The sequence below is a fragment of the Lathyrus oleraceus genome, chromosome 7 (genome assembly GCF_024323335.1).
Source record: "Lathyrus oleraceus cultivar Zhongwan6 chromosome 7, CAAS_Psat_ZW6_1.0, whole genome shotgun sequence".
Taxonomy (NCBI): domain Eukaryota; kingdom Viridiplantae; phylum Streptophyta; class Magnoliopsida; order Fabales; family Fabaceae; genus Lathyrus; species Lathyrus oleraceus.
The window spans coordinates 196,942,398-197,014,486 of NC_066585.1; the positions used below are offsets into that span (position 1 = coordinate 196,942,398).

General features: G+C 37.5%; 3 protein-coding genes across 4 annotated transcripts; all 3 read right to left on the reverse strand.

The window, feature by feature from the left end:
* Positions 1-14,600: 14,600 nt before the first annotated feature.
* LOC127102890 (uncharacterized) lies at positions 14,601-15,317 on the reverse strand. Its single transcript, XM_051040210.1, has one exon. The coding sequence runs from the start codon at positions 15,315-15,317 to the stop codon at positions 14,601-14,603; it is 717 nt and encodes a 238-aa protein (XP_050896167.1).
* Positions 15,318-27,106: 11,789 nt separating this feature from the next.
* Positions 27,107-29,578, reverse strand: LOC127108330 (polyubiquitin). Of its 2 annotated transcripts, XM_051045793.1 has the most exons (3): positions 29,367-29,578; positions 28,199-28,702; positions 27,107-27,742 (listed from the first exon to the last, which is right to left on the reverse strand). In XM_051045793.1, the coding sequence occupies exons 2-3, from the start codon at positions 28,700-28,702 to the stop codon at positions 27,329-27,331; spliced, it is 918 nt and encodes a 305-aa protein (XP_050901750.1). In that variant the 5' UTR covers positions 29,367-29,578; the 3' UTR covers positions 27,107-27,328. The 2 variants fall into 2 exon arrangements, with proteins under 2 accessions (XP_050901750.1, XP_050901749.1); XM_051045792.1 differs by having other exon boundaries at positions 27,107-28,702.
* A 1,544-nt stretch (positions 29,579-31,122) lies between these two features.
* LOC127105095 (MACPF domain-containing protein NSL1) lies at positions 31,123-34,379 on the reverse strand. Its single transcript, XM_051042259.1, has 7 exons — positions 33,895-34,379; positions 33,333-33,571; positions 32,978-33,182; positions 32,770-32,859; positions 32,475-32,658; positions 32,214-32,386; positions 31,123-31,959 (listed from the first exon to the last, which is right to left on the reverse strand). Exons 1-7 carry the CDS (start codon positions 34,183-34,185, stop codon positions 31,273-31,275), a joined length of 1,869 nt encoding a protein of 622 aa, XP_050898216.1. The 5' UTR covers positions 34,186-34,379; the 3' UTR covers positions 31,123-31,272.
* Positions 34,380-72,089: the final 37,710 nt, after the last annotated feature.

Below are 72,089 nucleotides of genomic sequence, written 5' to 3' on the forward strand. Positions count from 1 at the left end.
TCTTTGGTATAATTTGTAAGTTTAATTTTGATTAGTTGAAATAATAATAAAAAATTAGCATATGTTATATGTGACCTCAACTTGATTTATGATTAAATTATGTATTTTTCTCATCCATTTTAGAGAATAATATTTATTGATGGTTGATTCATTTAAAATCAAATCACACTCGATGTCATTTATAACACTAACTTTAGTAAAGAAAATGTGTGATACAACGCTATACAAACATTATAAGAAAAGTGTATACACCTAATTTAAGAGAAAAAAAAGCAGGTGTAAAAGGTTGGTTTCGGACCAAATAACTCCGTTAAATTTTTAACACTCAATTTTTAAGAAAATTGATATGATATATATGTTCTACACTTTTTTGTATGTAAAAACAGGTGTCATAAGTTGGTTTCAAATCAAACTACTCTACATTAAACTTTAACACCAGTTTTTTGGAAAAAGTATGTACGATTTATAAGTTTTTACACCTCTTTGAAGGATAAATTGATATTTAACACCAATATTTAACACTTATAACACCAGTTTACCACCGGTGTTAAATCGATTTACCATATATTTTTTAAAATCGGTGTCAAAATCATACTTACAATACCGGTAGCAACAACACCGAAACAAACCAGGTATTAAATCTCTAAAAAGTTGGTGTTAAATCCCTTATTTACACTAATGCGTTCAACATAAACTTCTCCCAATTCCTATCGGCTATTTATCTAAGCCTTGATCTGTCTGAAGGGAATAGAAAATTCAGCTCCATCTGTAGCAACTTCCACACAACTCTACTGGCACAATATTGGAGAAAAGAAACTCCTTCTTTTTCTCGATTGGATTGTTAATCCCAACCGCAATCACACAAGATCTGACAAGCTAAAATCTTCAAACCTTCAAAAATATGTTGAATCCAAATGAACCTCCTCGCACAGATCTCACACTCAAGAATGAAAAGCAAAACCTAACAACAATGGTAGAATCTAGAGGTTGAAGATGAAATGAATATTCAAATGCAGTTTCAAAATAAAAACTCAATGATTTTTTAAAGTTGGAGAGAAAAGTGTGTTGTTTGTTATGATTCTCAAATCGTATGTATGTTATGAAAGAGATTAAGAAAGATGTTATATATATATATATATATATATATATATATATATATATATATATATATATATATATATATATATATAGATAGATAGATAGATAGATAGATAGATAGATATTTCGTGTATATAAAACTCTACGATTTTATGTTTCGATTTTACATTTTGATGTTACCTAGACAAAACGAGTCAACATAAAAACTCGATTATGACAACCTTAGTTACAACAGATGTTGAGCCTACACTAAAGCTTATTGAAACTACGAAAAACTAAGAACATATGTTGAGTCTACACTAAAGCTGAATGAAACTACGAAAAACTAAGATCACTAATAGTAAGTTGTACGAGGTACCTAACTAAGATCACCAACAATAAGAAGTGTTGAGTTATACCGTAAATAAATACCAAGTAGATTAAACACTAATAATAAGAAACTTTGATACTTTTGCAAGTCTCAGGCACTGACAATTTTTTCGCTAATCCTTCCTCGTCTTTTGATTGATTTAAGAATTAACTGCTAGCTTTGTTCATGTCAATTACAACACATGCTTCCAATCCTTATGATAAAAATAGTTTTAGTATCAAAAGAAATGGATGATACTTTCAATAGAGAGGTAAAAGATGAAAAGTTGTCTTCTAAAAAGCCAGGAAGTAACAAAATTCAGTTTAAAGGGAAGTATACTTTTGTCGTACCTAGAAATGTCAGACCACTTAGTTATAATGCAAATAAACCAAAAGCAGAAGAGGGTGATGAAAAGATAAAATCCAATGATGAATAATATACAACATACATTATTGCTAAACAACATTTTTCAGTTAACTCATTGTAAGTGAAATTCTAGTTATCAGACTTTGGATGTCACACTGGTTGTTATGACATCCAATTCTGCACAGACAGGGATTATGCAGAGCTTAACAGTAAGTGCAGTAAATAACACAAGTAATTGTTCACCCAGTTCAGTCCAACATGACCTACATCTGGGGGCTACCAAGCCAGGGAGGAAATCCACTATTAGTAGTATCAATTCAAAGCTAAACTCACCCGTTTACAACTTATCACTTAATCCCTACCCAATGCAATTTCAATCTTAATCTAAGATCAGAGTTCCTACTCACTCCCCCTCAATCACCTCAGTGATATTAAAAACACTTTGAAGTCACACTTCAAAAACAACTCTTGGTTATGCTTCACAGCTTAAACCAAGATACACAGCACTCACGCTTAAAAGCTTCGAGTGACACAACACTTACAACTCAATGAACACCCTATGCCAAAGCAATCATCTACTTGATAATGACTTGGCTTACAAGATACGTCTAATTCTAGACTCACAAAAATACAGCAGTGAAGTAAGATGGACACACTAAATCTTCACGCCTCAAAATCCCTGAAACTGAATGGAGGAATGCCTTCCTTTTTATATTGCAGCACCTGGGCTTTTGCACCTGTATTTTCCTGAATTTTAGGTCACATAAGTTCCCACAAATTCAATATTTAGGTTGCTAACAAATAGGCTATTTGTTAGGTTCATTGAATGTAGCTTGGTTGTTGATTTCCTGGATTTTCTCTAAGCTGTTGACTTCCTAAAGAATAGCCTGAGAAAGCTGTAACAGAAAACTGAACAACCTACAAGTTAGCATATGCTGTCAGGAATGAATGTCACGACATTCAGCTTGACATCAAGGTCCATATGCTGAGTCTGTTTTTCCAGAAAACAGACTGTACAAATCTGCTGACCTGTACATGATCAAAATGACCATACTACAGTACCAGCTTACATTAGTAAATGTCAAAGTGTCCAACTTAACATTTACACAGTTGGCCTTAAGTTAGTTCTGTTATTCTCTTGAATAACAAACTAAGTAAAATGCTGAAGTATAGCAGAACACCACTCTGCCCAATCTTCAGTAGCTGCTGTCAATGATGAATGTCACAACATCCAGTTTGACATTCAGTCAGTAGGCCTTATGCCAGGTCTGGTTCTTCCTTGATAACCAGACTGCAAGTGAATACTAAGTTCTAACAGAACTCCTGATCTTCTATTCCTTAGTATCTGTTGACAGGTATGAATGTCACAACGTCCAGTTTGTCATTCAATAAATCCTGTGTTAGCTAGTCCTGCAGTAACTACAAAGTAGTCACATATGCATGTCATGACATCAGTCAAGACATTAGTGTTTTACCATATAATGCAGCCAATTAAACACCTACAAACTCCCCCTTTGGCAAATTTTTGGCTAAAACACTTTGATCCCCATAACAGAGTTCATAGCAGCGGAAACACTCACCTAGCAGGAAATAATACTAGCTAAAAACACTCAGAGTGGCAGCACACTCACACACATGGAAGTTAAATAAAAACTTCACTTAGCAGCACACACATATTAGAAGTTGCACCTAAACTTCAATATTTGCTGCAGGGGGGGAATCTTCAGATCTGTCATGAGAGTCTGTTGTAGAGACTTACTCTGTTTGTCAGGGATGGATGGTGATTACTCCCCCTTTTTGTCACAAATGTTGCCAAAGCCAACAACATTGTCAGAGCACAATGACAGAGTCCCAGACTTGGTTTTACTTCACAGTTTCAACCAAGTTAACATCCACTTGATCTTGCTTCACAGCTTCGATCAAGTGATCACCCACTTTTGCTTAACAGTAGGTACCACCATATCAGATGCCATGATTTTGTTTCTGACATCCAGAACCACTCCTGCATGAACAGCATCCTTGAACTCCTGCAGGTACAGTGACCTTCTCTCTGTAGGGTGTCTCCTTACCTTCTTGTATCCACCCTTGTTGCAAGCAGCATAGCTATGATCTGTTGGCCAATCATAGCCTAGTACAAATTGTTCAATAGGCAGAGGTATCAAACAATTTATCCCAAACATCAGTGGTTGCTATAAGGTCTCAGAGAGACATATTCCCAGTTTGCTCCTTAAGTTTTCAAACTGAGTAGCATCCAGAGCCTTTGTAAATATGTCAGCCAGTTGAAGATCCGTGGCTACATGTTCCAAAGTGATCACCTTGTCTTCCACCAGATCTCTGATGAAGTGGTGCCTAATGTCAATATGTTTGGTCCTGCTGTGTTGGATGGGATTCTTGGAGATGTTGATGGCACTGAGATTATCACAGAACAATGTCATGACCTTTTGAGTGACATTGTACTCAGTGAGCATTTGTTTCATCCACACCAATTGGGAGCAGCTGCTTCCAGCAGCTATGTATTCAGCCTCTGCAGTGGACAGAGAGACACAGTTCTGCTTCTTGCTGAACCATGATATGAGGTTTTCTCCTAAGAAGAAACATCCACCTGATGTGCTTTTTCTGTCATCAGCACTTCCAGCCCAATCAGCATCACAGTACCCAGTTAGGACAGGCTCAGACCCATGTGAGTACAGCATCCCATAGTCACATGTCCCATTGATGTACTTGAGAATCCTTTTGACTTGATTCAAGTGACTCACCTTGGGCTCTGCTTGGTATCTGGCACACACTCCAACTGCATAAGAGATATCAGGTCTACTAGCAGTTAGATACAGCAGACTACCTATCATGCTCCTGTACAGGCATTGATCCACACTAGGCCCTCCATCATCTTTGGTTAACTTCAGATGAGTAGGAGCTGGAGTCCTCTTGTGCCTGGCATGGTTCATACCAAACTTCTTAACTATGTTCTTGGCATACTTGCTTTGGGAGAGAAACATAGAGTCCTCCATTTGGTTTACTTGCATTCCAAGGAAATAGGTCAGTTCTCCCACTAGACTCATTTCAAACTCAGACTGCATCTGGTGAACAAATTTGTTAACCATTTGTTCTGACATTCCACCAAAGACTATATCATCAACATAGATTTGAGCTATCATTATTTTGCCTTCATCATCCTTCACAAACAAGGTTTTATCTATGCCCCCCTTTCTGTATCCATTTGAGGTCAGAAATTCGGTTAACCTGTCATACCAAGCTCTGGGTGCTTGCTTCAACCCATACAAAGCTTTCTTCAACTTGTATACATGCTCAGGTTGGTTAGGATCACAGAACCCTTTGGGTTGTTCCACATAGACTTCTTCATTCAGGTAGCCATTCAAGAATGCACTCTTCACATCCATTTGAAATAGCTTGAACTTTAGGATGCATGCTACCCCCAACAGCAATCTGATGGACTCAAGTCTAGCCACAGGAGCAAATGTCTCATCAAAGTCTACTCCTTCAACTTGAGTGTATCCTTGAGCTACTAGTCTTGCTTTATTTCTAGTAATTACTCCTTTCTCATCAGATTTGTTTTTGTAGATCCACTTGGTACCAATGATGTTGGACCCTTCAGGTCTTGGAACCAGCTCCCATACTTCATGCCTTGTGAACTGCTCGAGTTCCTCTTGCATGGCAATGATCCAGTATTCATCAGTCAGGGCTTCTTTCACATTCTTTGGTTCAACCTTGGAAACAAAGCAGGAATTTGAGTTTATTCCTCTTGACCTGGTGGTTACACCACTGGTGGGATCCCCTATGATAAGATCCTTAGGGTGGTCTTTCTGAATTCTGATAGATGGCACTTTGGTGGTTGCCTCTACTTCACAATCAGGAGGAGATTCCTGTACTCCTTCAGGCTTGACTGGACTGTCAATTTGACTGTCGAGGAATGTTTCAACATCCTCCATGACATCGGTTCCTTCCTCTTTATCATCCACAATGACATTTATGGACTCCATCAGGACATTGGTCCTGTAGTTGAACACTCTATAGGCTCTGCTGTTAGTGGAGTATCCCAGAAATACGCCTTCATCACTTTTGGGATCTAGCTTCCTTCTCTGTTCACGATCTGTGAGGATGTAGCATTTACTTCCAAAAATATGAAAGTACTTCACAGTGGGTTTTCTACCCTTCCATATTTCATACAGAGTGGAGGAGGTTCCTTTTCTCAAGGTGACTCTGTTGTGAACATAGCACGCGGTATTCATTGCTTCAGCCCAAAAGTGCATAGGGAGCTTCTTTGCATGAATCATTGCTCTGGCAGATTCTTGAATAGTTCTATTTTTTCTTTCAACTATTCCATTCTGCTGAGGAGTTATAGGTGAGGAGAACTCATGGCTTATTCCTTCAGACGAGCAGAACTCATCAAACTTGGAGTTCTTGAATTCAGTACCATGATCACTTCTAATCCGGACCACACAACTGTCCTTTTCCCTTTGAAGTCTTATGCACAGATCTTTGAAGACATCAAATGCATCTGACTTCTCTCTGATGAAGCTTATCCACGTGTATCTGGAATGGTCATCAACCACCACGTAGGCATACTTCTTCCCACCAAGACTTTCAACCTGCATAGGTCCCATTAGGTCCATGTGCAGCAGCTCCAGAACTCTGGAGGTTGTGGAATGTCCCAGCTTTGGGTGTGACATCTTGGTTTGCTTGCCCACTTGGCATTCTCCACAGACTCTTCCTTCATCAATCAGAAGCTTTGGCATTCCTCTGACTGCTTCCTTGGATATGATCTTCTTCATTCCCCGTAAGTGGAGATGTCCAAGTCTTCTATGCCACAGCTTTACCTCCTGTTCTTCCTTGGCTGAGGAACATGTTGTGGAAAAGTTAGAGAGATCAGGTTCCCACAGGTAGCAGTTGTCTTTGGACCTGGTTCCTCTCATAACTTCCTGATTGTCACCACTTGTCACGATGCACAGCTCCTTAGTGAACTGAACATGAAACCCTTGATCACACAGCTGACTTATGCTGATGAGGTTTGCAGTTAGTCCTCTTACTAACAACACATTGTTCAGTTTTGGCACTCCAGAACAGTCCAGTGTGCCCACACCTCTTATTTTTCCTTTGGCCCCATCACCAAAAGTCACATAGCTGGTGGTGTGAGGTTGAATGTCTACCAGTAGATTTTCCATACCAGTCATATGTCTTGAACATCCACTGTCAAAGTACCAGTCTTCTCTGGAAGAGGCCCTTAGGGCAGTGTGAGCTATCCTAGCATACCATTGTTGCTTCTTAATGGGAACACATCGCTTACGTGTGTTATGCTTAGGTCTGACATGTGAGGCTCTGTTAGGGAAGCCATGAATCCAGTAGCAGAAGGCTTTTATATGTCCAAGCCTGCCACAGTGGTGACACCTCCAATTCAGGTATATTCTCTTCTGATGATCATTCATCCTAGCTCCTCGATGTTGAGACATTGGCTTTGACATCGGCTTGAACTTCTGAACTCTAGCCTTTGGGCGTTTGTGTTCAGCTCTTTTTCCAAATCCTAGCCCAGATTTGGTTCCAGACTGCTGACCCACCTTTAGAATTTCTTCCAAGGTGTCAGTTCCCTTATTCATCATTCTGATGGATTTGGTCATCTGGTTCAGCTTGGAGGTCAGCAGGGCTATCTCATCTTTTAGCCCCTCTATGGCAGACAGTTGTTTCTGTCTCTCATCTTCCAGTTCCTTGATGAGTTTCTTCTGTTTTTCTCCTTGTGCACGCACTTCTGCATTGGTGGTACACAGTTTCTTATATGCTGTAGCAAGTTCATCCATTGTCAGCTCATCTGCACTTGTGTCATCTTCAGAGACACACACACTGGTTAGTGCAGTGACATGTTTGGCAGATTCTCCTTCAGACTCACTTTCAGAATCTCCTTCAGACCATGTGATAGCTAGCCCCTTACTTTGCAATTTGAGGTAAGTAGGGCATTCAGCTCTGACGTGTCCATACCCTTCACAGCCATGACACTGGATTCCCTTCCCATGGTTGAACTTCTCCTCAGAAGTTGATCTTTTCTTAATGTCAGACGGGATGTTCTTGACATTAGGTTTGCCTCTTTGATCAATCTTCTTCATGAACTTGTTGAATTGCCTCCCAAGCATGGCTAGGGCTTCTGATATACTTTCATCACCTCCTGTATATCCTTCTTCTGACTTCTCTTCAGCATTTGTTATAAAGGCTATGCTTTTCTTCTTCTCAGCATACTCACCTAAGCCCATTTCAAAGGTTTGGAGAGAACCAATGAGCTCATCTACCTTCATATTGCTGATGTCCTGAGCCTCCTCTATGGCAGTGACCTTCATAGCAAACCTCTTAGGTAAGGACCTGAGAATCTTTCTTACAAGTTTCTCTTCAGTCATTTTCTCACCTAGTCCACCAGAGGTGTTTGCAATTTCAAGAATATTCATGTGAAAGTCATGAATAGTCTCTTCCTCCTTCATCTTCAGATTTTCAAACTTGGTTGTCAGCATCTGAAGTTTGGACATCTTCACCTTGGAAGTACCTTCATGAGTTACCTTGAGGGTATCCCAAACTTCCTTAGCTAGCTCACAATGGTGAACTAGTCTGAAGATGTTCTTGCTGATTCCATTGAACAAAGCATTCAAGGCCTTGGAATTTCCAAGAGCTAGTGCCTCTTGCTCCTTGTCCCACTCTTCTTCAGGAATCTGCACACTGACTCCATCTTCACCTGTCCTCATTGGATGTTCCCATCCTTTGTTGACAGCTCTCCAGACTTTGTTGTCTAGAGACCTTAAGAAGGCTATCATACGAGGCTTCCAGTCATCATAATTAGAGCCATCCAACATGGGTGGTCTATTTGAGTGTCCTAAATCCTTGTCCATGGTACTAGAAAGTAACTTCCCTAGATCTCACCCAGAACTTCACAGGCAGGGTGCCTGCTCTGATGCCAATTGAAATTCTAGTTATCAGACTTTGGATGTCACACTGGTTGTTATGACATCCAATTCTGCACAGACAGGGATTATGCAGAGCTTAACAGTAAGTGCAGTAAATAACACAAGTAATTGTTCACCCAGTTCAGTCCAACATGACCTACATCTGGGGGCTACCAAGCCAGGGAGGAAATCCACTATTAGTAGTATCAATTCAAAGCTAAACTCACCCGTTTACAACTTATCACTTAATCCCTACCCAATGCAATTTCAATCTTAATCTAAGATCAGAGTTCCTACTCACTCCCCCTCAATCACCTCAGTGATATTAAAAACACTTTGAAGTCACACTTCAAAAACAACTCTTGGTTATGCTTCACAGCTTAAACCAAGATACACAGCACTCACGCTTAAAAGCTTCGAGTGACACAACACTTACAACTCAATGAACACCCTATGCCAAAGCAATCATCTACTTGATAATGACTTGGCTTACAAGATACGTCTAATTCTAGACTCACAAAAATACAGCAGTGAAGTAAGATGGACACACTAAATCTTCACGCCTCAAAATCCCTGAAACTGAATGGAGGAATGCCTTCCTTTTTATATTGCAGCACCTGGGCTTTTGCACCTGTATTTTCCTGAATTTTAGGTCACATAAGTTCCCACAAATTCAATATTTAGGTTGCTAACAAATAGGCTATTTGTTAGGTTCATTGAATGTAGCTTGGTTGTTGATTTCCTGGATTTTCTCTAAGCTGTTGACTTCCTAAAGAATAGCCTGAGAAAGCTGTAACAGAAAACTGAACAACCTACAAGTTAGCATATGCTGTCAGGAATGAATGTCACGACATTCAGCTTGACATCAAGGTCCATATGCTGAGTCTGTTTTTCCAGAAAACAGACTGTACAAATCTGCTGACCTGTACATGATCAAAATGACCATACTACAGTACCAGCTTACATTAGTAAATGTCAAAGTGTCCAACTTAACATTTACACAGTTGGCCTTAAGTTAGTTCTGTTATTCTCTTGAATAACAAACTAAGTAAAATGCTGAAGTATAGCAGAACACCACTCTGCCCAATCTTCAGTAGCTGCTGTCAATGATGAATGTCACAACATCCAGTTTGACATTCAGTCAGTAGGCCTTATGCCAGGTCTGGTTCTTCCTTGATAACCAGACTGCAAGTGAATACTAAGTTCTAACAGAACTCCTGATGTTCTATTCCTTAGTATCTGTTGACAGGTATGAATGTCACAACGTCCAGTTTGTCATTCAATAAATCCTGTGTTAGCTAGTCCTGCAGTAACTACAAAGTAGTCACATATGCATGTCATGACATCAGTCAAGACATTAGTGTTTTACCATATAATGCAGCCAATTAAACACCTACAGTAAGGATGGTTGCGGATGAGTTATGGCTGGCTGAGCAGGAGTCGTTGGATAATTATTTTTGTGTCTCGATTAGCTCTTGATGTTATTGAACCCTTTCTTATCGAATTGAGCATTGTTTAATGAATCCACAACATTGAACTGTTAGAAAATTCGGTAAAATTAAATGGATCCAGGACTGAATCATGATTGAGAATCACTTTCCTTAAAAGTATTTCAAGCACTCTTTTATTATGTCTTAGAGTTGGAAAATGCAAGAACACTCAGGATAATATCAGCCTTAATTTCGAGTCTGCACAAGACAAGTGAAGAACCCAAAATGCAAGGAAGGTTTTTCTGGAATTTGGAAGAGAAATACGTTTTTAGTTCTTATGTTATTTTTCTGAATAGAATCATATATTTATAGGAGATATGGATGTTGTTTCAAAAGTTTGCAACCTTTGATGAAACAACATCATTTCACCATAAAACACAATGTTTCATATATGACACTATTCCATGAAAAGATATGAAAATTGAATTCAAAATTCAAACAAAACAATAACTAAATTAACTCTTTTGTCATACTATTAAGTCACACTTTCTATGTGGGACTTAAAGCAAAGCATTAAATGCTATTTAACTCTTTTGTCATTTTGGAACTAATATTGCAAAACAATTTCCAACAATCCCCCACTAGTTCTAATAATGACAAAAATCATTCCAGATAGTGAAATATAAAAAGTGTTAATACAGTTAGGTATCTTTCGATTTTAAACTTAACCTTAGTGAGGATAACGCAAAGTTTAATCGGAATGTTTGGTAGCAAAGCTTTTAAACCATTAACCCATGGGATCAGACCGGCGTTACCTTACACACACTCTTTAAAGGTTCTTCCTTTACATATCTCGCTTAGCACTTATTTATGGCCATATGCTATCCTTTTCATGAATTTTTCATGAGAGAAACTCCAACTCTCACTTTAAGACGGCACCATCTCAAAATTCACATAGGTGAGGTTCATATAGCATCCTTTCCAATAGATAATCTTCTTCGTTAATGAACTTCATTAAGAGGTTTTGGAAACCTCAACCCTCAATTCAACACAGTCAACCTTATTTCCCAAATTCTTGACTTACATCCAATTCAACGACTTGTTGTTACCCATTGAATCTTGAAGTTAATGTTTTGTTAACATAAGATTGGGTTGCTGCCACTGTCGGAACTTTTATTTAAGGAGTTTCAACCCCATTCCTCTCGAGGTTGTTCGTACTAAGTCTCTGGCCAGTGGCTTAGTAAACGGATCTGCTAAGTTATAGCATGTTCGTATGTAGGTGAGTGAAATGATTCCATCCTTAATCAATTTTCTTACGAACGAATGTCTAAGTCCTATATGTCTAGACTTTCCATTATACACTTCGCTGAATGCTCTTGCTAATGTGGCTTGGCTATCGCAATGTATCATCACTTTTGAGACATTGTCTTTAGCCAATGGAACTTCCAACAGAAGATCCCTTAACCATTCCGCTTCTTGACCGGCGGAAGCGAGAGCCACGAACTCTGATTCCATGGTCGAAAGTGTAATGCATGTTTGTTTCTTGCTCTTCCAAGAAATTGATCCACCAGCAAGTGTAAATATCCATCCAGTTGTAGATTTATGGTCTCCAATATTAGATATCCAACTCGCATCAGTGTATCCTTCTAATATGGCAGGGAACCTTCCATAGTGAAGACTAAGGTCCTTGGTTTTCAGTAGATAGTCAAAAATCCTTGTAATTGCCTTCCAATGTTCATTACTTGGATTACTAGTAAATCGACTCATTTTACTGACTGCAAATGATATGTCGGGTCTGGTACATTGCATTAGGTACATTAGACACCCTATTGCACTTGCATACTCCAATTGAGCCACTGATCTTCCATTATTCTTTTGAAGTTTGTTGGCATGATCAAATGGAGTGGTTACTTCCTTAAAGTTTAGATGTTTAAACTTATCAAGCATTTTCTCAATATAGTGGGTTTGACTAAGTTCATAACCCCCACTATTTCTCTTAACCTTGATCCCTAAAATTGTGTCAACAAGTCCAAGATCTTTCATCTTGAAAGTGGATGTTAGAAACTTCTTTGTTTCTAAGATTCCTTTTAAATCATTACTAATGATCAACATATCGTCGACATAGAGACAAAGGAATATTACAGTGGTTTTGCACGTCTTTGTGTATAAACACTTGTCACAAGAATTAGGAATAAATCCATTTGAGAGTATTACAGAGTCAAATTTTTGATGCCACTGTTTTGGTGCTTGTTTTAGTCCGTATAAGGATTTGACAAGTTTACACACCTTTTGTTCATTTCCAGGAAGCAGGTAGCCTTCCGGTTGTTTCATGTAGATTTCCTCATCGAGATCTCCATTTAGGAACGCTGTTTTAACATCCATCTGATGGATTATAAGATCATTCAAAGATGTTAAGGCAAACAACAATCTAATAGTAGTTGTTCTTGCCACTGGTGCGTATGTGTCGAAGTAATCTATGCCTTCTTTCTGTCTAAATCCTTTTGCCACTAATCTGGCTTTATAAGTGTTTAGAGTACCATCGCTATGGTATTTCTTCTTAAACACCCACTTGCATCCAATGGGCCTTGATCCCTTAGGTAAGTCAACAAGTTCCCAAGTGTGGTTTGATACAATTGAATCCATTTCATCTTGGATAGCATCTTTCCAAAAAGTGGAGTCCCTTGAAGTTATTGCTTCCTTATAAGTTTTTGGATCATCTTCCACTTGAAGAATAATTGGAATGCGTTGAACAAAGTTCTTACAATTTCCCTCAACAAGATAAAAGGAAATAGATTGAGAATCAATCTCATCTGGTCCTAGATTCTTTGTTTTCCGAATTCTCTTGCTTATCCTAGGCTCGGGTTGTGGTTCAATGATTATAGGAGTGCCTTCAGTTTGTATTTCTACAATCCGAGAAGAGTTATCTTCATGAGATTCTTTATTAGTGGCCGACTCCGATCCTTTATCCTTTGTGATAAGGTTTTCAAAGAATTCTACATCCCGGGATTCAACAATTACATTAGATTCTAGATTTAAGAGTCTATATGCTTTACTGTGTTGTGCATATCCTACAAAAGCACATCTTATTCCTCGAGGACCCAACTTGGTTCTTTTAGGATCCATGTTTTTGTAGTATGCCACACACCCCCACACTTTAAAGTAACCGATATTTGGCGCTCTGCCTTTCCATGACTCATATGAAGATATACCAGTTTTCTTTAACGGAATTTTATTGATTATATGACAGGCGGACAATAATGCCTCACCCCACAAGTTAAGGGGTAATTTAGAATGCATCAACATGGCATTCATCATCTCTTGATATGTTCGATTCTTTCTTTCTGCCATGCCATTTTGTTGCGGTGTTCGTGGTGCCGAACATTCATGTATTATACCGTGCTCTTCACAGAATGCATCAAATTCAATTGAAAAGTATTCGCCGCCCCTATCACTTCTAAGGACCTTTATACTTTTATTTAATTGATTTTCGACTTCTGCTTTATAAGTCTTAAAGGCATTAAATGCATCATCTTTATGCTTTAAGAGATATACATGAGTGTATCTAGAGGAATCGTCTATGAATGTAATAAAGTATCTATTCCCTCCACGTGTCAACATGCCATTAAATTCGCACAAATCTGAGTGCACAAGATCAAGTAATTTCGTTTTCCTTTCAACACTTTTGAAAGGCTTCTTAATCATTTTTGATTCAACACATAATTCACATTTTTTGAAATCCTTTATATTACATGAAATTAGTCCAGATTTAATTAGTCTCTTCATAGAACTAATACCACAATGTGCTAATCTATTATGCCATAAAGAAACGAAATCAAGCATGTAAGCGGAATTAGAAATTTTATTAATAATATTATCATTAGTACATAGTTTGATCATTCCCTCTGCGGAATATCCTTTTCCAATGAATACACCATTACGGGTCAAAATAAGTTTGCCCGATTCATATACAGATTTAATACCCGGTTTTCCCAATAAATCCCCACTAACAAGATTCCTATTCATGTCTGGAACACGAAGCACATTTACAAGTGTAACTTTCTTTCCAGAAGTGAAGTTAAGTTCGACCGAACCGGTTCCAACAACTTTAGAGCGGACTTCATTTCCCATTTGTACCTCTTGTCCATCAATTGCTTCAGAATAGGTTTTGAATGCAGCCTTGTCATAAGTAACATGCACCGTAGCACAAGTGTCATACCACCAACCTTCAACTTTTCCTTTGATTGCCATAATTTCGCTCACTGTAGCAATTATGTCATCATCTGATCGAATTGCATTGATCTCATTTTTTGCTTTATTTTTTCTGCAATCTCGAGCATAGTGTCCAGGTTTACCGCATACGAAACATCCGTTCTTTGGACCTTTATGACCGCCAGAGTTCTTGAACTTGTTATGTTCTTTCTTTGGTCAAAGATGACTCTTCATGCCATCATGTCTCTTCTTTCCCTTGTTGGTCACAGCGTTTGTTTTGAAATGAGTAGGGGGTTCTGATTTCTCCCTCTCCTTCGATTCCTCCTCGATTCGAAGATGTTTCTGAATTTTCTCCAAGGAGAAGTCCTCAGAACTGTGCAACAATTTCTTTCGGTAGCCTTTCCATGAAGGTGGTAATTTTGCAATAATTGCACCGACTTGGAAGGTCTCAGGGATGTCTATTTTTACTGCCTTTATTTTATTGACCAGAACTTGCAATTCATGCACTTGGGGAAGAATGGGCTTAGAATCTAAGAATTTAAAATCGAAATATTTAGATATTAAGAACTTCTTCGTACCTTCCTCTTCAGCCTTGAACTTGAATTCTAGTGCCTTCCATATTTCTGTTGCCGATGGATTATCTGTGTAGAGGTCGTAGAGACGATCAGATAAAGTATTCAGAATGTGTCCACGGCAAAGCAGTTCGATCTCCTTGCGTTTCTTGCGCTCCTTCTTGAGTTCTTCCGAATCATTTTCTGTTGGTTCAGGTATTGGTTGTAGGTCGGGATCAAGAACATAGTGAACCTTCAGGGCAGTCAATAGGAATGTCATCTTGTCTTGCCATCTTGTGTAATTTGTTCCATCAAATCGATCTAACTTGACAAGATCCTGGTTCATCACTTTGATGCTTGAAACAGCAGCGTCTGAAGCCATTATGTTACTAATACTTTTAAGATTGTTAGAAAATTCGGTAAAATTAAATGGATCCAGGACTGAATCGTGATTGAGAATCACTTTCCTTAAAAGTATTTCAAGCACTCTTTTATTATGTCTTAGAGTTGGAAAATGCAAGAACACTCAGGATAATATCAGCCTTAATTTCGAGTCTGCACAAGACAAGTGAAGAACCCGAAATGCAAGGAAGGTTTTTCTGGAATTTGGAAGAGAAATACGTTTTTAGTTCTTATGTTATTTTTCTGAATAGAATCATATATTTATAGGAGATATGGATGTTGTTTCAAAAGTTTGCAACCTTTGATGAAACAACACCATTTCACCATAAAACACAATGTTTCATATATGACACTATTTCATGAAAAGATATGAAAATTGAATTCAAAATTCAAACAAAACAATAACTAAATTAACTCTTTTGTCATACTATTAAGTCACACTTTCTATGTGGGACTTAAAGCAAAGCATTAAATGCTATTTATTCTTTTGTCATTTTGGAACTAATATTGCAAAACAATTTCCAACATGAACTTATGATCATTTCACAAATTTGTTCTATGGAAACAAGAGTGTGATCATTTCAAAAATTTGTTCAAGAGAAGTGCCACATTCAAAGTTGACTCTTCTTCTCCATATTCTAGTTTCTCGATGTTGTGTATATCTTCTTGAAATTAATGTCAATTTAGCACACAAGTCTTTTAGCTTCAACTCAGTTTTTGGAAACTCCTTTTTACTAAGGGCGTAATGACTATGTCAAGCTTAAACCAATCTTAATCAATTAATGAAAGAAATCTCAATCATAATAAATGGTTTGAAACTCCAAAGCTGGTGACCCTGAATAAATGTCAGTTAGATCACTATCTTAATCAAAAGGACAGGGAGGACCCTGAACTTCTATTGCTCAAACTACTGAGAAAGATGAGGAGGAACACGAGATGAAGCAGACTTATGAGGAGGACCTCGAACTTTTATTGCCCCACAAAACTTCATTTCTTTGAGGCATTTCATTGAACAGTTCATATGCATGATCAAGCTGAAAAGGTATTCCTTTGCTATAGGTGTCAATCTCTTTGGAAATCTTTCTGAACCCATCTTAATTTTCTTCTACCATGCGCATCAAGCTCATTGGTTCGCAATGTAGAATCAGAGAATGAGTAGGAAGAGAGTTCAGTGGCTTTGAAATTATGTTAGTAACATGAAAATGGTGCTTTAGACCAATTTGTTAACATTGTAGGTGCTGCTTTGGAAATGGAACACCAACAAATTCAACATTCTTGAATAATCTTATGGGAATGTTGCCAACTAAGAATATGCAGTTAGTAATATGAATTTATTAGTTTATGTTTGAATCACTAATTTAGGGAGGTTTATAATGCCGCAATCTACTCTGTTTTTTGTAGTCAAGCAAAATGTTGACTTTAAATGATGTGTCGTGTCATGTCAGCTTCCGTTAGATCGAGTAGACAACAATAGTCAAAATTGTGGAGGGAAAACTGTTAGGAAGACCATTCTTTGAAGGGAATTTTTATAAGGACAAAAACCAGATTTTGGATTATTTATAGGTAAGAAAACCATATTTAATACTAAAATAAATGAGTTTTTAGAATTTGTCAAGAAAGGGGTGAAAACAGAATGAGAAAGGGTACAAAAAGCATGTGTGCCAGGGCAAGATACAATCCAAGACACAAAAAGCACCAAATAGGTTGAAGAGCAAGAGGGTGATCAATTAGGTAATCTACGCGTTGATTTAATATTTTCCTCAAAGTCAATCAAATATGTGCATTAACGACAAACACGCGAGATCTTCAAAAATTGTCATGATATAATATATTAGGGCCTTAATCTAATAGATTATATGGTCTTTTTTGAAAAGATCTGACTCTCATATTTTCTGGGCAGAATCTTCATTGAATTTGTGTAAGTTTTGCATGCTCAAACCACTATATGAAGCACTACAAATAGGTAAATTCCCTTCTTTTGTATCTCATATTTTATTCTTGTGTGTGATAATACCTCTTTAGTATTCCATCATCATCATCATGACACCCAAAAGGATGAGATTTGTCTCTCCATCATCTCCTTTCATTGGTGATTTCTCATCACAAAAACAACAAGAAGTAAGGTTCTTTCTAGAATTTGAATTTTCCAATATCTTTGTCGATCTCAAATTAACAACATTCATCTGCAACCCTCCAAGAAAAGTGAACCCGTCCTTAGTCAAAATGTTCTTTTCAAATCTTTACTTCACCGATGGAATAATTTATTCTGAAGTACGAAAACATAAGATATCCCTACCTTTGAAAGACTTTGTGAATATTTTGGATCTTCCACATTATGGAGTTATCTTCAATCTAGAAGAATAAGAGGGCAACTTCAACTACAAGACGGTTGCCTCCTCATTTATGATCAATCTAAAGTCTATGGTACTTGCCCCCATACATTTTTGTATTTGTGCTCCCTAAAATTTGTGCGATTCTATATGTGGTAAATTACATAATCATTCCAAATAAAAGCAACTCCAATCACCTAACAACATCTGACGTTGCAAATGTGGTGATTGAAAATAAAATTGAAACACATTAGCCAAGTTAAGTGATACAACGCATGTTTGCAAGCAAAAGAAAAAGGATATGCCTACCACGTGATGACTTGGCTACAAAGATCCTAGAACTCACCAACTTCAACCTTGAAGGATAATATTCTGAGGAAGATGTAACAAACATAGGAGAAGTTATGCTAGGAATGATAAGGCACGAGATTATCAATTGAAAAATAATTCAAAAACCCTCTAGAGGGAAGAAAAGAGGAATGGAACAGGAGAATTAAGAAACACCCATGAATCTGTAAGATTTTTACTATGGCATCCCCAAAATTCCTTCCGCTGAAGACCTACTCAAGAAAATTATCCAGAGATTAAATATGACAAATGAGAAGATCAACTTTTTGTCTTTTCACTTTTCCCAAGACTTGAGACAACTACCTTTATGGATGTTCACTGATATTGATGAGGATAATAAAAAGTAGCCTCACTCATGTGTTTTTTAGTCTTTAAGTGTGTTTAACTTTTCGACTCTTATACGTTATTTCAATTCCTGCATTTTTTTGCTTTCTATAATTTGAATTACAACATTTTGAACTAATAAAATGTTTTTTTATTAGTAATGTGTATGACTATGTGAACAATGTGCTTACATATTTTAAAATTTGACTTACGTCTTTACTCGCCTTTTTTACCATGACAAAGAGGGAGAAGTATACTCTTATGTGGATTACGGTATACTATCTACTCATGTGAGGGTGATTTTAACCACTCCAAATTTTATTCAATTGCCTTTATTTTACCACCTTCCTGGGAGATGTGTTGTCATCATCAAAATATGAGAGAATATGGAACTATATGCTTGCAGGTATAATCAAGTAATGATCAAAGCTCATATACAAGCAATGTCTATCTATTCTTAATGATGTCACAATTTTGATGATGACAACATCTATTGTTAACTACTCATGAATTCAAGCAATGATTGAAGCTAGCTCAAATGGTCAAAGATGCACAAAATGGTTGATCAAGTTATTCCTTTAAACCAAGCTAAAGAATTAGGGTTTATGATCACCGGTGATATCTTCTGATGATGGTGACTAACTTTAAGATATCTAAACTCTCACCACCAAGAATATTCAAGTGAAGTTCTTATATGATTGGCATATCCGACAAAAGAACTTGAAGCTTCAAAGTATGAAAGAGATGATGTGTCTTGATCATGTTCATCTGAGTGATCTGTGTATTATAAATACACAAGGGTGTTTTATCAAGTAGTAGGGATAAAACACACACACACATACACACATATAAATTTAAAAGTATTTTTGAAGCCTCTCTTTTTTAATTAAAATGACCCCAAAAAATTGAAATCTAGCCAGATAAATTGGGAACTATCAAATTGATTAGGACAAGTTTTTGATTTTTATAATCAATTAGAAGAAATACCTAATCGATTAAATGAGGGTCAATCAAGTCCATAATCGATTTTGATCGTGTCGTAATGAATGGCAACAAATCTCTATCAAAATTCAAAATCTTCTAATTTGGGAAGCAATAATCGATTATTGCATGTACCTAATCGATTAGGTCATTTATTTTTCCCATGAATTGTTTCCTAAAATGAACAAACTCTAAGCCTATGAATAAAAGGTTCCCTTTAATTCAAATCATCCAGATAAACATGAATATCTCACTTTTCCTTTTTCTTAAACTCTCTCTAAAATTATTTGTTTTTCTTTCACATATTTAGTCATAGGACTTTGAGAGCATTCTTGAGTTTAGTGAGAAAATTATTCTGGGTGAAGGACGTTATTATAAATTTACCAAGAGTTCTTTTTCCTTTTGAGTAAATTATTTTTCCTTAGAAAGTAGTCTTTTGGGTTTTGGAGTTAAACTATTGCAAAAGCTTTTTTGGGGATTAGTATAAGTCTCAATTTAGTTCGTGAGCTCCACCGTTGAAAAAAACTCTTCTTTTCGTTTCGTAAAGAATAACTAGAGAAAAATATTCACAATAGTTTTTTTAGCAGAGCCCAATTAAAAGCTCTATCGATTCGAGATTTGTCTGGTATAAAATCTGACTCGATTTCTGAGTTCAACATATGTAAAAAACCAATAGGTTCGAGATCAACCCGGTAAAAAAAATTGATTTGGTTTGTGGTCAGCCTGTGTAAAACCTCGATTCGATTCGAATGATAGCCAACTTAAAATTCCAACTTGGTTCGATATCATCATGTGCAAAATCTCAATTTAGTTTCGAGACTAACCGCTCGAAGCTCTATTCATTATTTTGCGTGAAGACTAACAGTTTCACTCCCAACTCGTTGTATGGTTAAAAGTTAGCTTGAAACTTCATTTTCCTTGTATAAAGGGGGTTCGTAGGACTAACCTTCTAAAAGATCTCAAGAATTATTGAATACTCTCAAGATCAGTTTTTAGGCAGAGGAGTATGTCACTTATTTAAGACCGAACCTCGAGAAATCTTTATTGTTGTCTATTTTTTTTGAACTCTTCTACTTTCTGCTTATTTTCTTTATCATGATTTTCCGATGCATACCCAAATATTTTTTAGAAAATATTTTCAAACTTTGATTTAAAAGATAAATTAGTTTTAAACTATCATTTTTTTAAACTTCCAGAATTCACCATCTCCCTCTTGTGTAAGGAGTCACATGTTCAACATTTAATAGGTTTATGTATATTAGTAGGTTGACTGTGATTTTCATAATTCAAAAGGAATCTTGATGGCTCTATTAGCAGTTCTGGAAAGTAGTATAAGCCTCTTCCATTAAGAAATACTTCAAGCAAGACATGTTTAGAAACTCGAGATTTCACACGACACTTATCAGTAAGAAACTTAAATACAACTTGGTTATCTTTTGAAAATTTTGACATTGACATCAAGTTTCTTGTTATACAAGGCACAAATAGAATATCCTTAGATGTTAAGATCCTCTTATAATTAGACTTGGAAGTATTAATGAAAGAGTTTATCCATTAAATTTCTAAGGATCGATCGTTTGCAACACATACCCTTCTAAAACATACTTAAGACCTCTTGGTATGTAAAACATGAGCATATGGTTTAAGGTGATGGGAGGCACCTTAATCAGTAAACAAGGCTTTAGCTTCAAGCTCTGTAGATAAAAAAGAAACACTATTGTGTTGTAGCCATCATGTTTATGGCATGTGATCGAATGTGGATGCATCATGCTTGTCACTTGTTGTATATTGATTTACTTATTAACTTGGTTAGTAGGAGAGGTCATAATCGCCTAATCAAACTTGTTCTAGCAATCAATAATTGAGTGGCTATATTTTCCGCATAATTGACACTTATGTCGATTTCTAGTTCAACTTCAACCTTTTCCATGACTTCTGTCTTGAGACATTCAACCCATATCATAAGTATCATAGAAAATATCATTGCACATAACTTGTTTGTTTATTTGTATGAGTTACATCTTCAAAGATAATTCACACATCTAATTCTTGTCGAAATTTATCCCATACATTTGCATTAAAAATGATATTTATCTCTCTATAGGCCATTAAGAATGAATTCAATTTGATCTTGCTCTGAGATGGAAACACCAAATGCGAGTAAAGAATTGACAATGGCTTTGATTCGCAACAATACTCAATATTGAAGTGATTATCTTTCTTCATCAATTTTAACTCAACTCGCAATTTTCTAACTCTCGCCTACATCTACACATTGAAATATTGGTGAATTTTATTACTCACTTCAAATGCATGTTTGCATGATAAGACTCTTGGTAATACCAAATCAGGGATCGTCAAAAGAAGCCATATGAACACATTTTGATCTTGCATAATCCAATATTCATACTCTTCAAAAACTTTTCCTTCAAGTCAATCTTGATTTATCTTGAACATCGGCAAAATTTGAGGATTCACTGTCAATTTGTTTGTACATTCTTTGAGGGAGCGATAATCGCTCCCTTAACTTGTTGATTCCTTAGAGTGGTTGTCTTATAACCTGATGGAAAACTTTGCACCAAAATTGTGGCTCGAGCTCAAATCATAGACATCAAAACTAGAAGAAATTAGTTGCAAAGTTCGGACAAAATTGGTTATTATGGTAGTTTGTATAGGATCTACCATGGTTAGTTCACATGTGAGGTAGAAGAGAGAGGAAGAAATAAGAAGTTCTTGAATTTAGTAATGATTGTGATTACAAAAAGTTAGTTACATATAACTGAATTTGTTAGGGCAATGAAAGTAGATCTAATCAGGTGAATGGATTTAATGGAAGCTCAACTCCCTTGCATTTAACATTCATTGATCAAATATTTACAAAGAGACTAATGCAGTATTTATATACATTTACATCAATTTCTACCGTTGTATTTATATCAGTTCCAATCTGCCTAAGATATACAAACACATAGCTAACATAAGGCACATATACACAATAGAGTTCTACTTCTCTAATAATTTCAATAATGTAATATTTCTTTTCTAATATAATTCATTATCATTTCTATTTTATATTTTTCAATATTTCATTCATCAAAGTAATAGATATTTATAAGAGAATGGAGCAATTGTGTGGTAATTGTTGAATTGTAATTCCTTGTATCGAAGCATGTTGCTCGATAGAGTAAGGAAGTGTCAAACCACTTATGCCTATTTTAGTAGTGTTAGCTATTTTTGATTTTTATAGTTTTGGACTTTGGCTTGAGTTCCAAGTTAACCTAAATCTATAAATAGATGTAGTAACCCTTATTTTTGTAACAGAAGTGAATAGAGAGCATTCATAACATTGCATTCACAGTATTTTGCAGTTGCAAAGTGAATAAGAAGTTTTCCACGGTTTGTGGGCAGAGAGAAACTCTGCAGAATTTTATTCTTCTTCTCCTTCATCGTTCTATACACTTTCTTTCTCCATTTTTCTTCTCTTTTCGTTATTATTGTGTGGGTAATAACAATCTTGTTCATCAAGATTGATTGAAATTCTCCATAGGTTTTGGGGGATTTCTAACATTTGGTATCAAGAGCTCCGGTTAATCGATTTGCGAGAAGAAAGTCACCATGGCAATGAATCATCCAAACGGGCATTTTCCAGCAAATCTTCCGATTCTCAAGAGCAACAATTATGAGAATTGGTGCAAGCAGATAAAGGTTCTGTTTTGTTATCAAGATCTTTGGGATCTTGTGAAGGAAGGAGTAGCAACGCTTGCAGAAGCCGCGACGGATCAAGAAAAGGTTGCACATAAAGAATTAAAGAAGAAAGATTATAAAGCTCTCTTTATAATCCATCAATGTGTTGATGCAGATAACTTTGAAAAGGTTAGTGATGCAGAGTCAATGAAAGAAGCATGGGAAATTCTGGAGAAATCGTTTGGAGGCGTGGAGAAGGTGAAAGAGGTGAGGTTACAAACTCACAAAAGAACGTATGAATTGCTTCAGATGAAAGACAATGAAAGCATAATTGATTTCTTCATCAAGGTTACGAAACTGGTGAATCAAATCAAGGTATGTGGAGAAGTGTTGACATCAAGATCTGTTGTTGGAAAGATCTTGAGGTCGTTGGCTCCAAAGTTCGACCACGTGGTAGTAGCCATAGAAGAGTCGAAAGATTTGTCGAAACTGAAAAAGGAAGAACTTCAAGGGATGCTTGAATCTCATGAACAAAGAATGGCTGAAAGAGTTGCAGGAAAGTCGAAGAGTGATATGGCTTTGCAGGCTCAATTAGCAAAAGAAATAAAAGGCAAAGGTAGCTGGAATAGACACAAAGGCAGAGAGGGTTATAATAATTCGACTCGTCGAAATCAGCAAGAAGGAAACTGGTTGAATCAGAGAAAACCCTAGAACCAAGGCAACCAAAGAGGTGGTGTTGCAGGTAGAGGAAGAGGCGGTGGTCAAAATCCAGACAAGAGTCACATTTAGTGTTACAATTGTCAAAGGTATGGTCACTATTCTTGTGATTGTCCAGAAAAGCAGGAGAATCAAGAAACTTATGCAAAGTTGGCGAAACATGAAGAAGAAGAGATGTTGTTAATGGTTACAACAAGAGAAGAAGAGAAGTTCAAGGACCAATGGTACTTGGACTCAGGATACTCATCACACATGTTTGGAAGAAAATATTGGTTTGTCAACATAAAGCCCTCAATGAAGAACATGCTGAAATTTGCAAATGACAACACTCTAGCAACTGAAGGTGTTGGTGATGTTTTGATTATGAGGAAAGATGGCAAGAGGTCATTAATTTCAAATGTGTTATACATACCAGGCATGAAGAGTAATTTGCTCAATATAGGGCAGTTAGTCGAAAAGAACTACAAGGTCTTGATCGAATACAAAATGATGAGAGTTCTCGACTCAAATGGAAAGTTGATCTTGAAGGCTCCAATGTCTCAGAATAGAACCTTCAAGATTGGACTAAATATGATGGAGCATAAGTGTCTTGCAACAGCAGCCAACATAGACGAATGGATATGGAATTACAGACTTGGGCATCTCAATTTCAAAGACATCAGAGATTTGAAGAGAAGAAATATGGTTTCAGGATTACCAGAAATCGACATTCCAAATGAAGTCTGTGAAGAATGTGTGCAGGCGAAGCAGCATAAGAACAACTTCAGTAAGGATGCAAGAAGCAGGTCGAAGGCAATTCTTGAAGTCATATACTATGATGTATTTGGAAGTCTCCAGGTGGATTCGATTAGAGGTAACAAACACTTTGTTACATTCATAGATGATTTCATTCGAAAACTGTGGTCTTACCTGATCCAGAAGAAAAGTGAAGTGATCGAGGTATTTTCCAAGTTTAAATCTATGGTCGAAAGATAGAGCGGTCGAAAGATCAAGATTTTGAGAACTGATGGTGGTGGAGAATATGTGTCGAAAGACTTCGATGCATTATGTGTGAAAGAATGGATTGTGCATGAGATGGTGCCACCCTACACTCCACAGCAGAATGGAGCCGCAGAAAGGAAGAATAGAACCATTATGAATATGGTTAGAAGTATGTTGAAAGGCAAGCATCTACCCAAAGAATTATGGGGAGAAGCTGTGTCGACTGCGATATATATCCTGAACAGATGTCCGACGAAGAAGCTAGAAGAAATCACGCTAGAAGAATGTTGGTCTGGTGTCAAGCCTAGCTTGAGTCATCTAAGGGTGTTTGGATCTATAGCACATAGACATGTGTCAGATCAATTGAGAAGAAAATTTGCTGACAAGTCGAGTCAGATGATCCTGATAGGATATCATTCGATTGGAGGATACAAGTTGTTCGACCCAATGAATAAGCAATTAGTCAGCAGGGACGTGATCATAGATGAGCTTAAGGAATGGGATTAGACTGAGAATGTCAAGAAAGATTCAGTGAGAATCTTTTGTGATGAACCAGCTAGTGAAGTCGAAAGAGAAGTTCGACAGGAAGAAGTCAGAGGTGAAGCAAGTACAAGCAGACCTCAAAGAACAAGACACATGCCTGCAAGATTGCAAGAATGTGTGATTACATCAGATGATGTGGTCGATGAAGAAGGTGAGTTGGTACATTATGCTTTCTACGCAGATGTCGAACCTGTCAATGCAACTGAGGCATTGAAAGATTTGAAGTGGATGAAAGCAATGGACGAAGAACTAAAGTCAATCGAAGTCAACAATACTTGGTCACTTGTCGAATTGCCCCAAGACAAGAAGACAGTCGATGTGAAGTGGGTATACAAGGTAAAGTTGAATTCAAAAGGAGAAGTGACTCGACACAAGACGAGACATGTGGCGAAAGGATTTCTTCAGAAAGAAGGAATCGACTTCGATGATGTTTTAGGATCAAAACAATCAAGTTGGTTGTTGGTCTAGCAAACATGAACAACTGACAGATGTGTCAGATGGATGTGAAATGTGCATTCTTGAATGGCCCCAACCAGTTGGATTTGTGAAACATGATCGAAGCAAGCACATCGAAATGAGGTTCCATTATCTTCGAGAGCAGGTAGCATATGGGAAGATGAATGTGGAACACTGCAGAACTGAGAATCAAATTGCAGACATAATGACGAAAGAAGTGCAGGTCGAAGTGTTCAGAAGATTAAGAGTTATGATGAACGTAGATAACTTAGACACAATGAATTAGGTGGTGTGTTGAATTGTAATTCCTTGTGTCGAAGCAGGTTGTTCGACAGAGTAAGGAAGTTTCAAACCACATATGCCTATTTTAGTAATATTAACTATTTTGGGCTTTTATAGTTTTTGGCTTTGCCTTGAGTTCCAAGTTAACCTAAATCTATAAATAGATATAGTAACCCTTATTTTTGTAACAAAAGTGAATAGAGCATTCATAACATTGTATTCACAGTATTTTACAGTTGTAAAGTGAATAAGAAGTTTTCTACAGTTTGTGGACAGAGAGAAACTCTGCCGAATTTTATTCTTCTTCTCCTTCATCGTTCTATACACTTTCTTTATTCTTCTTCTCTTCCATCGTTCTATACACTTTCTTTCTCCATTGTTCTTTTCATTGTTATTGAGATGTGCGGGAGGTTGAGGAAACCATTGAGGATGTGACCGCCAACAGTCAGTGTCAATATATTTTGATTAAGTCTGAGTAATAGGATTGTGTGAGCCTTTGAACTGCAGATATGCTATTATAGAAAATCATAGAAAACTACCTTGGGACTTCAAAGGTCCGCAAAATTTGCTTCAACCAAAGGAGCTCATAAGTCAATCAGATGACTGTGCCACGGTGTCTGCTTTTTAGACTTCAAATTGATGATAGAAGAGGTTAAAAAATGAAGAAACGTGAAGTAGATTTGAAGGACACAGAACAACGACCCCAATCTGCATTAGAGCAGGTTGGCACTTGCAGAGAAGGGAACATGTTAAGTTGAACCTAGAGATATTGTAATACGTGGCGTAATATAGTATAGTAAGCCGGTGCTCTTGTTCACGAAATACACAACGAAAATCCCATTGGTGTATATATATTTGGTAACTTAGGACTAGAAAATGGTTATTACATTTGGTAACTTATACTAGAAAATGGTTATTATATTTGGTAACTTAGACTAGAAAATGGTTATCATATTTGGTAACATCGGACTATAAAGAGAAAGGTTACCTCTCTAATATGAAACTTGCATCGTCAAATGTCTATCAGTAAAAACCATTAAACGAAATTCAACACTACAGATGTGACACATATTTCCCTTACCTGAAAGGAGTGTCTGCTGCCTAGGACAATACATTCTCAATCTCATCACCAATTTCAAATCTGCATGTAATTTTTGGAATCTCAAATAAACCAACAAACTGTCCATATTCATTAAGTAAAACAGGAGCAGAATCACACCCAAACCACATCACAAACAATAGTTTTACAGGGCATTACACGGACCCATTATACAAGTTCTGAAACATAAAAGCTAAAGACTATAAACGGTTTACGGTTTTAGTCCCAATATCATTCTTATCATTCTTAAAATCCACCACGAAGGCGCAAAACAAGGTGAAGAGTAGACTCCTTCTGAATGTTGTAGTCAGCAAGAGTCCTTCCATCCTCCAATTGCTTCCCAGCAAAGATCAACCTCTGCTGATCTGGTGGGATTCCCTCCTTGTCCTGTATTTTTGCCTTCACATTATCGATTGTGTCTGAACTTTCTACCTCCAAAGTAATGGTCTTTCCTGTCAAAGTCTTGACAAAGATTTGCATACCTCCCCTCAAACGAAGGACAAGATGAAGGGTGGATTCCTTCTGGATATTGTAATCAGCCAAGGTTCGTCCATCTTCGAGTTGTTTTCCAGCAAAAATCAATCTTTGCTGGTCTGGGGGAATACCCTCCTTGTCCTGTATCTTAGCCTTCACATTGTCAATTGTGTCTGAGCTCTCTACCTCCAAAGTAATTGTCTTGCCGGTGAGGGTCTTCACAAAAATCTGCATACCACCACGAAGTCTCAAAACAAGATGGAGGGTTGATTCTTTCTGGATGTTGTAGTCGGCCAAAGTTCGGCCATCTTCGAGCTGCTTTCCAGCAAAAATCAACCTTTGCTGGTCTGGAGGGATACCCTCCTTGTCCTGTATCTTGGCCTTCACATTGTCAATTGTGTCAGAGCTCTCCACCTCCAAAGTAATTGTCTTGCCGGTGAGGGTCTTCACAAAAATCTGCATACCACCACGAAGTCTCAAAACAAGATGGAGGGTTGATTCTTTCTGGATGTTGTAATCGGCCAAAGTTCGGCCATCTTCAAGCTGCTTTCCGGCAAAGATGAGCCTTTGCTGGTCTGGTGGAATACCCTCCTTGTCTTGAATCTTAGCCTTCACATTGTCAATTGTGTCAGAGCTCTCTACCTCCAAAGTAATTGTCTTGCCGGTAAGGGTCTTCACAAAAATCTGCATACCACCACGAAGTCGCAACACAAGATGGAGGGTAGATTCTTTCTGGATGTTGTAATCAGCCAAAGTTCTGCCATCTTCGAGCTGTTTGCCAGCAAAGATGAGCCTTTGTTGGTCTGGGGGAATGCCCTCTTTGTCCTGGATCTTGGCCTTGACATTGTCAATGGTATCAGAGCTCTCCACCTCAAGGGTGATGGTCTTTCCAGTGAGAGTCTTCACAAAGATTTGCATCCCACCGCGAAGTCGCAACACAAGATGGAGGGTGGATTCCTTCTGTATGTTGTAATCAGCAAGAGTACGCCCATCCTCGAGCTGCTTGCCAGCAAAAATGAGACGCTGCTGGTCAGGAGGGATCCCTTCCTTGTCTTGAATCTTGGCCTTAACATTGTCTATGGTATCTGAACTCTCAACTTCGAGAGTGATGGTCTTGCCGGTGAGGGTCTTAACGAAAATTTGCATCTATATCATCAGAAACAAACAAATCAGTCACAAATTTTTATTCACATTATCTATAAAGATCACTACAACACAGAAAAACCACATGTAACCAACAAAAGAAACATAAAATCAACCAATATAACCATTTCTATTTACAGGAAACATCTTATAAAACTTCATCAAGTTCCCCTAATCAATCAATAAATAATTTGGGTAGCAATACTAAATTACACCTATACAGAAGAAAAAAATTCAGACAAAACTAGAGACAGGATGCATATATAAAGGCAACAAGTACCCCTGGACTAATCTAAATAAAAAATGTTCTATAACTACGCTATATAATCCTCGGCTATGAGAAATTTAGTATACAAACCCTAAAAACAGAAATGAACGTCCTTCGATCATAAAAATATTGAACGAAATTTGTCAATTAATCAAAGAAAAACTCCCAAGGATAGGATTATGAATAGAGTAAAATGAACAATCGATTAAAAAAAAAGATAAAACCCTAATCAACAACAATCGATTAAAAATAAGACTAAACCCTAATAATGAAGTCTGATAAACCAAACAAAAATCAAAATTGATCTGATAATTATTCAATCGAGAGAAAACAGAAACCTAATTATCGAAATCTTCGTGAGAAAAAGATGAAGGGTAAAAGATGAAGGGTAGGAGATACCTTGATTCAGTGTGCTAGGGTTTCTCTTCTCTGCAACAAACGAAAATATATGAATATATGAATGCTGTGGAATGGGGCTTTCGAATTTATAGCTTAAAATGATTCGAGGTTGCGTAAAAGTAACGGCAGCTCTTCCAATCACATCGCGACACGTGGACAAATCTGAGCTATAAACGATTTTGACACGGCAATGTTTGGTATCACAGTCGTCTTCGGCAACGGATAAGATGATAGCTTTGCCATCCAAACACGTCTTGAATCTGTTGGCTTATTTCGTGGAAAGTGCGTATAACTAAAAAATGCCAAAATTAATTTTTAAAAGAATACAAATGATATAGTGAATTTGGAATGAGCACTGATAATATAATTTGGAATGTATTAGAAAAATCTCAAAAAAAAAATTAATTAATTTAATGTTGCATACACATCATGAAGTTATAGTAAAGAAATGAACAATAAAATTAAGTGTGCTCAACTTCTATAAAAGACAATTTCTCAAAATGATAAGCCCGACATCAAATAAAATTTGTGTTTGAAAAGTATTGTCTTATGTATTTGAAATTGGATATCTGAGAACAGGTAATCAATGTATCTGTGAAAAAAAATTGTCAATATTTTATAACTATACAGTAAAACTCAATATAAAAATATAGTTATATGTTTACCTATGTTGTGAAATTTTTTCTTAAAACAACATTAGGTATAGTAGTCATGCTTTGATTAGCTTGTGAATTAATATTTTTAGATCTTTTTTAGTCCACTATTAAGATTGCAACATAAAGTTGGATATGACTAAAAATAAACTAATATATATAGAACACAATTCATTTGGGTTCATTAAATAATAAACGTGTATATACCCTCTATTCTTTTTTATAAGTAGATTTTGATTTTTAGATTCATTTAATCTGTTATATAAATACAGAACAGTGGCTAGAAGAAAGCTGTAATAATTTCCGAAACTCTCGCAGAAGAGTGAAACTCGTTGACAAAATTGAGTGGTTCCAAAATTTATAAAAATGTAGAATTACTCATTACATGTTATCCTATATATTTTTCAGAGATTCTATTTTCAGTGTCTTAAAGTTTACTTTCAAACAAACTCTTTCTATTTTATTGGATGTGTGTAGATGAATAATCAAGAATAATGAATATGTTCAAAAGATAGTTTTCATACTAATCTCCGAAAGATAATTTTCGAACACACTCATATTAGATCAAATGAAACAACGTAATAGATGTATCAACAAGAAAAAAATTTGAACTTCCATAAAATTTGTGAAAAATATATAAGGCGTAAATAAAAACCCTCTAAAAATTGGATAAATTGTAGCATCAAAATGTTTGTCTAAGCTGTTGTCCCAACAGTTGCCTCCAAACCTCACTCAACTTCTGATTCAGCAACTATATTTTTAAGTCAAGTTTCATAATCACAATACATATTTCAGTTTTTGATACAATGTTTATTATAGTAAAAAAATAGGTTACGAACTCAGTGGTTTGCAGTACCACCAATATGTAAACATAAATTAAACCTTGTACTCTAATGAATTCTTTTAATTGGACCCATCGCTAATAGTTGGAAGAAACAAGCCATTAAATGTTATACCAACCATCATTTGTGTTGGAGCAGTTCTTTATTCTGCAAGGATTCACAAAAGAAATAAATAAAATAAAATACTTTGATTGCAGATTCAACACGTAGTATTCTTTATTAAGCAGTTTGGCCAAATCAAAATCAGCACATCATATAAGATTCTAAAAAACCAATGAATTTGTCATATTCAGTTCAGTTTGAGCCAATATGACAATCACAAAATATACTTTCTTTTCTTTTAGATAAATAAATGATGTGATATATACAACTAACTAAAAACAACATTAACAAAATCAATTCTTGCTCTCACTACATTATAGATTCTTCTGACAATATAGTCAACAATGAATATTTTGCCTTGATTGCGATTCTGCCATCTTCTACACATAGCTTTGCACCAGTGACAACCCAATATCCGGGTGGATCCTCTGGACCTCTTACCTTTTCCTTTGTGTCAACAAAGCTAAGCATTTTGGGAGCTCTTGTAGGTACAGGTGGACCAGCATTATAAATTGCCGAGTTTATGTCAACTTTAGTTTGTTTCTCAGGTGACTGCAACTCTTTGCTAAGCTTTGCACTCATCAATGCTGAGAAAAATCCCGACTTTCTAGATGAGGTTGAAGGTCCATCCCATTCTGATCTGCGAATTTTAGCAGTAGCTACCGTTGAGAATCCAAGCCTTAAGAAAAGAACTTTCTTCATTCCCATTAGCTTAACCTCAAACCAAGCCTTTGTCACAATAGCTGTGGACTCATCCATTCTTGAGCTATTGTGTTGTACAGGTGCTGTGTAGACATGAGAAAACATGTTCCACTTCACTGGTTCGTAGTAGCCTCGGTCGTCAGGTTCGTCGATAGGATCATAACCGTGATCTTCTGAAATTTCAAGGACACCTGGAACCTCCGAAAGATGCTGGAGATGGATTGATAGGTGGTCATGCTTCTTTCCTTCTAAGTACAATCGAATACCTGTCACAGGCCGGTTTCCAGACTCAACCTGCTTATTGAAAAAATGTCTAATATGAGTTTTCGAGAGCTAACTAATCCCTACATTAATTGTATTCTTCCTGATAAAACCTTCCATTTAAATAAAGTATGCAAATGTTGTAACATAATCTTATTGAAGGCGCGATCCAAAATTTTGTCCTTTTTAAAATGGTCATAGGCAATTAGAGCACAGGTAAAGTCGGGGCAGGTTTTTAAACTTCTTCTGATTATTTAAGAGTATTGGAACTTGCAAGGAGGAATTACCTTCACAGTATTAACATAAAGTTTGGGTCCCATGAGAGTGAACTGAAGCGATGGAGATGCATTCCGTTTATATTTATGGTCGAATACAAGAGGCAGATCACCATACATTGGCGCCCACTGTCGTGGCAACTGAAACTCGAGAAATTGATGAAGTTCTTCTATTGGAGGTTTATCTGTTTGAAACAGAAAACTTATAAACTCCAGAAGAAAAATAATAATAATTCGGCAGAGGGAAACTTAAGTTGCAGGTATTTTACTCACATCTAAGATACAAATTCACTGCGTGACTTAAAAATCCATTTCCTGGAACAGAATTCAGTAGTGAAGTAATAGGCACCAAAGACATTGATATGACATTAGGAGATTGTGATATGGTCGAGAGCCATTCATTATAAGGTTGACCTAAATCGGTACCTCCTCTTCGAACCGAAATGCTTACTATATCCTGAAAAAGAATAAGGTCAAGTATTTGTTAGATGCAAAATAGCTACAAGGTGCCCCTGATAAAGTAAACTTGTAAAAAACATAACAAAAAGGGAAGAAAACAAATACTAACGTCATTCTTAGAGTGACTTTTTACAACTGGCCTGCCAACAAGCAATGGAGGTTTGTGCCTGTTCTGTCCTCTAAGCTTCGCATGATCATCCTGCAAACACGATCGAAGATATGTTTACATAAGTTAAAACTTTTTAGATTTCCATTACCATATTTTTATCTTCATGTTCAAGAAAGACAGACATATTTATTTATCTATTTATATTTACCCTTGGTTGTCCTGATATTGCCGCAGAATTGACATTAGTACTTTGAATTGAATCCGCAGAAAATCTCTCATCAGCTAATTGCTTAAGCAATTTCTGCAGTTCCGTCGGCTGAACATCTGAATTTTTCGACTGCTTGATATGAACCACATCTTTGCCTCCCATCTTTACCCCAACAACCACATGAGTACCATAGTTTTCAATGAACCTGAAGAGTCATGTTTAGTTTGAAACACTGTTAACTCAAGTCTAAGCAACATATATAAGAATCACACTCTAGTACAAAATCAATGTTATGCAGAATTTCATTACAATTATTAACAAAAAAAGAGTGAAGAATAACAATACTAATACTTACTCGGCAAGAGCAGCCGGGTTCCACGAAGAAGGCACTTCTTTTTTCACGTTTTCAGAAAGGGAAATGTTGGTTCTATCTAATTCAACGGTATACAACGTTATGAACCATCCATCAAACGCAATACTTTTAGTCGAAGCCGCATCCCTAGACCAACATTTTCTCATGTCAAGCATTTTGTTGAATTGGCCGGACGGAATCTTCCCCGACAAAGATAGTTGTCTGTTGAAATGCTCAGACATCTACAATAGTCCAAATTCACTAAAATTCAGTCTTTCTCATTTTTATCACATCCAATAAATAACACATGTTTACTCTTCAAAAGTCAAGTCGTTAAAACAAATTTCAGAAACATAAACTCAAATACAAACAATCCAATTACAGCAATAGTATCAATTAAAACCTTTCTCTACATATAAAATTTATACCAAAAAAAAACATCATAATATCCAAGAATGAATCATATCTAATGATTCGATTCAGCTCTTAAAATAAAAAACCTATATTCATAAGAAATTGAATCAAAATTATCGTAATCGGAAAAGTTGTGATGGTGATGACCTACCTGGTTGAAAGTAAGAACATCAGAACGAAACCTGGTGCAATCACCTTTATCAGACTTGATAGATAAAGGAACGTTTGGGACAACAACACCAGAAGGAAACACAAGGTCTCTGGTGTGTGAACTACTATTCGGAATTTGGATCAACCTCTTTGACTTGCAAGCAGAGAATTTGACATCGTTGCAAAGATCATATCCTTGACCAATAACACTGACAGCTTTCTCAGCTGCCAATTGAGGATCCAACCCTGCATTTCCATAGCTATAGCTATTAGTTTTAACATTGAAACCCATAGGTTCAGGGGTTTAATTTTCTTCACAGAGAATGATGATAACAAGAAGAAGAAGAAGTGGTGTATATATTATCATGTTTGAAGGGGTCATAACGCGGGTTATTTTTTAACTTGTTATTGTTGTTGTTTTTGGAGAAGTAAAAAGGACTGTTAAATTGTGTATTCAAATAAGGATATTATTTTTTTGAAACGGTTAATTCAAAGAAAGATTAATTGGATGTTGAATTGAAGATGGTGACAAACAAGTTGACAAGTGAATGGGAACGAGGAAGAGGAGAGAGAGAGAGTGAAGAATAAGGCGGCTTGCGTGTTTGTAATATCGTCCACGTGGCAATATGGCGTGATAAGTAACGTATTTATATCGTTCTTAATTTGACCACTTTTTTCAAGTGGATGGAAGAACTTGTCATATATCCTTCGGTTCCACGTGATATTCTTTCTATAGTGTCTTGTTAGCCAATTAAGGAAATTCTACGCATACAACACATAAGAGAGTAAAAATAAATAAATGAAAGAGAAAAAATAATATTTTTATTAAATATCTCTTATTAAATATTGAAAATGATGGAAGTAATATTAATTAGAGGATAGAATTGTAAAATGTGTATTGAAAATTAAAACTGATCATTTATTTTAGAATATTTTTTAATTTCAAATGAGTCACACATTGTGAAACAAATGGAGTAATATGGAGTGAGGTTCTTGACGAACAGTTATTCCGTGAGAGATGGTTATAAGACGCACATGTCCTATATACCTAATCCTTCTAACCTGTTGTGGTTCAAGGCGTGGAACAAAGTGATATCTTCGAAAGTCGTGTGTTTAGTTTGGAGAATTTTTTAAAACAGATTAGCTATAAAAATAATTTGGTTATGAGAGGGGTAATTGGTCAAGGATTAGTACAATGTGTTGGAGGGTGTGGAGTTGCTGAATCGATGTCTCGTTTACTTTTCGAATGTTCAGTATTCACATCGGTCTAGTATCCTGTTTGCAGGTGGCTAAATGTATATATGGTTTTGCGCGATGGATGTCCCTTACAACTATAGTAGTTTGAAGGATTGATTGGTGGAGGTAGGGTTGTCTCAATTAAGGTTGGAGTGATTTGGTTCACGTGCATGTGGATCATCTAGAAAGCAAGGAGCAAAAAATTATTCAAAAGTAGAGATATTAGTGTTGAAAAATTGGTTAAGGAGGTGAAAGTCTACTCGTGGAATTGGTTGAAAATTTAAATCTAAAACATGGAGTACAATTTAACTTTGTGGTATTTGAATCCAAGGGCTTGCCCTATAAGCATATAACTTTAACTTTGGTTATTGCTTCTAGTTTGCTGCTCCTGTTTGTGTTTTGCAGCATGATTTGTGTGATTATATATTTGTTTAGTGTTGTTTGTTTGTGTCTTACAGTACACTTGCGTGCTTTAAATTGAGATTGATTGTTAATTATAGCCTTGTTGAATTGGTTGGCATTTGGCCAAAACATTATCGCAACTTCTGTCGACCATTCACATCATATGTAGAACAATTGAAGTTTTTCTTATTGGAATATTCTATGGGGTTGACAGCAGCGGTTTATAAGTCTTCTGTAATTTGTATTGGTGCAAATTTATCTCGTGCATGTTGTTTTTCCTATTCGCCTTTTTTGATCGTCTTCACCACTAAATCAATTGGATAGTCGTGACGTGAGCCTGTTTCATGGTGTGATTCTGGTTGTTTTTTGTTGTCACAAGATATTGTCTATTAGTCTTGAACTAGTTGTTAGTTTGATGTTGTTTTTTTAGTAAGGCTTGTTTAGTTGTAATAGTGGGGATGCACTATTGTGTTATATTCTGGAACATTTTCATGTAATGTTGTACCTTTTTGGAAAGCATGTCTTATGCTAGTGTTTTGACTTTAACATAAATCCTTTTGCTTCTTAAAAAAATACAACACACCATTCAATCACAATTTTAAACAAATTTGACTTTTTTGCCTCATTCAACAATTGATGTATCTAGTACATATATAATCTTATTGCTTATAATAGTAATCAGAGAATGTATTTGATTATATAACATTGTTGATTTGGACTAGAAATAGTTTATTTCAATAGAACGTGTTTTCATGATAGTATTTATGTCTACAATTATCTTTTTGTCTTTATATCTATATTAAATACAAGGTGTAGACTTTGTCATTCTTGTTCAGTTCAATATTGACCCTTTATACATTCATTTTATTATGCAGGATCTACAAATTTCATCTAGGTTATTCATGTCTCTCAACATAATTTATGGAATACTTATCAATCATTTTTATAGTCATCTACATCTAGAGTATATAGTGGTTCCAGGTTGAAGAGTGATATATATCATTATCACCTTGAAAATAACTTATGAAACTTGCATAATTTTATTTGTAGTCTTTTCATGGTAGGTTAATCCAATATAAACATTACTCATGATATGTATAGATATGTGAAGAGTTGATAACTCTTTATCCTTAACCTGTAAGATGTGATCATCAGTCTATCCACATAATAGTATCAATGATTTAATGTCATCTCAATTCACAATAAAAGTTAATTATAAATACTTTTAGAATATTGTCATCATGTTTAATGGGGTCTCACGATTAAGTCTCACTTAATGCTTCATCAAATAGACTAACTATTATAGAGACTTTATTACTTTGGAAAAATAAACATAATAAAGAAATGTCTTATTAATATTAATAGATAATTTGATACAAGTATTAAGTTTAATAAAACTATTGATCTCTATGGCCAATAAGGTGAACACCTAATACTCATGGGTCTAGTTTGACCAATCAGTAAAATATAGAAGTGTATTTAATTAAATACATAGTTAAATATATTTTAATGATACTTATATCTTCACAATTTCAAACGTGAATTATCATATCAAACAATATTTTATGAATAATCCTTGACAAGAAAAAATTGTCTCGGACAAATTTTATAGATTGACATCGAAACTTGAGGATTACCGTCAAACATGAGAAAAAAATATATGTCTTAAAGAAACCTGTTCCTGAAGAGGATTCGTCCAATTCTACTCATATGGGTGAAATAGATACTTATAAGAAGCATGTTGATGATACCTTAGAAATTGCATATCTTATACTGATTACAATGAACTATGAATTGCAAAAGCAATATGGAAACATGGCATCATTTGATATGATATATTAAGAGCATACAACGCATGAAAGATTTAAAAGTTATAAAGCCCTTTTTAAGGCAAGCTAGCCGATGGAACCCATGTAGGTCCCCAAATACTCAATATGATTGTGTATGTGGAGAACCTTGATAGATTGCATTTTCCCCTTGCATAAGAGCTTGCGATTGATTTGATTCCGCAATAGTTGTCGAAAAACTTTAACCAACTTATCTTAAATTTCAATATATATGATATGAACAAAAATTTGTCTGAGTTGCTAGATATGTTGAGAATTGTTGAGCAGATTCTAAAATCTAATTGGAAGACCATTCTTATGGAATTTTCAAGCCTAGTAATGATATAGCTAAGGAGGGAACTTTCTTCCACTATGTAAGATTGAACATTGGAAGAGAAACTACCCAAAGTACATGGAAGATAAAAGTAATAAAGTAGAGACTTCAAGTTCAACTATTTTTGTTATAGAAATAAACTTATCTACTTTTGCATCATAGGTATCAGATAGCGGATGTGGTTCTCACATTTGTACTAATTTACATGGGCATAAAAGGAGTAGAGAATTGACAAAGGGTGAAGTTGATATAGGATTTGGTAGTGAAGCAAAGGTTGTTGTTTTAGCTATAAAAACTTATGTATTAACTTTACCTAGCGGTTTAATAATTTAGTTAGAGAACTGCTATTATGTACCTGTAATTAGCAATTATAATATTTTCATTTTTTGTTTGAACAAGTTTGGTTTTTCGTTTATAATAAATAATAGTCGTTGCTCAATTTAATTAAATGATATATTCTAAGCTAATGCATAAATGAAGAATGGATTATATGGCATTGATCTTGAAATATCAATCTATAACATTAATACTAAAATGATGAAACCTAACGAGTTAAATCTAACTTACCTTTAACACTCACATTTATGCCACATAAATGAGAAATACATTTTCAAACTCTAAAAAGATGGACTCTTTGACTCTTTTAATTATGAATCAAATGTCACATGTATATATTTTTTACTTGGAAAGATGACAAATTCCCATTGATATGAAATTGTGATAGGGATAGTGATCTTTTGGCCCTCATACAAAATCCTCATTCAGTGGATTTTCCCCCACTATTTCATCATATTTATTGATGATTGACAATAGATATGATTATGTATATCGAATGAAGCATAAATCTATTTTTTTTGAAAAGTTCAAGGGATTAAAAAATAAAGTACAAAACCAACTATGCAAGAATATTATGTTGATAGACTAGTGATAATATTGAGACTATTATATGTATAGATTAGTGATCACATCTCACAGATCATGGATAAAGAGTTATCTAGTCTTTACATAGGTATATATATATCATGAGTGATAATTATATCAGATTAATCCACCATGAGAATACTACATAGAATGTTATGCAAGCGTCAAAAGTTATTCTCAAAGTGATAATGATGCATACCATCCTTCGACCTGAAACCACTATGGACCTTAGATGTGTAGTCTAGTACTTTATTGTCGTTCAAACATTTTCCATAATAGGATGATCATAAGTATGGTTGATGGGTACTCTACAAATCATCTTGAGTGACATGAGTGACCTTGAAAGACACGAGTGACCTCGATAGACGATCAATAATAAGGGTTGAAAATTTATTGGCATGGGTGTTACATAGTCACTCATCTTATTATTAGTCGTCCACCGAGGTCACTGATGTCACTCATGGGGTTAAAAAAAATTGGGAGGAATATACTAAGATGTCTTCTAATAACACCATGACAAAGTGATCCAAATAAAGGTTGAAAATTTTGTTCATATGCTCCATGTACACTCTTGGTGCATTAGTCACACCAAAAGGTATAATTGAATACTCATAATGACCATAACATGTTATGAATGCTATCTTAGGAATAACCTCCGACTTCACTCGAATCTAATGGTATCCTGAACTCAAAGCTAGTGTGTTTTCTTCTCTTCTTTCTCTCTAATTTCCTCTTACTATTTCTAATTTTCTAATTTCTTAATTATTTCATTTTAATTAAAAAAGTTCAGATATTCATTATTATTTGACTCCTTTTCCAACTCTACCTCTCTCTCACTCATTCTAATTTTTAATTTTCTAACTTATTAAAACAAACTCAATAAATTATATAAATCTCAATTAATTACATTATAAATAATAATAATAATAATAATAATAATAATAATAATAATAATAATAAAACCATAAAAATACACAAAAATCACATTAGCAAATAAATAAATAGACAAATAAAATTTGGAGTGTTACATTCTTGTGCAATCCTTCTTCGTTGGAATTGATTATCACATCATCGATATAATCTTCTAATTTTTCACCTATCTCTTGTTTGAGGATTTTTTCATCAACCTCTGGTATATTTTTAGGCCAAAAGGTATGACGTTGTAATGATAATTAGCTTTTTCAATCATCAAGGTTATTTTATCCATGTATAATTCAAACATGGGTATACGGTTATAATCTGAATACGCGTCCATGAATGACAACAATTTGTAGTCGGCTAAATTGTATACCAGATTGTCAATGTTCAAGAGCGGATATGAATCTTTCTAGTAGGCTCTGTTGAGGTTGATATAGTCAACGCACATTCTCCACTTCCCCGATGATTTCGTGACCAGCACAACATTAGAAAACCATTCAATATATCTTACTTCAGAAATAAAGTTAGTCTCAAGTAGACCTTGGACCGTACTCATAGTTCCTTCTGCCTTTTCAAAGGTTTGTCGTCTTCTTTGTTACCATAAAATGGGAAGAGGGGTCAACATTCAATTGGTGACAAGGTACGTTGGGGCCTATGTTGGGCATCTTGCTGGAAAAAACTGCGAAGAGGTTGGCATTAGCTTTAAGGTATTCAACGAGCCCTTTCTTACAACATATGTCAAATCGACCCCTATACGGGGCCGGCCTCATCAAGTTATCAACGAGCTTTATAAATTCAATTTTTTTGTCTAGAACCAACCTCATGGTTTTTTTCTTTGACTGTCGGTGAAGATCTGAGGTCATCATCGTGTAAGGTTTTAACTTATTGCACATCGAGGTAAACCATGTTAGCTTTGATTATATGAGTCTTCTTCCTTTTCTTGTAAGATTTCATGTATCGGGCAATCTCCACGTAGATCAATTGAAATGACAAATGGTTACCAAAATTGTTATGATGATTTAGATTTAGAAGAAATGTATAAATCATTATGTCTAGTGTTACGAGGAATGTTCTCCCTAGAACGACATTGTACACACTTTCGTTGGAGTACCCACAAACATGTGTTGCACAATCCTTTTTTCCCATCCTTCTCCGACATAAACTAGTAGTTTTACAACCCTAGAAGGGTGAGTATAAGAGTTATTTAAAGCCAAGAGATCCCCACCTTTATATGGTGTAAGATCCCGCTCGCATAGTCCTAACCACCTGAAGATGCTAAGGTACATAACATCGCAAAAAACCCGTCATCATTTAGATTCTTGACACCGAGTGATTCATTATAGTAGTAGTTACATCTAGTGAAAACAACGCATTAGGAACTCCATCCACTTTCTTGTGGTCTCAAAACCCTAAGATATGTTCGTCTTCTTCTTGCTTCCTGGTTACAACCGACAATCTTGAAGAGTTTTACGATGTATGCTTTTCATTCCCCTCTTCCTTCTAAGCGACCCACAAAATCAATCAGAGAGGTGACAAGGTAAATGAATGATCTTGGAATTGATAGATCTGTGGTGACTTTAGCAGGTGGATCAGACACCACCCTTCTTCATATCGAGATCGCGAAAATGATTCATGACTTTGGCATATAAAGAAGTTGATCATTGAAATTCGTGAGAATCAAAATTCGATTCCCACAGACAGTGCCACTATTTCGTACTAGAACTAGAAATATGTGTAGGTCGAACAAACTTGATTTTTGATGTGGTGGAGTGAACTTTCAGTACGACGAAGTGGAGGTGGATCTGCAAGGTTAGCACTCCAACACTTAATTCAGTGAATGAGTGAGAAAGTAATTTAAGTGTGTGAATGAAAGAGTGACTGAAATGACGCATACTAGACTTTATATAGTATGATTAGTTAGAGTCGTTCCTGTGTGATCTGACGACTTACGCACGGAGCCGTCCGATTATATCTGTCAATGGTGAGCACTCTAAATCACTATTACCTTGATGTGCATGTTCATAAGTTAATCCTCCTCGTGATTGGGCTTTACCGCCCCTAGACTTGCCGTTGGTCATAAAACATTAAATTGATAATACTGAATAAATAAAACTATTACTTTATTTAATATAAGTATATTTTTGATGGATTAATATTAAAATATTTAAAATGCACATAATTTCATTTTTTTTATAAATCTTAAAAAGTGTCCTAAAGTTTGACTAGTGTTTAAGACAAAAAGATGAACCAGTGCCTTATTTTCGAGAGTATTTTGTCTGTAAAGTCTTTCAAAATTTAAAGTGCTTTGAGTTTGTTTATTTCTATTAAAATAAACGTGCAGTTGTTAAACTAGGATATCGTATATTCTCTAATATATTTGACTTTCTGCGTAATATATTGTATAAAACTGCATGTGGTTATTAAACTAGTAGTGTGAACAAAGTTTCTCCCCCCCTCTATATAATTTCATTTTTTAACTAGAAATCGAAACTTGTGTTCAAAAACTACATGCCAAAAACTAACAAACAGCTCGTTGTTTTTATATATAATGAAGAAAGAAAATCATAGGGTATATTGTTTTAAAGGGCTTACAATACGACTATTGACTCATATTATTTCAAAGTTTCCATAAAAACTACAAATTCAGTAAAAAAAAAAAGCATCATAACATTCCAAAATAAACTTAAAATAGTAGAAGATAGCTTACCTTGCAAAGGGTATAATATTTTTATATAAGTATGATTTAAACAAAAGTTAGACATATAAACGTCATAATCTTTTCATTTTTTTTTTATTATATGCACATATCCATAAAATCTAATTGATAATCATATTTAAAATATATAACGAGTTTAGAATTGAGTTGTCGGATCGATAATGTTGGAAATCCTCCAAAATCTATGGAGAATTTCAATCAATCTTAAGAACAATTGAGAAAGAGAGAGTGTATAGAACGATGAAGGAGAAGAGTAATATAATTCTGTAGAGTTTCTCTCTGCCCACAAACTGTGGAAAACTTCTTATTCACTTTGCAACTGCAAAATACTGTGAATTACAAGTGCTGTGAATACTCTATTCACCTCTATTACAAAATAAGGGTTACTCCCTCTATTTATATATTCAGGTTAACTTGGACCTCAAGTCAATGTCCAAAACTATAAAAGCCCAAAATTATAAAAGCACAAAAATAGCTAACACTACTCAACACACTAGGTGGTTGGACACTTCCCTACTTCGGTCGAGCAACCTGCTTCGACACAAGGAATTACAATTCAACACACCACTTAATTCATTGTGTCTAAGCTATCTACATTCATCATAGCTCTTAGTCTTTTGAACACTTCGACCTGCACTCCCTTCGTCATGATGTCTGCAATCTGATTCTCAGTTCTGCAGTGTTCCACATTCATCTTCTCATCTGCTACCTGCTCTCGAAGATAATTGAATCTCATCTCGATGTGCTTACTTCGACCATGTGTTATCGGATTCTTTGCCAGATTGATAGCTGACATGCTGTCGATCTTCATGGTAATTGCTCCATGACTCTTCGATGTTATCTCTTCGACCGGATTCACCATCCATGTTGCTTGACATGCACAAAGAGAAACAGCTATGTATTTTGCTTCGCATGACGATAATGCCACTACTGGCTCTTTTCTTGAACTCCAAGCAACCGGTGCACCACCTAGCATAAACACATAACCAGCTGTGGATTTTCGATCCTCAACATCACTACACCAACTTGAGTCGGTGTATCCCACTAATTTGCATTCTTTTCCTTCATCAGCTGCATGAAACAAAATGCCATAGTCGAGAGTTCCTTTCAGATACCTTAGTATCCTCTTCGTTGTTGCTAGATGTGATACCTTTGGCTTCTGCATGAACCTACTTACCATACCTACACTATATGCTAAGTAGGACCTTGTGTGACAAAGGTATCGAAGTGACCCAATAAGTCTTCTATATTGGGTTGGGTCGATATCATCTTCATCTGAGTCTTTCGACAGTTGTAATCTGGGTTCAGCTGGAGTCAAAGTTGGGTTGCAATCTTGCATCTCAAGTCTCTTGAGAATTTTTCCTGCATACCTTCTTTGGTGCATCATCAAACCTCTACCACTCTTGTAGAATTCGATGCCAAGGAAATATGAAATGTCACCCAGATCTGACATTTCGAATTCCCTGTTGAGATCACCTTTGAAGTCTTCGATCTCCTTCTTGCAACTACCTGTTATCAACAGGTCATCAACATAGAGACATAGTATAATCAATTCACTCTTGCTTCTTCTTACATATACTCCATGTTCAGATTTTCTCTTTACAAATTCCTTCTCCCTTAGGAAACCATCTATCTTCTTGTTCCAAGCTCTTGGAGCTTGTTTAAATTCGTACAGGGCTTTATGCAGCCTGTACACCTTTCTTTCTTCACCATATTTCACAAACCCAACTGGTTGTGCAACATAAACTTCTTCTTCTAAGGGTCCATTAAGGAATGCACATTTCACATCCATCTGACACATATGCCAGTTGTTTATGTTTACTAGACCAACAACCAACCTGATTGTTTCGGTCCTAGCAACAGGTGCAAAAACTTCATCGAAGTCGACTCCTTCTTTCTGAAAAAATCCTTTCGCCACAAGTCTCTCCTTGTGTCGAGTCATTTCTCCTTTGGGATTCAACTTCACCATGTTTACCCACTTCACATCGATTAGCTTCTTGTCTTGGGGCAATTTGACAAGTGACCAAGTGTTGTTTACTTCGATTGACTTCAGCTCTTCGTCCATTACTTTCATCCACTTTGAGTCTTTCAATGCCTCTGTTGCATTGACAGGTTCGACATCTGCGTAGAAAGCATAATGTACCAGCTCACCTTCTTCATCGACCATATCATCTGATGTAATCACACATTCTTGCAACCTTGCCTGCATGTGTCTTGTTCTTTGAGGTCTGCTTGTACTTGCTTCACCTCTGACTTCTTCTTGTCGAACTTCTCTTTCGACTTCACTAGCTGGTTCATAACAAAAGATTCTCACTGAATCTTTCTTGACATTTTTAGTCCAATCCCACTTTTTAAGCTCATATATGATCACGTCCCTGCTGATCACTACTTGCTTATTCATTAGGTCGAACAACTTGTATCCTCCAGTAGAATGATATCCTATCAGGATCATCTGACTCGACTTGTCATCAAGTTTTCTTCTCAACTGATCTGGCACATGCCTATGTGCTATAGATCCAAACACCTTCAGATGACTCAAGCTAGGCTTGACACCAGACCAACATTCTTCTGGCGTGATTCCTTCGAGCTTCTTCCTCGAACATCTGTTCAGGATATATGTCACAGTCGACACAGCTTCTCCCTATAACTCTTTGGGTAGATGCTTGCCTTTTAACATACTTCTAACCATATTCATGATGGTTCTATTCTTCCTTTCTGCGACTCCATTCTGTTGTGGAGTGTAGGGTGGAACCACCTCATGCATAATCCCTTCTTTCACACATAATGCATTGAAATCTTTCGACACATATTCTCCACCACCATCAGTTCTCAAAATCTTGATCTTTCGACCGCTCTGTCTTTCGACCATAGATTTAAACTTGGAAAATACCTCGATCACTTCACTTTTCTTCTAGATCAGGTAAGACCACAGTTTTCGACTGAAATCATCTATGAATGTAACAAAGTATTTGTTACCTCCAATAGAATCCACCTGGAGAGGACCACATACATCAGAGTATATGACTTCAAGAATTGCATTAGACCTGCTTCCTGCATCCTTATTGAAGTTGTTCTTATGCTGCTTTGCTTGCACACATTCTTCACAGACTTCATTTGGAATGTCGATTTCGGGTAATCCTGAAACCATATTTCTTCTCTTCAAATCTCTGATGTCTTTGAAATTGAGATGGTCAAGTCTGTAATGCCATATCTGTTCATCTATGCTGGTTACTGTTGCAAGGCACTTATGCTCATCACATTTAGTTCAATCTTGAAGGTTCTATTCTGAGACATTGGAGCCTTCAAGATCAACCTTCCATTTGAGTCGAGAACTCTCATTATCTTGTCTCTGATTGGCACCTTGTAGTTCTTTTCGACCAACTACCCTATGTTGAGCAATTTACTCTTCATGCCTGGTATGTACAACACATTTGAAATTACTGACCTCTTGCCATCTTTCCTCATAATCAGAACATCACCAACACCTTCAGCTGCTAGAGTGTTGTCATTTGCAAATTTCACCATGTTCTTCATTGAGGGATTTATGTTGACAAATCAATCTTTTCTTCCAGACATGTGTGATGAGCATCCTGAGTCCAAGTACCATTGGTCCTTGAATCTCTCTTCTTCTCTTGTTGTAACCATCAGCATAAGTTTGCATAAGTTTCTTGATTCTTCTGCTTTTCTGGATAATCACTAGAATAGTGATCATACCTTTGAAAATTGTAACACTGAATGTGACTCTTGTCTGGCTTTTGACCACCACTTCTTCCTCTACCTGCAACACCACCTCTTTGGTTGCCTTGGTTCCAAGGTTTTCTCTGATTTGACCAGTTTCCTTCTTGCTGATTTCGACCAGTCGAATTGTTGTAACCTCCTCTGCCTTTGTTGCCATTCCAGATTCCTTTGCCTTTTCTTTCTTTCACCGATTGAGCCTGCAAAGCCATATCACTCTTCGACTTTCTTGCAGCTCTTTCAGCCATTCTTTGTTCATGATATTCAAGCGTCCCTTGAAGCTCTTCCTTGGTTAGTTTTGACAAATCTTTCGACTCTTCTATGGCTACTACCACGTGGTCGAACTTTGGATCCAACGACCTCAAGATCTTTCCAACAACAGATCTTGATGTCAACACTTCTCCACATACCTTGATTTGATTCACCAGTTTCGTAACCTTGGTGAAGAAATCGGCTACGCTTTCATTGTCTTCCATCTAAAGCAACTCATACGTTCTTTTGTGAGTTTGTAACCTCACCTCTTTCACCTTCTCCGCGCCTCCAAACGATTTCTCCAAAATTTCCCATGCTTCTTTCGCTGACTCTGCATCACTAACCTTTTCAAAGTTATCTGCATCAACACATTAATGGATTATAAAGAGAGCTTTATAATCTTTCTTCTTCAATTCTTTATGTGCATCCTTTTCTTGATTCGTCGCGACTTCTGCAAGCGTTGCTACTCCTTCCTTCACAAGATCCCAAAGATCTTGATAACAGAACACAATCTTTATCTGCTTGCACCAATTCTCATAATTGTTTTTCTTGAGAATCAGAAGATTTGCTGGAAAATGCCCGTTTAGATGATTCGTTACCATGGTGATTTTCTTCCCACGAATCGATTAAACCAGAGCTCTTGATACCAGATGTTGGAAATCCCCCAAAACCTATGGAGAATTTCAATCAATCTTGATGAAAAAGATTGTTATCACCCACACAATGACAATGAAAAGAGAAGAACAATGAAGAAAGAGAGAGTGTATAGAACGATGAAGGAGAAGAGTAATATAATTCTGTAGATTTTCTCTCTGCCTACAAACTGTGGAAAACTTCTTATTCACTTTGCAAGTGCAAAATATTGTGAATTACAAGTGTTGTGAATACTTTATTCACCTCTATTACAAAATAAGGGTTACTCCCTTTATTTATAGATTTAGGTTAACTTTGACCTCAAGCCAATGCCCAAAACTATAAAAGCCCAAAATTATAAAATTCCAAAAATAACTAACACTACTCAACACACTAGGTGGTTGGACACTTCCCTGCTTCGACACAAGGAATTACAATTCAACAGATAATCCAATTGTTTATCTATTAATTCCTACGCCTCTCTTACTTCCCTATTTTTGTATATTTTTGCAAATTTCACCTCATCACTATCTAAAACATAGTTTCTCATCATGAACTGTTAAAGACACATTTGCTAGAGTGGATCCATTTCCTATTTAAGATTATTAGAATAGTAGTTTAGGATGCAAGAGTCATCGGATCATATCATCAACATGTGCATAACTTCATGTGATTAATAGAATAGTATCATGCATGTATGAATGTAATGTACCCGACGAACAAAATAGCCATGCATGCACTTCTATGAATAGAAGTAGTTATGGTAGTGTAAGGTGAAGAAGATTGAGTGAATAACAGGAAAATCACTTTATATCATGGTATCTTTTGCCGATTCGACCCCTTCCGCTCTCTCTAACTTCTCTAACTGGATTTTGTTACATAACTGAATCTTTTTCGTCTTTCTTGAGACACCAAGGATGAATCTTCAACTGTTGCACCAACTGAACTAGTTGGTGGCACAATACCATAGAACTTTGTGTTTCATACGTCTAATTCATCTTCCTCGCACCATTTCGATCCAAAACTTTCGATCAAAATACAGGAGAATAACTACATGAACTGGAAACAACAAGTGGAGGGTATCATTCTCACTCAAGGGATGCATAAAGTAGTGGTAAACCCTTAGATTTCTCAGAAGTTCAAGACGACACAAGATCAAGCTAAAGGAAAAGCTTCTGATGAATATGAAGAATGGATTGTTCAAGATCATGCTATCTTCATTTGGCTTCTATCTACTATCTCCAAATCGGTGTTTCCTCTTGTTCTCTCGTGTAAGCATGACTTTGAAGTTTGAAATAGAATTCATAAGTACTTCAATGCACACATGAAAGCTCATGTTCTTAAAATTTGAGTTGAACTGAAGCCTATCAAAAAAGGTAATAGTTCCATCGCTAACTTTGTTCTACGTGTTAAAGTTATTGTGAATTCGTTACTTGCAGTCGGAGACATGGTTTATGAACAATATCATATTAACTTTATTCTTGATGGTCTCTTTGAGGAGTATAATTAGTTTATTATGCAAATGTATGGTGCACCTAAGCTTCGATCTCTTTATGATGTGGAGACTCTCCTCTATGTTTAAAAAAATCAGCTAGATAAATTTTGTTAGGAATTGGTTCTCTCTTAGGTCTCGGTAAATGTAGCATCTGCGAATCATCAAACAGTTGGTGTGAGTGACAATTTCTATAATAGTGGTGGTTGTGGGTGTATGCGGCATGGTAGAGGTTGTGGTAGAGAATGTTTCTCATCTGAAAAGCGACCTACTTGTCAACTGTGTTGAAAATATGGTCATGTTATGATTGATTGTTGGCATATGTTTGATGAACAGTTCACTCCTACTCAAGCACATGCCAAGCCTCGAGTTTTTCAAACATGTCTATTGATAAACTTAAAGCCTCTACATCTGATCCTCAATCCTTAACCTTGATTTTCTTTGATCATGAATACTCTTTACCCCGAGACCTTAAGAATCAGGCGTAGTTGGCAGACTCATGTGCTTCACACAACCTTAACTCTAATGTTTCTTACTTGCATTCTAAGAAATCTTACTCAGGTAATTGTTGAGTCAGGTAATGGTCAATCTCTCTCCATCCGTTGTGTAGGTTCTTCTTTTGTTTATTCCAATTCATGTCCTACATATAAACCTGTTGTTAATGATATTCTTCATGTGACGTGTATTACAAGACACCTGATATCAGTCTCTAGGTTTTTTAAAAGATGATAATAATGTGTTTGAATTCCTAGTTGACAAGTGTTTCCCCAAATCTCAGGTTTCTAAACTCACTTTGCTTAAAGGCTTCTTAATTCAAGTGGATTGTAGTGTTTTCCTTGCTTGGTTATAGAGCCTTCAAGGATGTCTTCCATGTCTCATCAAAGTTCAACTTATACTTGTACAAATGATAATTATGTTTCATGTTCAGTCGTGTCTGATGTAAATAAAGCAAGTCATATTCTTCTATGGCATCATAGGCTAGGTCGTGCAAACTTTCCAGCTATTAGATAAGCTCTTAAGCATTGCAGTATATCTATTTCCAATAACTCAAACACTTTGCTTTACAAGTCATATTGTGTTGGTAAATCTTATAGATTGCATGCTTCTCCCTCATTAACTATGTACCATACCCTATTTGAATAGGTGCATACTAATTTTTAGGGGGTTGCACCATTTCCCTCAACATCAGGCTTCCTATATTATATTGCCTTGGTGGATGCTCATTCAAAGTACACTTGGATATTCTTTCTTAAAGCACAAGTCTGAAGCATTTCATGCCTTCAAATTATTTCTTAAATTTGTTCAAAATCAAATCAATAATACCATTAAAGCCTTGCAGTAAAGTTTTGTGCAAGATTTTAGGCCAATCATCAAGTATTTAATTGAGTTAAGCATCTCTCAAAGGCTCACTTGTCCACACACGTCTCATCAAAATGGTACAGTAAAACAAAAACATGTTCACATTATGGAAATGGGTCTCACATTGTTGTCTCATGCATCTATTCCACTTCAATATTAGGAACATAACTTTGCTTATTCAATCCATGTCATAAGTAGGTTTCCTATTACAGGTCTTGCTTATTTTTAGTCACCATATCATGCCTTGTACCACAAGTTTCCTAGATATGACACATTGAAATTATTTGGTTGTTCTTGTTTTCCATTATCTCACCCCTACAACAAACACAAACTGGAGTTTAAGAGTCAAGATTATGTATACTTAGGAATTTCACCTCAACATAGGGGTTACAAATGCTTGAGCAAAACAGGAAAGGTCTACATTTTCAAAGATGGTATCTTTCCTGAACATCTCTTCCCTTATACTTCTTTGTTCTCTTTTGATGCATCTATTTCTTATGACCAAGCTAGCCCTTATGAGTCCACCCCTTATCCTTCATTGCATCTGAATAAAGCTCATATGTTAGTAGGTCCTAGTTCATTGGGTAATGACTATATCTCTTTTCCAGCTAATGACACATTTTCATCTAACTCTTTAAATGTTGGCCCAACTAGTTCACCCTCTACTTTACATCAACCTATATTTGTACCTGATTCTCCTTATAACATCCCTGCTCTAACTCTATTATATCAATCAAGGTCACGACTTATTAATCCCCAAGCTCAACCTTAATCTTTACAGGTTCCTAACACAAGTCCCTCAACTAAGTCCTTATCTCTAGTTATTCCATATTCTTCTCCTCCTCAAATTCATCAATTTAATGAACATCCTATGTTAACTAGGGCCAAAACTAGTTACTCCAAGCCTAAGTATTTTTTGACTCATGTTGAACCCATATCAGTTAAATAGGCTATATCTAATCCACATCAGCTACAAGCTATAAAACTTGAGTATGGGGCTTTGTTGGCTAATCAGACATGGACATTTACCAGTCTCCTACCTCATAGGAAACATGTGGGCTACAAGTGGGTTTTCAAGTTGAAAGATAATCTAGATGGGACTCCTAATAAATACAAAGTCTGCTTGGTTGCAAAGAGATATCATCAACAATTTAGCTTTGCTTTTAATGAGACTTTCTCCTCAGTTGTCAAACTAGTCACCATTTGTGTCATTATCACTATAGATCCCACTAACAAATGGGAGCTTCAATAAATTGATGTTAATAATGCATTATTAATGGATCTTTACATGAGGATATCTACATGTCTTAGCCTTCTGGATTTGAGAAGAATGATCCTTCCCTTGTGTACAAACTTCATAAGACATTGTATGGGCTTAAACAAACCCCTAATGCATGGTATGAGAAGCTGACTCATCCATTGGTTCCCTATGGGTCTACTCATAGTAAGTGTGACCATTCTCTCTATATATATTCTCATCAAGGTATCACAATTTATGATTTGGTCTATGTTGATGATATCCCCATTACAAGCTCTCCATTCATGCTCATTCACAAACTTATAGACTCTTTTCATGATAAGTTTCCATTAAAAACGTTGGACACTGATCGGGAAAATAACAAGTGTACTATTTTGCCTTTTATAGTAATAATGGGAAAATTCCCCGAATGTCGATCTCAAGGACTGGATGTTAGTATTGAGTTTAAATTATCATCCAATTAAACAAAAAGTATTAATTTGGTTTTTGAGTGTAAAAATATAATAATTAAAGTAAAGGTAAGGAAATATGAAATTAAGGGTTTATAAAGAAAAAAGAACAATGCTAGGGAAGGTGTATGATTTATCCCTGTAACAATTCTGAGTTACTATTGCATCAACAAATATCAATTACTACTAGTTCTCAAGGGTATTTTCTCCCAAGTCCTTGGTGAGAAAACCTTTAATCAATCTACCCTAATTCTTATGCCCATAGCCAATTAGGGTGAAGTTAAGCTGTATAATATCAAGAATGCTCTGATTCATACAGGGTATCCCTAGTCCTAGGTGATATCTACTGTAGAGTAACCTGATGAAAACCTTATCAATGGCGGTCCAGCCTAATTGATAACCACAAATCAATCTCAATTGGTCCGAAAGAGAAAGCAATAAACACATCAAAAGGTTACCGTAAACAAAATATTATAAATGCAAATGTAAACTCAAATTCATTACAATTCTAAATCAGGGACACCCCCTAGCATTGGGGGGTTTAGCTACTCATATTGTTCAAAACAAATGCAAGATAAAAATTATACATTACAAGTAATTAGATGACTTTGATCTTCAATCGCTCCCGCTCATGAATATCTTCAGCTCTCCAAATGCCTTGACCTCTGTAATACTTGATTGCTTCACAATACTATGTGTTGTTGTATTCCAAGATGATTTTTCCTTTGGCAGATGACCTCTTTTTATAGTGAAAGTTCTCAGCAGCAGTTGGACAGGTCCAAGGATGTCTCTAAAAAGCCCGCAGAATGAAAAGCCCGAGAAAACTGGAAATTTTGGGCTTGGGTTGACACGGCCCGTGTCAGCTGACACGGCCCGTGTTAGCCTACTGTTTAAGCTGACACGCCCATGGCAAGGATGACACGGTTGAGATTTCTGCCTGACATGGCCCGTGTCAATTGACACGGGTGGCCGTGTCAGGCTACTATTTTCTTCTCTTGCTTCCCTTGCCCTGACACGGCCCGTGTCAGGTGACACGAGTGGCCGTGTCAGGCCTCCTGTACCGGGGTTTTCTGCTCCTTTGCGTGCCGGAATCTCGCACTGTCTTGTTCTGAATTCTCCGGTTCTTCTACCTGGATCTGTCGGACAAAAACACAGTTATCCCACGCATAAAATCAAGATAAAAAAGGTAAAACATAACACAAATTAAAAATGCGTAAATAAAATAGCGGAAGTAAAACTAACTCGAAATGTACCATAAATGCTTGCACAGTGTGTCAAATGTCTCTGTTTTCCGTCGGATCAGTAATGAAAACTCAATGTAAATGGTGACTGATCACAACCCCAAACTTATCTCATTGCTTGTCCTAAGTAATGTTTCATGATCACTCCCCAGAATTCTTCATGTTTTCCACCACTGCTGAGATCATTCGCTAACGTCTTCTCTTTTCCTTCCACAAGTCCTGCCTATCCTCGTAAGTCATTATTCACACTTCCACTTCAAAGCACCGTTTCACCTGTTAGTTTATATCACATTCTCACCAATTCTCTTGGGGTAAGATGTTTACACTCATAATTCAAAGTATGCAATATCAATCACAAGTTTGAATAATCTCTCTTTTCTTATTACCTACACATAACACACACACTTTTGAGGTCTTTAGGGTTGTAGCTTGGCTTGGGTTAGGGTATGGATTAAAAAAGGAAAACAATGGGCTTTTGGTTCAGAGTCGATGTTACATCCTGTGTTTGTTTCTTTTATTTCCTCGGTTTTCTTTTCTTTTTCACCGACTGCTCTTTTCCGTGCTTCTTTCTTTTGAATCTTCGAGTTGTCGAATTTTTCTTTTTCTTTCTTTTTATCGATTCATCATTTTTTTTCTCTTGTTTTTGCACTTTCTTGGGCTTTGAGAGCTTTTGGGGTTTTTACCCCAAACTTAGCTTTTCAACACAGCTTTGAATGCATTATCATGACTCTGAACAGGGTGAGGAAGTATTGTGGCCAATGCTTACATTTAAGGTGTTTTAAACAAAAAATTGGATATAGGCTTAAAGGGGGTTAACGAGGGATATAATAATTCGGGATGGCTAGAAAGGCTCGGGGTTAATTACAAACAACGTGCCTCAGTGTGTGTATCATGCAGTGACAGTCCTAGAGAGTCTACGCAAATTTAGAGTGATAAAGACAAACCTGAATGACGCTCATGATGATTAATGTGTTTGGATTTTTATGACTCACTTGGTTTGGTTTATCTTTGAAAGGATCCACATTGCTCCTTAATTTGGTGCAATTGCTTTCTTACTTCGGAATGTGCATGATACTCGTGTCGGTTAAGCTGTATACGTTGCGTCCGATCTTTACTTTCAGCAATGTCACTTTCTGGGGAGATCCTTCACAATAAGCCATGGTGAGTGGTGTGATTTTTCATCCACTCTCAATTGTGATCATTACTTTTCCAACCTGTTAACACAGACTTGACACACACACTTACAGCATAATATACTTTCAACAGACAAATTAAATCTAGATTACAAAAGTAAAAATAACACAATAATCAAATACTAATAAAAGACATAAAATCTCCCCCACACTTGAACTCAACATTTTCCATAATGTTTTTGGACAAGTGCGAAGGAGGGTACTCACAGGGTCCTACTGAGGAGGAGGTTGTGGGAAATGCAACATCAACTATCGCATCATGCTACTCATCTCATCCAACATCGCTCCCTGACGGGCTTGCTCAATGCCTTGCCATTGTTGTTCAGTCCTTAAGTCACCTATCTCGGTCTGTACCCAGCTCCATTGGTCAGTTAACCAAGATGATGAACCCGCCGTCTGCTGGGTGGGTTCCTGATGCTGTGGGACAAACTGCTCAGGAGGTGCTTGAGGATCTTCTTCTATTTCTGTTTCTTCCGCCTGGTCATCCATAAAATACTCACCTGCGGTAAAATGATCAGTTTCGTGGCCTTTATCCGCATCGGGATCGACGCTCACATACAACCAATTAGCACAGTCAGTAATAGCAACTCTGTCCGGATCCGGCAGAGCAATGATAAACCTCTTATGGATGAGGACAGAATAGTAAGTAGGGGCAACATCAATCATACCTTGGGTAGTTAGAGCAGACATGTCAATTTTTGTGTTACCTGCAATTGGCGTGTCCTCGAGTAGAACAACTTGATACCCGAAATGCAATGCAATTTGGGTGATCATTCCCCCTACGGATATGCCTCCGGAGTTTGCTCGGTCGACTCTGCCCAGGTAGTCTGCTGCAAAGGTAGCTACATTGATGGTCTTGGTCTGAGCCATCGAGTACATAAAGAATAGCTCTCTCTGTGTAGCTACCCTAGTGCTATCGCCTCTTCCGAACAGGGTATAGGCTAAATCTTTTTGGGCGTACCTGAAACAGGGATTCTAGATGCCCGAGGCTTTTGCACCTTTGGAGGAGTAATCCGTCCTCCCAGTTATGGCGATCCAGAAATCCTTAGGTGAGAACCCGTCTGGGACCGCTCCGGGTCTGTTCATAGGGAGTCAGAGTATTGCAATTAACTCCTCAACAGACAATTCATGATAATTGTTAAACAACCGGAAACGTAAGGTGCCGAAATAATACCTGGTTGTGTTAATCCACCGCTTTTCCAACTGGAACTCCAAAGTGCTGAGGAACTCGAGAGTAATGCGCTCGTAGGTCGGCGCCCCCAAACTCATAAACTCGAGCATGCCCAAAACATGGAACATTCGGTCTACCTCAATTTTCAGCCCTAGAGCGTTCAGAGTATGCTCACACATATACCTTGTCGGCGTGAGCTTGCGCTTCCGGTGAATTTGGTCTCGTCGTTCTTGTTCCGGATTGTCAAACACAATGTTGTTGGATTGGGATTCCGACTCGGGCGCTTCCGTGACTTTGCCATCTCTGCAAGTTGTTGCTTTCCGGTAAGGATTCTTCACGGGGGCATTTTGGACCTGCCAAAAATAAAAATATTCCGAACTTTCGAGTTAGGAAAATCGGAAACCGTGGTTAGGACTGGGACGACGAGGTGAGTAATATTTGTGAAGGGTGTTTTAGCGATAGGTGAGTGGAACTTGGGTGTATGGAAGGTTTTGTATGGTGAGGTGAGTGAGGTTTAATGGAGTTTGTAAGAGAGTGAGAGAAGGAGATGAAGAATGATGAGAGAGAGTAATGATGTGTGGAGTAAAAATCTGATAATGATGAGGTGATAGGGGAAAATGTGTGGTTAAGAGTGGATTAAGTGGGTGGGCCCCATGAAAAATCAAAAATTTCAAAAAATCCGCCTCCCTGACACGGCCGTGTCAGCTGACATGGATGGCCGTGTCAGGCTACTGTTTTACCATGTTCCCAACCATTTTCTTACAATGCTCCTGACACAGGCCGTGTCAGCTGACACGGCTGCCCGTGTCAGGCCAATGTTTACACAATTCAAAAATCCACTTTCTTACAGTGCTCCTGACACGGCCCGTGTTAGCTGACACGGGTGGTCGTGTTAGGCCACTGTTTTCCAAAATCCTCCATGCATTTTTCTCTCCTGACACGGCCCGTATCAGGCTGTCCTTTTGGCCGTTTTTTGATTTTCTTGTCAGGTCAACCGCTGGTTCCTCTAGCTCCTCCTTGTAGAGCTCCTGCATACCTACAGACACACACAACTGATTATAACTAAAAAGCGTGGGTTGCCTCCCACGAAGCGCTTTGTTTAACGTCGCATGGCTCGACGATTCTCCGTCTGCTTAGGTGAGCCGAATTTTTTTCTATAGGACCACCCTCTTGATCTTGTATGTAAGGTTTCACTCTCTGCCCATTCACCTTGAACGTGTCTCCGTTCACTGGATTTCTTAGTTCAACGACTCCATGTGAAAATACCTTTTGTATCTCCAAGGGTCCCGACCATCGGGACCTCAGTTTCCCTGGGAAGAGTTTCAACCTTGAGTTGATTAATAACACCAGTTGTCCTTCCTGAAGGTCTTTCTTCTGAATGCGCCTGTCATGCCAGGTTTTGGTTTGTTCTTTGTATATCTTAGCATTCTCATACGCTCGATTCCTGAACTCTTCCAGCTCTTGCAATTGGAGGATCCGAGATTTACCCGCTTTGGCCAGATCATAATTGAGGAATTTGGTAGCCCAAAATGCCCTATGCTCAAGTTTGAGTGGTAGGTGACAAGCTTTACCATAGACTAACTGATACGGGGACATACCTATTGGTGTTTTGAACGCTATTCGGTATGCCAAGAGTGTGTCATCAAGCTTGATTGACCAATCCTTTCTTGAGGCACTGACAGTTTTTTCTAGGATTTGCTTGATCTGCTGATTGGATACCTCAACCTGTCCACTGGTCTGGGGGTGGTATGGAGTGGCGATTCTATGTTTGACACTGGATTTCCGCAGTAGGTTTTCCATCAATTTATTTAGGAAGTGGGTACCTTCGTCACTAATCAGTGCTCTTGGTACCCCAAACTGTGCGAAGATACAATTCTTGAGGAAATTGATTACTGCCTTTGCATCATTCGTGGGCAGTGCAACTGCTTCCACCCATTTTGACACATAGTCAATCGCAACCAGAATGTATTGCTTTCCAAAGGAAGATGTGAAGGGTCCCATAAAATCTATCCCCCATACATCGAACAGTTCGACTTCTAACATGGCATTCTGAGGCATCTGATTTCTTTTGGATATATTGCTTGTTCTTTGACATCTGTCGCACTCTTTTACCACTGCTTGTGCATCTTTGAACAGTGTAGGCCAGTATAATCCAGACTGGAGGACTTTGGCTGCGGTTCTATCTCCGCTAAAATGTCCTCCATATTCTGAGTTATGACAGGCTTTGAAAATGTCCCTCTACTCTTCCCCTGGAACACATCTCCTGACTAGGCCATCTAATCCCTTTATGTAAAGGAACGGATCGTCCCATACATAGAACCTGCAATCATGCAAAAACTTTTTTCGTCTGTTAGAGTCAAAGTCATCAGGTATCAGTCCACCTACCACAAAGTTTGCGTAATCGGCGAACCACGGGATATGTGTAACGGCTAGAATACGTTCGTCCGTGAACTCATCTCTGATGGGGTGCGTTTCTTCTGTTTCTTGAATCAGAGTCATCCGAGACAAGTGATCAGCAACAATGTTTTCACTACCCTTTTTGTCTCTGATTTCCAGGTCAAATTCTTGTAGTAGGAGGATCCATCACAGCAGCCTTGGCTTTGATTCCTGTTTAGCAAAAAGATATTTTAAAGCAGCATGGTCAGTATATACGATTACCTTTGATCCCATCAGATAGGATCTGAATTTGTCAAACGCGTATACCACCGTCATGAGTTCTTTTTCTGTGGTTGCATAGTTCATTTGAGTAGGGTTGAGTACATGGCTTGCATAATAGATCACATGCAAGAGCTTCTCCTTGTATTGCCCTAGTACTGCCCCTACTGCATTATCACTAGCATCACACATTATCTCAAAAGGAAGAGACCAATCTGGGGAAATAACTATGGGTGCTAACACCAGCTCCTTCTTCAAGGCCTCAAAGGCTTTCCTGCATTCTTTGTCAAATAAGAATGGGGTATCTTTTACCAGCAGACTAGTCAGCGGTTTGGCAATCTTGGAGAAATCTTTTATGAACCTGTAACACCCCAAATAAAGTAAAAGAATTATTTAATTAAGTTGATAATATTATTTTATTAATTTAATTAAATAAATTGGGTTATTATTATTATTATTATTATTGTTATTATTATTATTATTTGGAATAATAATAATTGGAAAATATATAAGTTGGGATAAGAGAAAAAGTTTCTCATTTGGAACAGTAGAGTTTTACGTGGAAGTTGAGAAGCTGCAGAGAAGGGAGAAGCTGTAGAGCAAAGGCTGAAGAGCGGAAAAGCGGAAGCGTTGAGTTGCCGAATTATCTCAGGTAAGGGGTCTGAACCTTATTAAATGATAATATGCGAGCATTTTCATGATTTATGTAGGATTGTTGATGGATTTTGGGGAATTAGGAAGATTGGGGAAGTTGGGGTTTACCGTCGTTTAGTACTATGATGAATAAGTCGAATTAAGCTGAAATTGAATCCGTAGTTGTGTGAGTCGCGTTTTCCCGAACGCGTAGCCTTTTACGGAAGTTGAATCGGAGGTCCGGAAGTCCTCCGACGGCGGAAAATGCGGAGAACTCTGCATTCTGCCTTGTGTTAGCGCAGGAACTGCTGTTTTGTCTGCGTTAACCGGTTAACCCAGGGTGTTAACCGGTTAACACTGTTGTATATTGTGAAAATGTTGCGTTTTGCCTGCATTAACCGGTTAACCTATAGCGTTAACCGGTTAACACTGTTGCGTTTTGCCCAGAAGTGAGTTTTGCCTGCGTTAACCGGTTAACCTGTGGCGTTAACCGGTTAACACTGTTCCAGTATTGAAAAATGACTAATTTTTTATGTTGAAATGGTGATTTGGCCTATTGTGGTTGATTGTGATGAATCCATGTGTTAAGATGTAATGTTGTTGTTGTTTTGTTGAGTTGTATGTCATGCTATTAATGATGAAGATAACATGATCATATGATGTTGTTGTTGCGATGTTTTGCGATGTTGATTATGATGCATGTTTGGTGTGCATGCATTCATGAAAGGCCGATGCCTAGTGATGAACGGACTGAGTTCCAATGATGTTGTTGACTCCGGGCTTGTTGAGAGGCTTGGTTCCTTACGGGGAACTCGGATTCTATGGTGATGAATCTGGGAGTGGTGATCCTGTAGTGGTCACAAGATGGGTATACCGAGTCGTGTTGAGTCATGCATGGGTGTGTGCATTGCATTTGATATGTTGTTTCGTTGATGTTCATGAGTTTGTTGATTATGATGATGATGATGAGCTGTGTTGGCATGTGTGAAATATATAATTATGTTTATATTTATGTCGTTATATTATTATTTAATAATGTAATTCTCACCCCTTCTGCATGTGTTTATGTTCATCTATGATGAGCAATGTGCAGATAAAGAGGAGTAGCTTTCGTTGAGGTTTGAAGAATAAATGTAGAGCTATTCTACGGAGTCGAGTCAAATGCTCTGGTCATGTGACACCGGGGTTATGGGATTCGATAGATAATTATATTTTATTTACGTTGTTCATGAGGATTAAAATGTTGAGATGTTTTGTCGAGACAATGTTGAAACATTTTTATGAATTATTATATGATGAAAAATAATAATTATGTTGTTGTCCGCTGCGAAGTTTTAAATATAATAAATAATGTGTTATGTGTTGTGATGCGATAAGTGTATGTTGTAAGAAATGTAAACTCTTCTACATGTGGTACTCTGATAACTTATTTAAATATGTCGATTGGGTAGAAGGGTGTTACATTAGTGGTATCAGAGCATGGTCAGTCCAGTCGAGTCATAATGTGATGTTTTCCCTGTTGGTCGATTAGTGTAAATGACACTGTCGATATTTAACGATTGTGGTTGTGTTGTGCAGAGTATGGCTGGAGAAAATGACCGTGCGATTGCTGAGGCTTTGGCTGCTATGGCGCAGGCTATGCAGGCGCAGCAGAATCCGCCGGTCGACGAGTTTAAGAATTTGGGAAGGTTTCTGAAGAATAACCCTCCTACATTCAAAGGGCGCTATGATCCAGATGGTGCTCAGATTTGGCTGAAGGAGATTGAGAAGATTTTCCGGGTGATGACGTGTACTGAAGCACAGAAGGTGCAGTTTGGTACGCATATGTTATCTGAAGAGGCTGAAAACTGGTGGGATAACACTCGCCAGAGAATTGAAGTACCAGGTGCTGAGATGACTTGGGAAAGGTTCAAGACGGCCTTTCTGGAGAAATATTTTCCTGCTGATGTGCGATGTAAGAAGGAGATGGAATTTCTAGAACTGAAGCAGGGTAACCTGTCTGTTGCTGACTACGCTTCGAAGTTTGAGGAGCTGGTGCAGTATTGTCCTCACTATAATAATGCTGATGCTGAGGGGTCCAAGTGTGTCAAGTTTGAGAACGGGTTGCGTCCCGAGATCAAACAAGGCATTGGTTACCAGGAGATTCGTAGGTTTCCTACATTGGTTAATAAGTGCAGGATATTTGAGGAAGATAGCAAGGCTAGGACTGCTCATTACAAAAGTCTTAGTGAGAAGAAGAATAAGGATCGTGGTAGTCCTTATGCATCTCCGAATGGTAAAGGTAAGCAGAAAATGGTAGATGAGAAGAAGCCAAGTGGGGGAGGATCTTCCATAGCTGGTAAATGTTTCAAGTGTGGCGAGCCAGGCCACCGTGCTGATAGCTGTACCAAGAAAGTGCTGAGATGTTTCCGATGCGGTCAGACTGGTCATAGAGTTACGGAATGTAAGGATGCTGGTCCGACATGTTTTAATTGTGGCGAGAAAGGCCATATCAGTTCGCAGTGCTCGAAACCGAAGAAGGCGGCTACTGCAGCTCATACTACTGGTAGGGTGTTTGCTCTGAGTGGGGTTGAAGCTCCTAAGGAAGATAATCTGATTAAAGGTACTTGCTTGATTAATAATGTTGAATTGCTTGCTATTGTTGACACTGGTGCTACTCATTCGTTTATTTCATATGAGTGTGCAACTAAGATTGGTGTGACTATGTCGTCCCTAGGCGGAAGTATGGTGATAGATACTCCTGCTAATGGTTCTGTGAAGACTTCTGTTGTCTGTCGAGGTTGTCATTTGACGATCTTTGAAAAAGAGTTCGTGGTTGATTTGGTGTGCTTACCCTTGCACCAAATTGATATTATTCTGGGAATGAATTGGCTAGAATTCTATGGCGTGTTTATCAACTGCTACAGGAAGACGGTGCGGTTTTCTGAAGTTGGGGAGAATGATGAGGCAAGATTTCTATCTGCTAGGCAGGTGGGGGATTTTGTGAAAGATGAAGCTCAGATATTCGCTTTATTTGCGTCTCTGCAAGCGGATAAGAAAGTGGTGAGTGTAGATTTTCCCGTTGTTTGTGAATTTCAGGATGTGTTTCCGGGGGATGTAAGCGATTTACCTCCAGAACGTGAAGTCGAATTTGCCATTGACTTAGTACCAGGTACGAGTCCAGTGTCGATGTCTCCTTATAGAATGTCGGCAGCTGAATTAGTTGAATTGAAGAAGCAGCTTGAAGAATTGCTTGAGAAGAAGTTTGTGCGTCCAAGTGTTTCTCCTTGGGGTGCACCAGTATTGTTAGTGAAGAAGAAAGAAGGTACGATGAGGTTGTGTGTCGATTATCGGCAGTTGAATAAGGTGACCATCAAGAATCGGTACCCATTGCCGAGGATTGATGATTTGATGGACCAGTTGAGTGGAGCTCATGTTTTCAGTAAGATTGATTTGCGGTCGGGTTATCATCAGATCCGAGTGAAGTCAGATGATATTGCGAAGACTGCTTTCCGTACGAGGTATGGTCATTATGAATACACTGTGATGCCGTTCGGTGTGTCTAATGCTCCAGGTGTGTTTATGGAATATATGAATCGTATATTTCATCCGTACCTTGATGATTTTGTTGTGGTGTTCATAGATGATATATTGATATATTCTAAGACGGAAGAAGAGCATGCAGGACATCTGAGAGTTGTTTTGCAGGTGTTAAGAGAAAAGAAATTGTATGCAAAATTATCTAAATGTGAGTTCTGGTTGAAGGAAGTGAGTTTCCTTGGCCATGTGATTTCGAGTGGTGGAATTTCTGTTGATCCTGCTAAAGTTGATGCTGTATTACAGTGGGAGACTCCGAAGTCTGCTACTGAGATACGCAGTTTTTTGGGGTTAGCTGGTTATTATCGCAGATTTATTGAAGGCTTCTCTAAGTTGGCATTGCCGTTGACGCAGTTGACTAAGAAGGGTCAAGTGTATGTGTGGGATGCAGCTTGTGAAGCGAGTTTTGTTGAGTTGAAGAGGCGGTTGACCAGTGCTCCAGTGTTGATCTTGCCTAATCCTGGTGAGTCCTTCGTTGTTTATTGTGATGCTTCTTTGATGGGTCTTGGTGGTGTTTTGATGCAGAATGGTAAAGTTGTAGCTTATGCTTCTAGACAGTTGAGAGTTCATGAGAGGAATTATCCTACGCATGATCTAGAACTTGCAGCTGTTGTATTTGTGTTGAAAATGTGGAGGCATTATCTGTATGGTTCCAGATTCGAAGTGTTCAGTGATCACAAGAGTCTGAAGTATCTGTTTGATCAGAAAGAGTTAAATATGAGGCAGAGAAGGTGGTTAGAATTACTGAAGGATTTTGACTTTGAATTGAGTTATCATCCCGGTAAGGCTAATGTAGTTGCAGATGCGCTGAGTAGAAAGTCTCTACATATGTCTATGATGATGGTTCGGGAACTTGAGTTAATTGAACAGTTCCGTGATATGAGTTTGGGTTGTGAAGTTTCCGCTGATAGTGTAAAGTTGGGTATGCTGAAGTTGACTAGTGGAATTCTGGAAGATATTCGGAATGGTCAGCAAGTTGATGTCGCTCTAGTTGATCATATTACTATGGTTAACCAGGGTAATGGTGGTAATTTTGAGATTGATGAGAATGGCATCCTGCGATTTAAAGGTAGAGTTTGTGTTCCTGAGGTGTCTGAATTGAGAAAGAGTATTCTTGAAGAGGGCCATAGGAGTGGATTGAGTATCCATCCAGGTGCAACTAAAATGTATCAAGATTTGAAGAAGTTGTTTTGGTGGGCTGGTATGAAAAGAGATGTTGCTAAGTTTGTGTATGCCTGTTTGACTTGTCAGAAGTCAAAGATTGAACATCAGAAACCGGCAGGTATGATGCAACCTTTGAAGATTCCTGAATGGAAGTGGGATAGCATTTCCATGGATTTTGTGACGGGATTGCCGAGGACGGTGAAAGGTAATGATTCTATTTGGGTGATTGTGGATCGGTTGACTAAGTCGGCGCATTTCTTGCCGATGAAGATTAATCACTCTTTAGAGAAGTTGGCAGAGTTGTATATTGAGGAGATAGTGAGGCTGCATGGTATTCCATCCAGTATTGTGTCTGATAGAGATCCCAGATTTACTTCTAGATTTTGGGAAAGTTTGCAGAAAGCGTTGGGGACCAAGTTGAGGTTGAGTTCAGCTTATCATCCTCAGACTGATGGTCAGACTGAAAGAACTATCCAATCCTTGGAGGATTTGTTGAGGGCTTGTGTGTTGGAGCAGAGTGGTCCTTGGGATAGTTATTTGCCGTTGGTGGAGTTTACTTATAATAATAGTTTTCATGCTAGTATCGGTATGGCTCCATATGAAGCATTGTATGGTAGGAGGTGTAGAACTCCATTGTGTTGGTATGAATCAGGTGAGAGTGTTGTACTCGGACCTGAGATTGTGCAGCAGACGACTGAAAGGGTTAAGATGATTCAGGAGAAAATGAAGATTTCTCAGAGTCGTCAGAAGAGTTATCATGATAATAGGAGAAAGGCGCTTGAGTTCCAAGAGGGAGATCATGTGTTCTTGAGAGTTACTCCGACGACAGGTGTGGGAAGAGCTTTAAAGTCTAAAAAGCTTACTCCGAGGTTTGTGGGTCCGTATCAGATTTTGAAGAGAGTTGGGGAAGTGGCGTATCGGATAGCTTTACCGCCGTCGCTTTCTAATCTGCATGATGTGTTTCATGTATCTCAGTTGAGAAAATATATTGCGGATCCTTCGCATGTTGTTCAGTTGGATGATATCCGGGTGAGGGATAATTTGACCGTTGAGGTGTTGCCAATTCGGATAGATGGCCGAGAAGAGAAGACCCTGAGAGGTAAGAAGATTGCTCTGGTGAAAGTTGTTTGGGGAGGTCCAGCTGGTGAGAGCTTGACTTGGGAGCGTGAAGATCAGATGAAGGAGTCGTATCCGGCTCTATTTGCTTGAGGTATGTTTTCGAGGACGAAAACTTCTAAAGTGGGGGAGAGTTGTAACACCCCAAATAAAGTAAAAGAATTATTTAATTAAGTTGATAATATTATTTTATTAATTTAATTAAATAAATTGGGTTATTATTATTATTATTATTATTGTTATTATTATTATTATTTGGAATAATAATAATTGGAAAATATATAAGTTGGGATAAGAGAAAAAGTTTCTCATTTGGAACAGTAGAGTTTTACGTGGAAGTTGAGAAGCTGCAGAGAAGGGAGAAGCTGTAGAGCAAAGGCTGAAGAGCGGAAAAGCGGAAGCGTTGAGTTGCCGAATTATCTCAGGTAAGGGGTCTGAACCTTATTAAATGATAATATGCGAGCATTTTCATGATTTATGTAGGATTGTTGATGGATTTTGGGGAATTAGGAAGATTGGGGAAGTTGGGGTTTACCGTCGTTTAGTACTATGATGAATAAGTCGAATTAAGCTGAAATTGAATCCGTAGTTGTGTGAGTCGCGTTTTCCCGAACGCGTAGCCTTTTACGGAAGTTGAATCGGAGGTCCGGAAGTCCTCCGACGGCGGAAAATGCGGAGAACTCTGCATTCTGCCTTGTGTTAGCGCAGGAACTGCTGTTTTGTCTGCGTTAACCGGTTAACCCAGGGTGTTAACCGGTTAACACTGTTGTATATTGTGAAAATGTTGCGTTTTGCCTGCGTTAACCGGTTAACCTATAGCGTTAACCGGTTAACACTGTTGCGTTTTGCCCAGAAGTGAGTTTTGCCTGCGTTAACCGGTTAACCTGTGGCGTTAACCGGTTAACACTGTTCCAGTATTGAAAAATGACTAATTTTTTATGTTGAAATGGTGATTTGGCCTATTGTGGTTGATTGTGATGAATCCATGTGTTAAGATGTAATGTTGTTGTTGTTTTGTTGAGTTGTATGTCATGCTATTAATGATGAAGATAACATGATCATATGATGTTGTTGTTGCGATGTTTTGCGATGTTGATTATGATGCATGTTTGGTGTGCATGCATTCATGAAAGGCCGATGCCTAGTGATGAACGGACTGAGTTCCAATGATGTTGTTGACTCCGGGCTTGTTGAGAGGCTTGGTTCCTTACGGGGAACTCGGATTCTATGGTGATGAATCTGGGAGTGGTGATCCTGTAGTGGTCACAAGATGGGTATACCGAGTCGTGTTGAGTCATGCATGGGTGTGTGCATTGCATTTGATATGTTGTTTCGTTGATGTTCATGAGTTTGTTGATTATGATGATGATGATGAGCTGTGTTGGCATGTGTGAAATATATAATTATGTTTATATTTATGTCGTTATATTATTATTTAATAATGTAATTCTCACCCCTTCTGCATGTGTTTATGTTCATCTATGATGAGCAATGTGCAGATAAAGAGGAGTAGCTTTCGTTGAGGTTTGAAGAATAAATGTAGAGCTATTCTACGGAGTCGAGTCAAATGCTCTGGTCATGTGACACCGGGGTTATGGGATTCGATAGATAATTATATTTTATTTACGTTGTTCATGAGGATTAAAATGTTGAGATGTTTTGTCGAGACAATGTTGAAACATTTTTATGAATTATTATATGATGAAAAATAATAATTATGTTGTTGTCCGCTGCGAAGTTTTAAATATAATAAATAATGTGTTATGTGTTGTGATGCGATAAGTGTATGTTGTAAGAAATGTAAACTCTTCTACATGTGGTACTCTGATAACTTATTTAAATATGTCGATTGGGTAGAAGGGTGTTACAACCTGCGGTAGAAACCCGCATATCCTAAGAAGCTTCAGATGCCTTTTTCATTCACCGGTGGTGGTAAATTTGCTATTACCTCCACTTTTGCTATATCCACTTCGATACCTTTGTTGGAGATCTTGTGTCCCAAGACTATTCCTTCCCGGACCATGAAGTGACATTTTTCCCAATTCAGGATCAAATTTGTTTGCTGGCATCTTTCTAACACAAGTGACAGGTTAGTCAAACAATTATCAAATGAAGAACCGAATACGGAAAAGTCATCCATAAATACTTCCATATGCTTTTCGAGCATGTCAGCAAAAATAGAAGTCATACACCTTTGAAAGGTGGCCGGTGCGTTGCACATGCCAAAGGGCATTCTTCTATAAGCGAAAATACCATAGGGGCATGTGAATGCAGTCTTCTCTTGGTCTTCAGGGGCAACCGCAATCTGGTTATACCCCGAATAACCGTCTAGGAAACAATAGTAATCATGTCCTGCTAACCTTTCCAGCATTTGATCCATGAATGGTAACGGGAAGTGATCTTTCCTTGTTGCCATGTTTAGCCTTCTGTAGTCAATGCACACTCTCCAACCTGTAACAGTGCGGGTTGGAATCAACTCATTCTTTTCATTCTTTATTACCGTTGTGCCCCCTTTTTTTGGTACCACGTGGACTGGACTTACCCGAGAACTATCAGAGATAGGGTAGATTAGGCCGGCATCCCAAGAGTTTTACAACCTCTTTGCGCACCACTTCTTTCATGGCTGGGGTAAGTCTTTGTTGTGGTTGCACTACTGGTTTGTGGTCATCTTCCATTAAGATCTTGTGCATGCAAACAGTAGGGCTTATACCTTTTAAGTCCTCAATTGCCCATCCAATTGCACCTTTGTATTTTTTAGCACTTGAATGAGTTCTGCCTCTTGGACACTCTGTAGACTAGCATTAATGATGGCTGGACATTTTTCTTTAGTGTCTAGAAATACATACTTCAGATTTGTTGGTAACTGCTTCAGATTCACCCCTTTTTTTGGTTCTTCAGTGACATCGGATGGTGGTGGTCTTAGATCTTCCCACCGGTGTGGTATAGATCTAATCCATTCAGGTTGTTTTTCCATCATATCAAGCACCTCAGATTCTTCTTCATCTTCATTACTGTCAAAAATGGACAAGCTTAAGACCCGATTTAGAGGTGACCGGGGTCTATGCTGGTCATTTTCTTGAGCAATTACTTGGTCGATTATCTCTATAGTGTTGCTAGTGCCGATATCATCTTTGTATTGCATGGTATTCCTCACATCTATCTTTAACTCTTCATCATAGACCTTGAGGGTCATAGTTCTTTCCTCAATATCTATCATACACCGTCCTATTTCCAAGAAAGGTCTTCCCAATATGAGAGGAATCTCCTCATCCTCCGGCATTTCCAGAATGACAAAGTTGACTGGAAAGACAAACTTGTCAATTTTTTACAAGAACACCTTCCACAATACCATAGGGTCGCCTAACAGAACGATCCACAAACTGAAGGGTCATTCGAGTATCTTGAACAAAACTGATGCCTCATTTCTTATAGATGGACAGTGGCATCAAGCTTACACTTGCCCCTAAGTTAATCAGAGCCTTCTTGAATTTTCTATCACCAATGGTGCAAGGAATAGTAACTGATCCCCTGTCTTTCTTTTTCACTGGGATTTTCATGCCTTGTAGAATGACACTGCATGTTTTAGTCAGGATGATCGGTTCCGTATCAGTGGAACGCTTCTTGGAAATTATGTCTTTCATGAACTTGGCATATATTGGCATTTGTTCCAATGCCTCATAAAAAGGGATGTTGATTTCGAGTTTTTTGAACATCTCTAGAAACTTCTCAAAATTCTTCTCATGTTGATTTTTCTTTTTCTGTCGTGGAGGGTAAGGGGGTTTGATTACGGGTTTAGGAACCTTCTCTTTCTCCTTGACAGGAGGTGGTATTGCTTCTTCATCTTGGACTTTTGTTTCCTTGATTTCTAAATCCACCTCTATTAATCCATCTTTTTCTATATCATTTTCCTCTGTTGACTTTCCACTTCGGGTTGTGACAGTGTTCACAGTGTTATGTTCCCGCGGATTTGTCACCGTACCACTAGGTAAGGTGCCCGGGGCTTGAGAGTTTGAAGCTAACTGTTGTGCTATCTGTCCCATTTGAACTTCAAGATTTTTGATGGAGGCTGTGGTGTTTTTCTGATTAGTCCTTGTTTCTTCTTGAAACTGTATGTTGTGGGCTGCTAACTTTTCAATGGCAATCTCCCATTCAGCCTTTTTAGGTGCCTATTCTTATTGCTGATGTTGCTGATACTGAGTCTGATATTTCCCTGTACCCTGTTGCGGAACATTCCCTGTCTGATCTTTCCAGGAGAAGTTTGGATGATTTTTCCAACCTGGGTTGTAAGTGTTAGAATAGGGATTATTCTGCTTCAAGAATTTAATCTCTTCAATTTGTTGGGGAGTCGCAAAGCAATAGACTGTGTGATGAGGTCCATTACAGATTTCACACGTGCTCGCCTGAGCTGGCTGAACCTGTGCTATCTGTTGAGTACCTATATTCATAGCTTTCAACTTTTTGTCTACTTCGGCAGCAACAGTGTCTTCCAGACGGATTTTATTTGTCTCCAATTTTAGATCAATCACCCCATCTGGTTGACTGGTACACCTGTCATATAGCTCTAGATGCTCATTGGTAGTTATTGCTTCAATAATCCTCTTGATACCAGTGGCTGTTGAGAAATTTGTTGAGCCACCGGCTGCTGTATCAATCAACTGTTTTGTCTTTATTTTCAGCCCATTAACGAACATCTGCATTTGTTCTGTCTAATCCATATTATGAGTGGGACACGTGACTAAGATCCTTTTGAATCTTTTATAAGTGTCTCCCAATGATTCACCATTCTTCTGTTTGAAATTCAAAATTTCATACCTTTTTCTCAGGAATACTGATGCTGGAAAATACTCATTTAAGAATGCAGTTTCCATCTCCTCCCAGGAAGTGATACTACCGGCAGGGAGAGAATAGAACCATTCTTCCGCGTCTTCAGCTAAAGTGAACGGGAACATTCTTAATTTTTTTGCTTCATTAGTGTGACCATCAATTTTCAGGGTGGTGCTCATTGTCAGAAATCTTTGCAGGTGTTTGTTGGCATCTTCATTAACCTTTCCAGTGAAAGGTTTTCTTTCCAAATGATTGATCGTGCTAGGATGCAGTTGAAAATTTGTCACATTCACCGGTTGGTTAACAATGGTCAGTCGACCACCCGGTGCATTTGCACCTCCATAGTCACCTAGGAGTCTTTCCGGAGGTGGAGGAGGTGGAATTGGAGGAACTTAAGCCATTGGTTCCTTGACTTCTGGTTGATCCGAGGTACTTTCTTCTATAGAATCCACTCTTTGTTCTCTACGTCTTCGGTGAAGGGTTCTCTCGATCTCTGCGTCAAAAAGAAATTCAGCTGAGGGTTCTCCTCGCATACACAAATTAGTGAATTATAAATGACAGAAAAATAATTTTATTGCAGAGCAACAAAATTTTAATTGAAATAAAATTAAACTCTATATTTTTGGCAGTCCCCGGCAACGACGCCAAAAACTTGATCAGGAAAATAACAAGTGTACTATTTTGCCTTTTATAGTAATAATGGGGAAATTCCCCGAATGTCGATCTCAAGGACTGCACATTAGTATTGAGTTTAAATTATCATTCAATTAAACAAAAGTATTAATTTGGTTTTTGAGTGTAAAAATATAATAATAAAAGTAAAGGTAAGGAAATATGAAATTAAGGGTTTATAAAGAAAAAGGAACAATGCCAGGGAAGGTGTATGATTTATCCCTGTAACAATTCTGAGTTACTATTGCATCAACAAATATCAATTACTACCAGTTCTCAAGGGTATTTTCTCCCAAGTCCTTGGTGAGAAAACCTTTAATCAATCTACCCTAATTCTTATGTCCATAGCCAATTAGGGTGAAGTTAAGCTGTATAATATCAAGAATGCTCTGATTCATACAAGGTATCCTTAGTCCTAGGTGATATCTACTATAGAGTAACCTGATGAAAACCTTATCAATGGCGGTTCAGCCTAATTGATAACCACAAATCAATCTCAATTGGTCCGAAAGAGAAAGCAATAAACACATCAAAAGGTTACTGTAAACAAAATATTGTAAATGCAAATGTAAACTCAAATTCATTACAATTCTAAATTAGGGACACCCCCTAGCATTGGGGGGTTTAGCTACTCATATTGTTCAAAACAAATGCAAGATAAAAATTATACATTACAAGTAATTAGATGACTTTGATCTTCAATCGCTCCCGCTCATGAATATCTTCAGCTCTCCAAATGCCTTGACCTCTGTAATACTTGATTGCTTCACAATACTATGTGTTGTTGTATTCCAAGATGATTTTTCCTTTGGCAGATGACCTCTTTTTATAGTGAAAGTCCTCATAAGCAGTTGGACAGGTCCAAGGATGTCTCTAAAAAGCTTGCAGAATGAAAAACCCGAGAAAACTGTAAATTTTGGGCTTGGGCTGACACGGCCCGTGTCAGCTGACACGGGTGGCCGTGTCATCCTACTGTTTAAGCTGACACGCCCATGGCAAGGATGACACGGTTGAGATTTCTGCCTGACACGGCCCGTGTCAGCTGACACGGGTGGCCGTGTCAGGCTACTGTTTTCTTCTCTTGCTTCCCTTGCCCTGACACGGCCCGTGTCAGGTGACACGGGTGGCCGTGTCAGGCCTCCTGTATCGGGGTTTTCTGCTCCTTTGCGTGCCGGAATCTCGCAATGTCTTGTTCTGAATTCTCCGGTTCTTCTACTTGGATCTGTCGGACAAAAACACAGCTATCTCACGCATAAAATCAAGATAAAAAAGGTAAAACATAACACAAATTTAAAATGCGTAAATAAAATAAAAGAAGTAAAACTGACTTGAAATGTACCATAAATGCTTGCACAGTGTGTCAAATATCTCTGTTTTGCGTCGGATCAGTAATGAAAACTCAATGTAAATGGTGACTGATCAGGCACTTCTGAATATTTCCTTGGCATTGAGATTAAACACTTGTCATCAGGGAATTTTCTCCTCACTCAATCCAAGAACATTTGTGATCTACATGCAAAATAAAATATTATTGATTTGAATATGGAGTAATTTGTTTAGAAGGGGGTTGAATAGACAATTAAAAATCCCTTCGTTTCGATTTAAAATCAGATTATGCAAGCAGAAACAGATATGGTGAAAACTTATTTTGAAAAGGTTTTATGATATTGGAAGAGGATTTATGCTATACATACACCAAAGGTTTGTAATGAGGTAAAAGACAATGTAATGACTAATGATTAAAGTTTCAACGAGATGTTTAAAAATTTAACTATTCTTCAATTAAAAGGAAACTCTAATTTCAATTCTCAAATAATAATCAATTAACAAGATCCTTTCGAAGAAAAATTCTAATCAAACTTAAACTTTTGCAAATCAAGACTATAAACACAATGAATTTAAATAGCTAACCCTAGCATGCAATTTTGAGAGAGAGAGAGAGAGAGAGAGAGAGAGAGTACACCAGGATATATACTAGTTCGGTGATACCGTCCTTGCAGGCACCTACGTCTAGACTTCGATGGTGAACCACCAAAAAATTATTTATTCCATTAATATGATATTTTAGTTCGATTCGTGTTACAATAATTCAAATAAGCAAAATATAAACTATAACTATCCAATATATCTTCTTACTTGCTTCTTAATAGAACTTGCTTGCAACTAGCTACCACCACTAAACTTTGATCTTTACCCAAGATCTTGATCTTCAACTTTTGATCGATTTCAGTCTTGATAAATTTCCCAATCTTCACTGAATCTTGAAGTTACAAGCCTTGAATCCTTCTCTTCAACAAGCTGACAAATCCAGAAAAAAAAAACTCCACTACTATGAAGAAAAGCTCCTTCTTCTTTTTCCTTCGTTAAATTTCAAGCCTATGAAATTTCCAAGATCAAAATACCTCTTTGCGAAAATCTAC

What these genes read in the sequence shown, in the direction of transcription:
- LOC127102890 (XM_051040210.1), bottom strand. Translation starts at nt 15,317, where the DNA reads ATGGCTTCAGACGCTGCTGTTTCAAGCATCAAAGTGATGAACCAGGAT.
- LOC127108330 (XM_051045792.1), bottom strand. Translation starts at nt 28,702, where the DNA reads ATGCAAATTTTCGTTAAGACCCTCACCGGCAAGACCATCACTCTCGAA.
- LOC127105095 (XM_051042259.1), bottom strand. Translation starts at nt 34,185, where the DNA reads ATGGGTTTCAATGTTAAAACTAATAGCTATAGCTATGGAAATGCAGGG. An exon ending in AACCCGGCTGCTCTTGCCGA is followed by an intron (nt 33,183 to 33,332) that starts GTAAGTATTAGT and finishes ATGACTCTTCAG; the next exon opens with GTTCATTGAAAACTATGGTA. An exon ending in AAAGTCACTCTAAGAATGAC is followed by an intron (nt 32,659 to 32,769) that starts GTTAGTATTTGT and finishes ATTCTTTTTCAG; the next exon opens with GATATAGTAAGCATTTCGGT.